The sequence below is a fragment of the Coregonus lavaretus genome, assembly GCF_964263955.1.
Source record: "Coregonus lavaretus genome assembly, contig: HAP1_SCAFFOLD_2706, whole genome shotgun sequence".
Classification (NCBI taxonomy): Eukaryota; Metazoa; Chordata; class Actinopteri; order Salmoniformes; family Salmonidae; genus Coregonus; species Coregonus lavaretus.
The window spans coordinates 1-70,349 of NW_028157334.1; the positions used below are offsets into that span (position 1 = coordinate 1).

Consider the following 70,349-nt stretch of genomic DNA (forward strand, 5'->3'; position numbering starts at 1 on the left):
ACCAACCACCCAATCCGAGAAAAGTGCATCAAAATCGGCCTCCCGTGAGGCAGGAGTCGGTCCCTGGTTCTCATAGTGTCAACCGGATGGTTTCCATATGGGGGTGTATCAGACCAACCACCCAATCCGAGAAAATTGCATAAAAATCGGCCTCCGTGAGGCAGGAGTCGGTCCCTGGTTCTCATAGTGTCAACCGGATGGTTTCCATATGGGGGTGTATGACCAACCACCCAATCCGAGAAAAGTGCATCAAAATCGGCCTCCCGTGAGGCAGGAGTCGGTCCCTGGTTCTCATAGTGTCAACCGGATGGTTTCCATATGGGGGTGTATGACCAACCACCCAATCCGAGAAAAGTGCATCAAAATCGGCCTCCCGTGAGGCAGGAGTCGGTCCCCTGGTTCTCATAGTGTCAACCGGATGGTTTCCATATGGGGGTGTATGACCAACCACCCAATCCGAGAAAAGTGCATCAAAATCGGCCTCCCGTGAGGCAGGAGTCGGTCCCTGGTTCTCATAGTGTCAACCGGATGGTTTCCATATGGGGGTGTATGACCAACCACCCAATCCGAGAAAAGTGCATCAAAATCGGCCTCCCGTGAGGCAGGAGTCGGTCCCTGGTTCTCATAGTGTCAACCGGATGGTTTCCATATGGGGGTGTATGACCAACCACCCAATCCGAGAAAAGTGCATCAAAATCGGCCTCCCGTGAGGCAGGAGTCGGTCCCTGGTTCTCATAGTGTCAACCGGATGGTTTCCATATGGGGGTGTATGACCAACCACCCAATCCGAGAAAAGTGCATCAAAATCGGCCTCCCGTGAGGCAGGAGTCGGTCCCTGGTTCTCATAGTGTCAACCGGATGGTTTCCATATGGGGGTGTATGACCAACCACCCAATCCGAGAAAAGTGCATCAAAATCGGCCTCCCGTGAGGCAGGAGTCGGTCCCTGGTTCTCATAGTGTCAACCGGATGGTTTCCATATGGGGGTGTATGACCACCAACCCCAATCCGAGAAAAGTGCATCAAAATCGGCCTCCCGTGAGGCAGGAGTCGGTCCCTGGTTCTCATAGTGTCAACCGGATGGTTTCCATATGGGGGTGTATGACCAACCACCCAATCCGAGAAAAGTGCATCAAAATCGGCCTCCCGTGAGGCAGGAGTCGGTCCCTGGTTCTCATAGTGTCAACCGGATGGTTTCCATATGGGGGTGTATGACCAACCACCCAATCCGAGAAAAGTGCATCAAAATCGGCCTCCCGTGAGGCAGGAGTCGGTCCCTGGTTCTCATAGTGTCAACCGGATGGTTTCCATATGGGGGTGTCTGACCAACCACCCAATCCGAGAAAAGTGCATCAAAATCGGCCTCCCGTGAGGCAGGAGTCGGTCCCTGGTTCTCATAGTGTCAACCGGATGGTTTCCATATGGGGGTGTATGACCAACACCCAATCCGAGAAAAGTGCATCAAAATCGGCCTCCCGTGAGGCAGGAGTCGGTCCCTGGTTCTCATAGTGTCAACCGGATGGTTTCCATATGGGGGTGTATGACCAACCACCCCAATCCGAGAAAAGTGCATCAAAATCGGCCTCCCGTGAGGCAGGAGTCGGTCCCTGGTTCTCATAGTGTCAACCGGATGGTTTCCATATGGGGGTGTATGACCAACCACCCAATCCGAGAAAAGTGCATCAAAATCGGCCTCCCGTGAGGCAGGAGTCGGTCCCTGGTTCTCATAGTGTCAACCGGATGGTTTCCATATGGGGGTGTCTGACCACCCCCAATCCGAGAAAAGTGCATCAAAATCGGCCTCCCGTGAGGCAGGAGTCGGTCCCTGGTTCTCATAGTGTCAACCGGATGGTTTCCATATGGGGGTGTATGACCAACCACCCAATCCGAGAAAAGTGCATCAAAATCGGCCTCCCGTGAGGCAGGAGTCGGTCCCTGGTTCTCATAGTGTCAACCGGATGGTTTCCATATGGGGGTGTATGACCAACCACCCAATCCGAGAAAAGTGCATCAAAATCGGCCTCCCGTGAGGCAGGAGTCGGTCCCTGGTTCTCATAGTGTCAACCGGATGGTTTCCATATGGGGGTGTATGACCAACCACCCAATCCGAGAAAAGTGCATCAAAATCGGCTCCCGTGAGGCAGGAGTCGGTCCCTGGTTCTCATAGTGTCAACCGGATGGTTTCCATATGGGGGTGTCTGACCAACACCCCAATCCGAGAAAAGTGCATCAAAATCGGCCTCCCGTGAGGCAGGAGTCGGTCCCTGGTTCTCATAGTGTCAACCGGATGGTTTCCATATGGGGGTGTATGACCAACCACCCAATCCGAGAAAAGTGCATCAAAATCGGCCTCCCGTGAGGCAGGAGTCGGTCCCTGGTTCTCATAGTGTCAACCGGATGGTTTCCATATGGGGGTGTATGACCAACAACCCAATCCGAGAAAAGTGCATCAAAATCGGCCTCCCGTGAGGCAGGAGTCGGTCCCTGGTTCTCATAGTGTCAACCGGATGGTTTCCATATGGGGGTGTATGACCAACCACCCAATCCGAGAAAAGTGCATCAAAATCGGCCTCCCGTGAGGCAGGAGTCGGTCCCTGGTTCTCATAGTGTCAACCGGATGGTTTCCATATGGGGGTGTATGACCAACCACCCAATCCGAGAAAAGTGCATCAAAATCGGCCTCCCGTGAGGCAGGAGTCGGTCCCTGGTTCTCATAGTGTCAACCGGATGGTTTCCATATGGGGGTGTATGACCAACCACCCAATCCGAGAAAAGTGCATCAAAATCGGCCTTCCGTGAGGCAGGAGTCGGTCCTGGTTCTCATAGTGTCAACCTGGATGGTTTCCATATGGGGGTGTATGACCAACCACCCAATCCGAGAAAAGTGCATCAAAATCGGCCTCCCGTGAGGCAGGAGTCGGTCCCTGGTTCTCATAGTGTCAACCGGATGGTTTCCATATGGGGGTGTATGACCAACCACCCCAATCCGAGAAAAGTGCATCAAAATCGGCCTCCCGTGAGGCAGGAGTCGGTCCCTGGTTCTCATAGTGTCAACCGGATGGTTTCCATATGGGGGTGTATGACCAACCACCCAATCCGAGAAAAGTGCATCAAAATCGGCCTCCCGTGAGGCAGGAGTCGGTCCCTGGTTCTCATAGTGTCAACCGGATGGTTTCCATATGGGGGTGTATGACCAACCACCCAATCCGAGAAAAGTGCATCAAAATCGGCCTCCCGTGAGGCAGGAGTCGGTCCCTGGTTCTCATAGTGTCAACCGGATGGTTTCCATATGGGGGTGTATGACCAACCACCCAATCCGAGAAAATTGCATCAAAATCGGCCTCCCGTGAGGCAGGAGTCGGTCCCTGGTTCTCATAGTGTCAACCGGATGGTTTCCATATGGGGGTGTATGACCAACCACCCAATCCGAGAAAAGTGCATCAAAATCGGCCTCCCGTGAGGCAGGAGTCGGTCCCTGGTTCTCATAGTGTCAACCGGATGGTTTCCATATGGGGGTGTCTGACCAACACCCCAATCCGAGAAAAGTGCATCAAAATCGGCCTCCCGTGAGGCAGGAGTCGGTCCCTGGTTCTCATAGTGTCAACCGGATGGTTTCCATATGGGGGGTGTATGACCAACCACCCAATCCGAGAAAAGTGCATCAAAATCGGCCTCCCGTGAGGCAGGAGTCGGTCCCTGGTTCTCATAGTGTCAACCGGATGGTTTCCATATGGGGGTGTATGACCAACCACCCAATCCGAGAAAAGTGCATCAAAATCGGCCTCCCGTGAGGCAGGAGTCGGTCCCTGGTTCTCATAGTGTCAACCGGATGGTTTCCATATGGGGGTGTATGACCAACCACCCAATCCGAGAAAAGTGCATCAAAATCGGCCTCCCGTGAGGCAGGAGTCAGTCCCTGGTTCTCATAGTGTCAACCGGATGGTTTCCATATGGGGGTGTCTGACCAACCACCCAATCCGAGAAAAGTGCATCAAAATCGGCCTTCCGTGAGGCAGGAGTCGGTCCCTGGTTCTCATAGTGTCAACCGGATGGTTTCCATATGGGGGTGTCTGACCAACACCCAATCCGAGAAAAGTGCATCAAAATCGGCCTCCGTGAGGCAGGAGTCGGTCCCTGGTTCTCATAGTGTCAACCGGATGGTTTCCATATGGGGGTGTATGACCAACACCCCAATCCGAGAAAAGTGCATCAAAATCGGCCTCCCGTGAGGCAGGAGTCGGTCCCTGGTTCTCATAGTGTCAACCGGATGGTTTCCATATGGGGGTGTATGACCAACCACCCAATCCGAGAAAAGTGCATCAAAATCGGCCTCCCGTGAGGCAGGAGTCGGTCCCTGGTTCTCATAGTGTCAACCGGATGGTTTCCATATGGGGGTGTCTGACCAACACCCCAATCCGAGAAAAGTGCATCAAAATCGGCCTCCCGTGAGGCAGGAGTCGGTCCCTGGTTCTCATAGTGTCAACCGGATGGTTTCCATATGGGGGTGTATGACCAACCACCCAATCCGAGAAAAGTGCATCAAAATCGGCCTCCCGTGAGGCAGGAGTCGGTCCCTGGTTCTCATAGTGTCAACCGGATGGTTTCCATATGGGGGTGTATGACCAACCACCCAATCCGAGAAAAGTGCATCAAAATCGGCCTCCCGTGAGGCAGGAGTCGGTCCCTGGTTCTCATGGTGTCAACCGGATGGTTTCCATATGGGGGTGTATGACCAACCACCCAATCCGAGAAAAGTGCATCAAAATCGGCCTTCCGTGAGGCAGGAGTCGGTCCCTGGTTCTCATAGTGTCAACCGGATGGTTTCCATATGGGGGTGTATGACCAACCACCCAATCCGAGAAAAGTGCATCAAAATCGGCCTCCCGTGAGGCAGGAGTCGGTCCCTGGTTCTCATAGTGTCAACCGGATGGTTTCCATATGGGGGTGTATGACCAACCACCCAATCCGAGAAAATTGCATCAAAATCGGCCTCCCGTGAGGCAGGAGTCGGTCCCTGGTTCTCATAGTGTCAACCGGATGGTTTCCATATGGGGGTGTATGACCAACCACCCAATCCGAGAAAAGTGCATCAAAATCGGCCTCCCGTGAGGCAGGAGTCGGTCCCTGGTTCTCATAGTGTCAACCGGATGGTTTCCATATGGGGGTGTCTGACCAACACCCCAATCCGAGAAAAGTGCATCAAAATCGGCCTCCCGTGAGGCAGGAGTCGGTCCCTGGTTCTCATAGTGTCAACCGGATGGTTTCCATATGGGGGTGTATGACCAACCACCCAATCCGAGAAAAGTGCATCAAAATCGGCCTCCCGTGAGGCAGGAGTCGGTCCCTGGTTCTCATAGTGTCAACCGGATGGTTTCCATATGGGGGTGTATGACCAACCACCCAATCCGAGAAAAGTGCATCAAAATCGGCCTCCCGTGAGGCAGGAGTCGGTCCCTGGTTCTCATAGTGTCAACCGGATGGTTTCCATATGGGGGTGTATGACCAACCACCCAATCCGAGAAGGCCCATATTAAATGGATTTTTCGAACAGGGAGTCGGAAATGGGGCTTGCTCCGTCCGCTCCACGCATCGACCCGGTATTGCAGTACCTCCGGGAACGGTGCAACACTTTTCTCCCATTGTCAAGGAAAACAACTACACGGAGGTAGGTAAAACAGCCAGCAGAAGAAGAGAGGGGAAAAAAAATTTCCAAACTGAAAGAAGGGCGAAGCGCTTTTCGTGCGGTCCAGCGTTTTCCCGCCCTTTTTCTTAAAAAAAAAAAAAAAAAAAAAAAAAAGGTTATTTGGTTTGGCATTCACCAGGATAGTGTCTGTCTGTCTGTCTGTCTGTCTGTCTGTCTGTCTGTCTGTCTGTCTGTCTGTCTGTTTTTCACCAAAAAAAGAACAAATACTTCACCAGGATAGTGGGTCTGTGTCTGTCTGTGTGTTTGTCTGTGACTTTTTCCCCTGCACAGCCCCCGAAAACTTGGCGAGTGGGTTCGGGGACAACCCGCGAGAAGCCGGCCTTGAGTAAACAGAGTGCATCTCGGGCCCCGACCTCTGACTTCCATACGACTCTGGTTTCTCTTCATTACGCACAAGCCTTTCGCCTTTTACTAAAGACTTCCGTGGAGAGGAACACTTACGAGTTCAACGTATTTTTGGAGGGGCTTTGCTTCTGGCAGAGCCCGATATCTTGTTTCAAGAGAAATCAACAGAGACGGCGTCTGCCTGCCTGCCTGCCGCGCAGACGCATTAGCGACTTTTTGGAGAAACACTTGACGCATTAGCGACTTTTTGGAGAAAAAAACACTTGCCTGTCGCCATGGAAACGTGGAGTGGTGGCGATGGGAGGAGCACACTAGCCAAACCGCTGAGGTCTCCCGAGACCCCCGGGCGCCCGGCGGGTGCAGGGTTCAATTTGTGGGTTATCGCTTCTCGGCCTTTTGGCTAAGATCAAGTGTAGTATCTGTTCTTATCAGTTTAATATCTGATACGTCCCCCATTGGGGGACTACATATTAAATGGATTTTTCGAACAGGGAGTCAGAAATGGGGCTTGCTCCGTCCGCTCCACGCATCGACCCGGTATTGCAGTACCTCCGGGAACGGTGCAACACTTTTCTCCCATTGTCAAGGAAAACAACTACACGGAGGTAGGTAAAACAGCCAGCAGAAGAAGAGAGGGGAAAAAAAATTTCCAAACTGAAAGAAGGGCGAAGCGCTTTTCGTGCGGTCCAGCGTTTTCCCGCCCTTTTTCTTAAAAAAAAAAAAAAAAAAAAAAAAAAAAAGGTTATTTGGTTTGGCATTCACCAGGATAGTGTCTGTCTGTCTGTCTGTCTGTCTGTCTGTCTGTCTGTCTGTCTGTCTGTCTGTCTGTCTGTCTGTTTTTCACCAAAAAAAGAACAAATACTTCACCAGGATAGTGGGTCTGTGTCTGTCTGTGTGTTTGTCTGTGACTTTTTCCCCTGCACAGCCCCCGAAAACTTGGCGAGTGGGTTCGGGGACAACCCGCGAGAAGCCGGCCTTGAGTAAACAGAGTGCATCTCGGGCCCCGACCTCTGACTTCCATACGACTCTGGTTTCTCTTCATTACGCACAAGCCTTTCGCCTTTTACTAAAGACTTCCGTGGAGAGGAACACTTACGAGTTCAACGTATTTTTGGAGGGGCTTTGCTTCTGGCAGAGCCCGATATCTTGTTTCAAGAGAAATCAACAGAGACGGCGTCTGCCTGCCTGCCTGCCGCGCAGACGCATTAGCGACTTTTTGGAGAAACACTTGACGCATTAGCGACTTTTTGGAGAAAAAAACACTTGCCTGTCGCCATGGAAACGTGGAGTGGTGGCGATGGGAGGAGCACACTAGCCAAACCGCTGAGGTCTCCCGAGACCCCCGGGCGCCCGGCGGGTGCAGGGTTCAATTTGTGGGTTATCGCTTCTCGGCCTTTTGGCTAAGATCAAGTGTAGTATCTCGCTGTACTTGATTTTGAGAAGTGATCTGAAAATTGTGCTTTGTTAAAAATTGTTTTTTCCTGTTTCACTATTGTTTTTTGTCCTGGTAGGTGGTGGTTTGGTGGTGGACTACAGGTGCACCAGCATCTGTAGGGTGAGTTAAGTGTTTTCTTCCTTTCTTTAATTATTTATTTTCTTGTGTTAGCTTGTTGTTGTGTGTTTTTTGTGTTTACTTTAGAAAAAAACCCAAAAAAATATTATCTGTTCTGTGTTTGCTCGTTGTTGTTTCTTTTGTTATTCTTATCTTTCTTATTTTTTGTTCTTTGTGTTTCCCCATCCTTGTAGCCCTAGTTTCCCATTAGTTTTACCCCTTTGTTTTCTGTTTGTGTTTGCTAGCTTGGTTGGCTTGCTGGCTGGCCGGCCTGTCTAGCTTTTAGCTTGGCTGGCCTGCTAGCCTCCTCGCCCCTTAGGCTTGGCAGGCATTGTTTGTCCCTTTCTGTTCGTATTGTACCCCCCCTGTAACCCATCCATACCCCCTCAAATTGTATTTCCATCCCCTGAACTTTCCCTTGTCTTGGTTTGTTTATTGACTTTTGTGTTCACTTGGGGGGCCATTTTGTTGGCTGGCCGGCCTGCTAGCTGGTTAGCTTAGTCTGGCCTGCTGGTGAGGCCTGCTAGCCTTCCTCGCCCCTCAATTTGGCTTGTTTTGTGAGTATTTGTTGGTTTTTTCTGTGTCCTGTCACCCCATCCATATTATTTCCCTCGTTTTATACCCATTTTCCACTCTTGTTTGTTTTGTCATCTGGGAGGTTTTGCATCCGGCCTGCTAGCTTGTTAGCTTAGACTGACTTGCTAGCACGGCCTGCTAGCCTCCTAGCCCTTGTACATTGTTTGTTTGGTGTGTTTTTTGTATTATATTTCCCATCCTTCCCTCGTGTCCCTCTTGTTTGCTTGTTTGATTGTTTGTTTGTTTAATTTGTCAACTGGGAGGTTTTAGCACCCGGCCTGCTAGCTTGTCAGTTTAGTCTGACTTGCTAGTGCGGCCTGCTAGCCTCCTATCCCCTGTAAATTTGTTTGTTTGGTGTGTTTTTTATTATTTTTCCCATCCTCCCCTCGTGTCCTTTTGTGTTTAGTTTAAACCCCTTCCCCCCACAGTCTTTCCCTATTGTTGATAAGTTTAGTTGGGTGCTGTGCTAGGTAGTTTGTTTTGTGTCCCGGGAATTGGTAGGCCCTGTTAGCTTAGCATAGCTGGGCCTGCCAGCCTCCCCCACTATTTTATTGTGTCTTTTTTTTTTATCACTGGTGTTGGGTTAAAGGGAGTGGGCCTCCATCATGTCAGCAGCACAGGCTGGCATGCGGAGGCACCACGCCGTGCGCCTCCTGTTAAAGGAGAAGGGAGGGAAATTAATGGAGTTATCCCGGTTGGATTTCTCCAGAAAATTCCTCCAAAAGGAACTCCGTTTCATTCCTGCGCAGGTGAACTGCATCCTAACCCTCCCATATGGGAAGGGTTTTGATGTCAGTTTCGCCGACGCCAGCTTCCTGAGGGAGTTCTGGGGGAAACTCCAGAACTCCCAGAACAAGCAGGGATCCCTCGCAGCAATGTTTGAGGTGATTAAGCTGACGGATAATAGCATTAAAACTGTTATTATCCGTATGTACAACGAAACGGTACAGCCGGAGGACGTTGCAGTATGGTTGGGCAGGTACTGCAACGTGAAGGGGCCCCTGACCCAGGTGAAGGATCCCGACGGGATCTGGACAGGGGCCTGGAGGGTGACTGTCCAGCAAAGGGAGGATCCCGGGGGCTATGGTGGGTTGAAAGCCATCCCATCCACCATAGTCCTCGGAGAGAACAGGGGCCATGTTCACTACCAGGACCAGCCCAAGCTGTGCCGTAAGTGTGGTGAACATGGCCACCTAGCAGACGCCTGTGACAAGGTGGTCTGCATGAAGTGCCGGGAGGTGGGCCACCGCTACGAGGATTGCACGAATGGAAGGTCGTGCAACCTCTGTGGCGAGCGGTCCCACCTCATCCGCAGCTGCCCCTCCTCCTGGGCCAATAAGGTCAGGGCTGGCAGGATGGAGGCGGCGGCTGCGGACCGGGCTTCCGAGCGCCAGAAGAAGGAAGCGGCAGTTGCCAAGGTAGCGGTAGTGGAGGAGGTGGTAGAGGAGGTGGTGGTGGCGGTAGCGGAGGAGGTGGCGGTAGTGGAGGAGGTGGTGGCGGTTGTCGAGGAAGTGGTGGCAGTAGTGGAGGAAGTGGTAGATAAGGTGGAGTGCGCGGAAGGTGCGGTGGTGGGAGAAGTGGGAGTGGAGGCAAAAACCCTCCCCACCCCAACCCCCCCGCCCCAGACTGAAGCGACCTCTGAAGGAGAAAGGGCCGAGAAAGACGGCTCTGGAGAAATGTTGAGTGAGAGCTCCCCAAGTGGGTCGGACAGCATGATGACAGTGTCGGAAACGACACTGTCAAGCGGAGAGAGTGTGGGAAAGGTGGGAGAGACCCTGGGCGAACACCTTCCCCTAAGGAAGAGAAACGCCGAGGAGCTCTCCGACCCCGAACAGGGCGAGGAAAAAAAGGGGAAGTTGGAGTGGGAGAGCTCCCAGGGGGAGGATGAGTCCAGGGTCTTCCCATCAAACTCCCCCAACCAAGAATCGTTTTTAAACCCTGTTTTTACCTCCTCTCCCTGCCATCCCCCCTTACCCCGCAGGGAGAGAGAGACAGCTTCTAAAAAATAACCCCTTTTAAACTGTTTTAATGCCTTCTTTCTTCTTTAGCACTGTTTTTACTAACCTCTTTTATGGCTTTTAACATCACCACTATAAATGTTAGAAGTATAAAGACCGAATTAAGAGCACAATCTGTTTTATCCTTTTTAGAAAGTTTTAACTCAGATGTGTTTTTATTACAGGAGTGTGGTCTACCCTTTTTAACCTCTTACAGCAAATGGGAGAAGAAGTGGCAGCACGGGCCCTCCATTTGGAGTGGTTCCAATTTTAATAAAAACGATGGTGTTGCTATTTTAATCAAGACCCCACAGGTGGTGGTGAAGGGGAGCACAGTGGTGGTTGGGGGACGTGCTCTTTTAGCCAAATGTAGTTTTATGGGGAGGGATTTTAACGTGCTAAATGTGTATGGTTTTAATAACAAACATGACCGGTGCGCACTTTTAGAAGACCTGCAGTCCCACATGCTGGGGAGGGATCCTCTAGTGGTGGGTGGGGATTTTAACTGTGTTTTAAGTAGAGCAGACAGGAGAGGGGCGGGAGAAGATTTTAAGGTAGATAGGTCTAGCGTTTTATTGCAAGGGTTGTGCAGGGATTTTAAACTAACTGACTGTTTTAAAACCCTGCATCCAAGAGAGGAGGGCTTCACCTGGACCAGTGGTGACGGCACCAGAGCCTCTCGCATTGACTATCTGTTCACCCGCGACTGCCCGCCAACTGATGCTAGAATAACCCCTGCTTTCTTCTCAGATCACGTGATGCTGACGTGCACCCTTTCACTAACTTCGGGTGTGACTGTAGGAAGAGGGCCCTGGAAACTGAACTGCTCCCTTTTAGAAGATGATAGAGTAGTTAGCCAGTACAGGGAGCAGTTCAGCCAGTGGCAGACGTTACAGGACTTCTTTGACACACGAGCACAGTGGTGGGAAATGGTGAAGGGTAAGACGAGGACCTTCTTTAGAGAGATAGGAAAGAGAAAAAGTAAAGAAAAAGATAGACGCATGTTGGGACTGCAGAAGCGACTGGAACGTTATTTTAACCTAAATCAACAGGGCTTTGATTTTAACCAGGAAATAAAAGAAGTTAAGAAAGAGATGGCATTTTTAGCAGAACAGAAGAGTAAGGGGGTTATTTTAAGAAGTAAAGAAAGGGAATTAGAAGAGGGGGAGAAATGCACGAGGTACTTTTTTAAGAAGATAGTTAGTAAGGGTAGGATAATGACAGGGTTAAAGGACAAAGATGGGTTTTTAAAAACAGACACAGAGGGTATAAAAGAGGTAGTCGAGGATTTTTATGGGGAACTGTTTGGTTTTAAAGATGTGTGTGAGGAAACAATGGAGGAGGTTTTATCATACATCGACAGAATTTTACCCAACACAGACGACCTAATAAAAGACCTGACGATGACCGAACTGGACAAAGGACTGAGACATTTTAAAGGGGGTAAATCACCGGGGGAGGACGGCCTCCCTTTGGAGTTTTATCTGACCTTTTGGGATGTTTTAGCCGACGAACTTCTGACTGTTTTTACTGACTTTGAACACCTTGACAGACTACCTGACAGTTTTAGAACAGGGATAGTGACTCTTTTACATAAGAAAAATGACAGGACTGACCTTAAAAACTGGAGACCGATCACCCTTTTAAACTTTGACTATAAACTTTTTACCAAGGTTTTAACACTCAGAATGTCTTCTGTTTTAGGGGAGGTGATCCACCCGGATCAAGCCTGTGCCATTCCAGGAAGGAAGATCACGGACAGCCTAGTACTGATCAGAGATGCCATCTGTTATGCGAGAGACAGAAACATGCGGCTTATAGTCCTAAATTTAGATTTTGAGAAAGCTTTCGATCGGGTCTCGCACCAGTACCTCTTCAAGGTACTGCAAAAAATGGGATTTCCTGAAAGGTTTCTAGCGTGGGTGGGATTGCTGTATGGGGACATCACCAGCAGAATCCTTGTAAATGGGCATTTGTCAAGAGCAGTGGGAGTACACTGCGGCGTCCGTCAGGGATGTCCATTATCTCCCCTCCTGTTTGTGGCCTGCATAGAACCACTGGCACAGGTCTTGAGAAGGGACCAACGGATCAGTGGGGTGGGAATCCCGGGGAGTGGGGGGATGACCGCCAAGTGCGTTTTTTACATGGACGACGTCAACATTTTATGCACTGACCTTTTATCTGTTGACAGGACTCTGGACAGGACTGACTGGTACGGACGAGCCTCTGGGGCGAGACTGAACAGAGACAAGACAGAGGCCCAATTTTTCGGACCGTGGGCAGACTCAGACTTGACAGGACTACCACTGACTGTTAGGATGACGGACATTAGGGTTCTAGGGGTTAAATTTGACAGGGAGGGAGGTGGTAGTGGGAATTGGACCGGGACTTTAGGGACAGTTAGACAGAGACTAGGGTTTTGGGGACTGAGACAGCTGACTTTTGAGGGCAAGGTTTTAATCATCAAGGCTGTGATTTTACCTGTGCTTTTATTGATCAGTTCTGTTTTTATCCCCCCACGAAAAACTCTTTTAGCTCTGGACCGGATGTTGTTTTATTTTTTGTGGGGAAGCAAGTGGGAGAGGCTGAGGAGGGAGGTGGTAAAGAGGCCCAGGTTCAAGGGGGGGAAAGGCTTGCCTGACCTCTACTTGTTCCTGGGCAGCCGCTACACAGCTTTACATCTCACTCTTGCCACCTCCCCGGTCAGCAACAAGACCCAGGCCCTCGCACGGTTCTGGCTGGGGTCTTACCTCAGGTCTCTGAGGCTGATCCCAGTCGACCTGCGAGCCCCAGTCTCTTTCCTGCTCCCCACACACTATGCACAGCTCCAAAAGTTTTTAAGACATTTTAAACTGGAAAAAGAGCCTGTCACTGTTTTAACTAAACACCGCTCTCTTCTCTCTCTTGTGCAGGAACGGGAACCGGTGTGTCCAGTGCGCGGGCTTGCTGTAGGCGAGCCCTCAACGGTTTGGCGCAACGTGTCCCATCCTGCTCTGCTGAATCGGCACCGTGACCTGTCCTGGATGGTCGCCCACGAGATCCTCCCGGTCAGGGCCGTTATGCACTCCCGGGGCATGGCGAGGACATCCGCGTGCCCCCGACCAGGCTGCGGCCAAGAAGAGTCGGTGAGGCACTTGCTCTGGGAGTGCAGAGCCGCACGGGACCTGTGGAAGGAAGCAGGCCCCCTGATCTCCCCACGCCTGCCAGCAGGGGAGGACCTAACGCCCCAGCTCGTGCTGTATGGGGTGGGCCGAAGGCCTATAACAACAAAGGCCTTCGCACAACTCTGGCCCACCCTCACGTGTCTGAAGGACGCACTGTGGTCCTCCCGCAACCTGCTGGTAGGGAAACAGGTTGAGACCACCCCCCAGGCAGTGGCTTTGGTAGCCACGGAAGCCCTGGGGTGGTACGAACGACAGGGGGCCTCGACCCCAGGCGAAGGGTCCCCCACAACACCCAAGGTCCCGGCGGCCACGGCCTGACAGCGCTGCGGCGCCTAGGGCGATGCGCCTAGGGGAGGAGTCTCCTCTGGGCCCCGACGGACGGGTACGGAGTTGATTCAGGAAGAGCAAGAGGAGGCTTTTTCGATAAGGACTCACCCCGTTTTTGTACAAAAGACCGAAGACAGCTTTTTTAACAAAGGGACTTTTTGACAGGCTTTTTATGTCTTAAAAACTGTTTTAACTTTGTTAAATCATGTACACACATTTTAAAATGGCTTTTACTAATTGGCTTTTACAGGAATAGGTACTTTTATGTAGGATTGTTTTATTGTTTTAAATAAACAACATGTACCTTTTAAAATGTAACTGTAATGTAATGCTGGTTTTTAATGCACTTTATGCCGTTTTTATGTGTGTAAATGAATTTCAAATGTGAGCTGTTTTAAAGGAATTGACAAATAAAAACTTTTCCAAAAGAAAAAATCTGTTCTTATCAGTTTAATATCTGATACGTCCCCCATTGGGGGACTACATATTAAATGGATTTTTCGAACAGGGAGTCGGAAATGGGGCTTGCTCCGTCCGCTCCACGCATCGACCCGGTATTGCAGTACCTCCGGGAACGGTGCAACACTTTTCTCCCATTGTCAAGGAAAACAACTACACGGAGGTAGGTAAAACAGCCAGCAGAAGAAGAGAGGGGAAAAAAAATTTCCAAACTGAAAGAAGGGCGAAGCGCTTTTCGTGCGGTCCAGCGTTTTCCCGCCCTTTTTCTTAAAAAAAAAAAAAAAAAAAAAAAAAAGGTTATTTGGTTTGGCATTCACCAGGATAGTGTCTGTCTGTCTGTCTGTCTGTCTGTCTGTCTGTCTGTCTGTCTGTCTGTCTGTCTGTTTTTCACCAAAAAAAGAACAAATACTTCACCAGGATAGTGGGTCTGTGTCTGTCTGTGTGTTTGTCTGTGACTTTTTCCCCTGCACAGCCCCCGAAAACTTGGCGAGTGGGTTCGGGGACAACCCGCGAGAAGCCGGCCTTGAGTAAACAGAGTGCATCTCGGGCCCCGACCTCTGACTTCCATACGACTCTGGTTTCTCTTCATTACGCACAAGCCTTTCGCCTTTTACTAAAGACTTCCGTGGAGAGGAACACTTACGAGTTCAACGTATTTTTGGAGGGGCTTTGCTTCTGGCAGAGCCCGATATCTTGTTTCAAGAGAAATCAACAGAGACGGCGTCTGCCTGCCTGCCTGCCGCGCAGACGCATTAGCGACTTTTTGGAGAAACACTTGACGCATTAGCGACTTTTTGGAGAAAAAAACACTTGCCTGTCGCCATGGAAACGTGGAGTGGTGGCGATGGGAGGAGCACACTAGCCAAACCGCTGAGGTCTCCCGAGACCCCCGGGCGCCCGGCGGGTGCAGGGTTCAATTTGTGGGTTATCGCTTCTCGGCCTTTTGGCTAAGATCAAGTGTAGTATCTGTTCTTATCAGTTTAATATCTGATACGTCCCCCATTGGGGGACTACATATTAAATGGATTTTTCGAACAGGGAGTCAGAAATGGGGCTTGCTCCGTCCGCTCCACGCATCGACCCGGTATTGCAGTACCTCCGGGAACGGTGCAACACTTTTCTCCCATTGTCAAGGAAAACAACTACACGGAGGTAGGTAAAACAGCCAGCAGAAGAAGAGAGGGGAAAAAAAATTTCCAAACTGAAAGAAGGGCGAAGCGCTTTTCGTGCGGTCCAGCGTTTTCCCGCCCTTTTTCTTAAAAAAAAAAAAAAAAAAAAAAAAAAAAAGGTTATTTGGTTTGGCATTCACCAGGATAGTGTCTGTCTGTCTGTCTGTCTGTCTGTCTGTCTGTCTGTCTGTCTGTCTGTCTGTCTGTCTGTCTGTTTTTCACCAAAAAAAGAACAAATACTTCACCAGGATAGTGGGTCTGTGTCTGTCTGTGTGTTTGTCTGTGACTTTTTCCCCTGCACAGCCCCCGAAAACTTGGCGAGTGGGTTCGGGGACAACCCGCGAGAAGCCGGCCTTGAGTAAACAGAGTGCATCTCGGGCCCCGACCTCTGACTTCCATACGACTCTGGTTTCTCTTCATTACGCACAAGCCTTTCGCCTTTTACTAAAGACTTCCGTGGAGAGGAACACTTACGAGTTCAACGTATTTTTGGAGGGGCTTTGCTTCTGGCAGAGCCCGATATCTTGTTTCAAGAGAAATCAACAGAGACGGCGTCTGCCTGCCTGCCTGCCGCGCAGACGCATTAGCGACTTTTTGGAGAAACACTTGACGCATTAGCGACTTTTTGGAGAAAAAAACACTTGCCTGTCGCCATGGAAACGTGGAGTGGTGGCGATGGGAGGAGCACACTAGCCAAACCGCTGAGGTCTCCCGAGACCCCCGGGCGCCCGGCGGGTGCAGGGTTCAATTTGTGGGTTATCGCTTCTCGGCCTTTTGGCTCAGATCAAGCTTGGTACCGAGGTGCCCCAAAGCCCGCTGAGTCAGGAGGTCGAAGGAAGGTAGGAGGGAGGAGGGTGCTTAGCCTTTTGGATTTCGAGGGAGCCGGATTTTTTTCGGGTTTTCATTTTTCATTGGCTTCTTTGGATAAAGAGAGCTTTTTTGGTTAAAAGATGGAGCAGCAGAAGCCAATACCAGGGATGGGTTTGGCGAACACGCTAAGGTTTTCCTGGACGGACAAGGAGATGGAGCCGTGGGGAAGGGAGACGTTTGGGAGAAATATACTGATGGGGTGCCTGAAGCTACAGGTGAAGGATGTTCTCTGTCTTCAGGGGAACCCGTTGGAGAACTCATATGATGTGACTTTCCACTTGGAGGAGATGCATGACAGTGTGATGAAGAAGGTGAGAGAAGGGAAAGGAGCAAGACCTCTGTGCCATTACGAGGTGACCAGCCTGGCAAGGAATAATTTCAGGGTGGTCACCGTAATGATGTACAATCCGCATGTGAAGGATGAGGAGGTGAGGGCCTTTCTGGGGAGATATGTTGATAACGTCTCCTCAGCGAGGTACCTCAGGGACTCCCTGGGATTCTGGAACGGGAGGAGAGGGTTCCAGGTGCTTCTCAGGGAGGATCCGAAGGGTTTGGGTGGCTACCTCCATCCTCCGGCAATGTTCTCCCTGGGGGCTGACAGGGGGACATTGTTTTATGCCCGTCAGCCTCCGTTCTGCAGGCGGTGTATGGTATACGGCCATATCCTGGCCTCTTGCAACAACAGAAAGTGTAGGTTCTGTGGGTCGGGAGAGCACGAGGCCAAGGATTGTGACGAGCCCAAGGCTTGCCATGGGTGTGGCTCGGTAGCACACCTGTGGCGTGATTGCCCGACTCGTAAGAGGTCGTATGCGTCTGCAGCTGGAGGGGGAGCGGGGGATGGGGGGAGAGGAGAAAGTAAGGGAGCGGATGACAGTAATGGCACAGGGGAAAAGAATGCACAGGAAGAGGACGGGAGGAAGGAGGCTGCGAGAGGAGAGGGGCGAGGAGAAGAGAAGGCTGGAACAAGTGGAGAGGAGGGGAAGGAGGCGGAAGGAGGTGAAGGAGCGGAGAAGAAGGAGGCTGGGGCAGTGGAGAGAGAGGAGGAGGAGGAGGAGGAGGAAACGGTGACGGGAATGGAAGGAGAAGCAGAGACGGGACCAGAAGAAGGAGCGGAGAAGGGAGAAGGAGTGAAGGAGTGGGGGGACAGCGTGATGGACAGCATGTCGAGCGCCTTGGTTGAAGAGATGAGGGGAATGGTGGAGGAGATAGCGGAGAAGGGGGGTGGTGTCTCCCCGTTGCCTCCAACACCAAAGAAGAAGAAAGGGAAGAGGAGGGGGGGCTCGACAGGCTGTGAGGGGGAGGGGAGTGGGGGAGGGGGGGTAGGGGAGGGGTTGGCCAAGCGAGGGATGGGGGAGGGAAGAACGCCCTTGTCCTCGTTGGTTTCCTCAGCCCCTCAATGTTTGGTGGAGGGTGACTCCCAGGGGCTGGTTCAGGCCTGGTTGTCTGAGGGGGGATCTCAACTCCTGTTTGGGGTGGGGGGGTCCCCTACTACGAGCTCAGCAGCCTACAGGGAGGGAGGAGTGGAGGGTGTTGAGGGGGAACCCAGGATGCAGGGCTTTACAAGGCTTAACACTATGCCTGCATCCTGGGTTGGAGAGATGGGGGAGGACGGGGGGACGTCAGGAGAGGAGAAGACGTCCCTGCCGGACGAGATGGAGCAGGGGAGCATCGGGTGAGTCTCCTGTTTTTGGGTTTGTTTGGTTTCCATTTTGTTGATGTGAAGTCTATTTTATAATGGATCTTTCTGTTAATATTTTCAGTTTAAATGTAAGGGGGTTGAGGGATTTTGTTAAGAGGAGGGCAGTTTTTAGTTTTTTGGAAGGGGTGGGTTTTGATGTTTGTTTTTTACAGGAGGTTCACCTGAGGGATGGAGGGGATGTTGAAAGGTTTAAGAGGGAGTGGGATAAGGGGGAGTCAGTTTGGGGTATAGGTGGGGTTCATTCAACAGGGGTGGGGATTTTGTTTGGGAATAGGGAGGTGAGAGTAGAAGATACTTTTGTTGTGATACAGGGCAGGGTTTTGGGGGTGGATGTTACTTTTAGGGATAGTAGGTATAGGTTAGTGGGGGTGTATGGGCCACAGGTGGCGGCAGACAGGAGAGAGATGGTGGACTGTCTGGCGCCCCTGTGTGTTACAAATAGGCACTTGGTGATAGGAGGGGATTTTAATATAGATTTAGGGGTAGGGGGGGATAGCAGTGCAGGAGCCATCACCGGGCTGATGGCTTGCCATGGTTTGGTTGATGGTGGCCTGCACACTACTCCGACAATGGCTGGTCCCACGTGGCGCAACTCCCGGGGGGTTGCGCGGAGGCTGGACTACATTTTTATATCCAGGTCTTTGGGTAAGTTGTCTGGGCGGCTGTTGCCTGTTTTCTTTTCAGATCACGACGGGGTGCTCCTGCAGGTGGGGTCGCCAGTCTGCCTCTTCGGTAGGGGGTACTGGAAATTAGATCGGGATGTGTTGGAGGAGCAAGTTTTCGTTGACGCCTTTTGCATTTTCTTTCGGAGGATGGAAGGCCTCCGGTCCATGTGTGAGGGGGTGTTAGAGTGGTGGGATTTAGTTAAGGTTAGGATTAGGGCCTTTATAATAGGATATTGTAAGAGGGAAAAAAGGGAGGAAAGGAGGGAGGTGGATCGTATCCAAAGGTTGCTCGAACTCGAGTACGAGGCAGGCAACCTCGGCGGGTCGATTGACTGGGAGAGATCAGCAGCCCTGAAGGCGCAGCTCAGGGAGCTGCAGGAGCGGAAGGCTCGAGCTTTCCTGGAGCGTGCGCATAATGGCTTTCTTGAACATAATGAGACTTGTTCCGCTATGTTCTTTAAGTCGGTTAGGAGTAGACAGAGTAGGAAGGTAATGAATGGGGTTAGGGAAGAAAATGGTAGGATAGTCAGAGAGCCAGAGGAGATGGTCAGGGTGACAACTGACCATTTCCGAGGTTTATTTAAGGAGAGGGAAATAGATGTAGAGCAGGGAAATGTGTTTTTAGAACACTTGTCCCGGCGTTTGCCGGAGGACATTAGAGAAGCGATGGAGGCTCAGATTTCCCTAGAAGAGGTTGAGAGCGCTCTTAGGAGGATGGGAAAAGGGAAGGTGCCCGGGATGGATGGGTTGCCGGCCGAGTTTTATCTCAAGTTTTGGGGTATACTTGGACCGGTGGTCCTTGAAGTCTTGAAGGCCATCCTTGGGACGGGGGTCCTGGGGGGATCAATGGCTGTTGGTGTGCTGTCACTTCTTTATAAGAAGGGGGAAGTAACAGACCTTGGCAACTGGCGGCCGTTGACCATGCTGTGCGTAGACTACAAGATACTTGCAAAGGTTTTAGCAGACCGGTTGCGCACAGCCCTTCCCTACGTCGTCCACGAGGATCAGACGTGCGGGGTAGAGGGTCGCTCCATTAGATGGAACCTACAGTTGATCAGGGACTCCATCGCTTGGGTAGAAGATAGAGGGTTGCCTCTAATGGTAGCAGCGCTAGATCAGGCGAAAGCCTTTGATCGCGTGAATAGGTCTTTTCTATTCAGGGTGTTAGGTAGATTAGGATTTGGGGATGAGTTTATAGGATGGATCCGTACATTATATGTCGGAGCGGGGTGCCGGGTTAGCGTAAACAGTCACTTGGGTGACGTTTTTGACCTCGAGTCTGGGGTCAGGCAGGGGTGCCCGCTCTCGGCTCTCCTCTTCGTTCTGTACATGGAGCCTCTGGGGGCTGCCATTAGGGCAGACACAGGGGTGGAGGGCTTGTTGATTCCTGGAAGCGGTGGGTTGCGCGTCAAGTTGACGCAGTACGCCGATGACACTTCCTTGCTGCTTTGCAAGGACTCGTGCCTGACAAGGTCCCTTGCCATTATTGGGGACTTCACCCGGGCGTCGGGAGCGGTTCTTAACCACGCAAAGTCTTCCGTTAAGTTCTTCGGAAGATGGCGTGGTAGGACGGATGTGCCCGGGGGGTTATCTCTCTGTAAGGGGGCCCTGAGGATTCTCGGGGTCCATTTTGAGACCTCCGGCTCAGCGACGCTGAACTGGAACATGGGTATCGCAGTGGTACAGAGGAAGCTAGCGATGTGGAGGGCTAGGTCATTGTCCTTTATAGGCAAGGTCCTGGTTCTCAAGGTGGATGTATTGCCGTCTCTTTTGTACTTGGCATACATCTACCCATTGCCGGCTTGTCTGAGGAGGCCTCTGGTGAGGCTAGTGTTTCAGTTCATGTGGGGTGGCAGGTACGAGTGGGTCGCCAGGGAGCGCATGCTCTGCCCCATCGGGGAGGGAGGTAGGGGGGTACCACATTTCCCCCTCAAGCTGGACACAATTTTTGTTTCTTTTCTGTTGACGGAGCTTGCTAAGCCGGTAATACACCCGTCCGGTTACCTCCTGCGGGTGTTCTTCTCGTATCAGGCGAGAAGCGTAATGGTGTGGTCTAACGCGGGTCCTCGGGCGGAACAGCTGCCGTGGCACTTCGGCCATGCGGCCAAGTGGCTGCGTGCACACCCCGAGGTTGAAGTTGCCCGAGTAGGTTTAGACCACAGGCACCTGTACGAGGAGGTCAGACAGGCAGGGAGTCTGGCGCCGGTAGTGGGCATCCCGGCAGTGGTGTGGGAGGGAGTGCAGGCGCGGGGCCTGGACAATAGGCTCAAGGACCTGAATTGGTTGAGCCTCCACAAGTGTTTGCCGGTACGGTCCATCATGTACCGACATGGCTTGGCGCGATCCCCCACCTGCCCAAGAACCTCTTGTGGCGGGGAGGAGACTGTGCGTCATGTATTTTGGGACTGTGCCTTTGCCGGAGTAGTATGGGCTAGGGCACGGGTGTTGTTAGGAAGGGTAAGAGGGGATTTTGTGTTGACGTGGGCGAAGTTAGAGAGGGGTGTAGGGAGAGCGAGAGGGACAGGGAGGGATAGGTTTCTGCTCTGGCTTCTCATGAGTCTCTTTAAAAGGGGGCTGTGGGAAGCCAGGCAGAACATGGTCAAGACAGGGAGAGATTGGGGGGTGGAAGGGGTAGTGAGGAGGGTGGAAGGAGATTTGAGGGGGAGGATGAAGAGGGAGGAGAGGAAGTGGGGGCAGCACGCTGCCCGGGAGAGGTGGAAAGGGGGTTTAGGGCTGGGGTTAAGTTAGATGGTTTAATGGGGAGTTTAGGGACGGGGAGATATAGGGAGAGGTAGTTTGTAGGATGACGGGGAGGGAAGATGCTCCCCTGAGTTTTTGTTTGGGGTTTGTTTTTGTTTTGATTTAAAAATGCCAATATTATTTGAGTGGGAATGGAATGTATGATTTTGTAAAGTATGAATGGCATTGAACGTAATAAATAATTTTTTCAAAAAAAAATCTGTTCTTATCAGTTTAATATCTGATACGTCCCCCATTGGGGGACTACATATTAAATGGATTTTTCGAACAGGGAGTCGGAAATGGGGCTTGCTCCGTCCGCTCCACGCATCGACCCGGTATTGCAGTACCTCCGGGAACGGTGCAACACTTTTCTCCCATTGTCAAGGAAAACAACTACACGGAGGTAGGTAAAACAGCCAGCAGAAGAAGAGAGGGGAAAAAAAATTTCCAAACTGAAAGAAGGGCGAAGCGCTTTTCGTGCGGTCCAGCGTTTTCCCGCCCTTTTTCTTAAAAAAAAAAGGTTATTTGGTTTGGCATTCACCAGGATAGTGTCTGTCTGTCTGTCTGTCTGTCTGTCTGTCTGTCTGTCTGTCTGTCTGTCTGTCTGTTTTTCACCAAAAAAAGAACAAATACTTCACCAGGATAGTGGGTCTGTGTCTGTCTGTGTGTTTGTCTGTGACTTTTTCCCCTGCACAGCCCCCGAAAACTTGGCGAGTGGGTTCGGGGACAACCCGCGAGAAGCCGGCCTTGAGTAAACAGAGTGCATCTCGGGCCCCGACCTCTGACTTCCATACGACTCTGGTTTCTCTTCATTACGCACAAGCCTTTCGCCTTTTACTAAAGACTTCCGTGGAGAGGAACACTTACGAGTTCAACGTATTTTTGGAGGGGCTTTGCTTCTGGCAGAGCCCGATATCTTGTTTCAAGAGAAATCAACAGAGACGGCGTCTGCCTGCCTGCCTGCCGCGCAGACGCATTAGCGACTTTTTGGAGAAACACTTGACGCATTAGCGACTTTTTGGAGAAAAAAACACTTGCCTGTCGCCATGGAAACGTGGAGTGGTGGCGATGGGAGGAGCACACTAGCCAAACCGCTGAGGTCTCCCGAGACCCCCGGGCGCCCGGCGGGTGCAGGGTTCAATTTGTGGGTTATCGCTTCTCGGCCTTTTGGCTCAGATCAAGCTTGGTACCGAGGTGCCCCAAAGCCCGCTGAGTCAGGAGGTCGAAGGAAGGCAGGAGGGAGGAGGGTGTTTAACCTTTTCGAATTGGTGGAAACCGGTTTTTCGGGTTTTCATTATTCATTTGGCTTCTTTTGTTAAGAGAGCCTTTTTTTGGGAAGAAATGGAGCAGCAGAAGACAACACCTGGGATGGGACTGGCCAACACGGTGAGGTTTACATGGACGGACAAGGAGATGGACCCGTGGGGAAGAGAGACATTCGGAAGAAATATCTTGATGGGGTACTTGAAGCTTCAAGTAAAAGACGTGCTTTGCCTTCAAGGGAACCCTTTGGAGAATGCATACGATGTAACTTTCCACTTGGAAGAAAAGCATGAGGGAGTCATGAAGAAGGTGAAAGAAGGAAAAGGAGCAAGACCCCTGTGCCATTATGAGGTGACCAGCCTGGCAAGGAACAATTTCAGGGTGGTCACCGTGACTATGTATAATCCGCACGTAAAGGATGAGGAGGTGAGGGCCTTTCTGGGGAGATACGTGGACAACGTCTCCTCAGTGAGGCACCTCAGGGACTCCCTGGGATTCTGGAACGGGAGGAGAGGGTTCCAGGTCCTTCTCAGGGAGGACCCGAAGGGTTTGGGTGGCTACCTCCATCCTCCGGCAATGTTCTCCCTGGGGGCTGACAGGGGGACATTGTTTTATGCCCGTCAGCCTCCGTTCTGCAGGCGGTGTATGGCCTACGGCCATATCCTGGCCTCGTGCAACACCAGAAAATGCAGGTTCTGTGGATCGGGAGAGCACGAGGCCAAGGACTGTGACGAGCCCAAGGCTTGCCACGGGTGTGGCTCGGTAGCACACCTGTGGCGTGATTGCCCGGCTCGTAAGAGGTCATACGCGTCTGCAGCTGGAGGGGGAACGGGGGATGGGGGGAGAAGAGAAAGTAAGGGAGCGGATTCCAGTAATGGCACAGGGGAAAAGGAAGCACAGGAAGAGGACGGGAGGAAGGAGGCTGCGAGAGGAGAGGGACGAGGAGAAGAGAAGGCTGGAACAGGAGGAGAGGAGGGGAAGGAGGCGGAAGGAGGTGAAGGAGCGGAGAAGAAGGTGGCTGCGTCGGTGGAGAGTGAGGAGGAGGAGGAATCGGTGACGGGATTGGAAGGAGAGGCAGAGACGGGACAAGAAGAAGGAGCGGAGAAGGGGGAAGGAGCGAAGGAGTGGGGAGACAGCATGTCGAGCGCCTTGGTAGAAGAGATGAGGGGAATGGTGGAGGAGATAGCGGGGGGGGGGGGTGGTGTCTCCCCGTTGCCTCCAACACCAAGGAAGAGGAAAGGGAAGAGGAGGGGGGGCTCGACAGCCAGTGAGGGGGAGGGGAGTGGGGGGGTGGGGGTAGGGGAGGGGGTGGCCAAGCGAGGGATGGGGGAGGGTAGAGCGCCCTTGGCCTCGTTGTTTGCCACAGTCCCTCAATGTTTGGGGGAGGGTGACTCTCAAGGGCTGGGTCAGGCCTGGTTGGCTGAGGGGGGATCCCAACTCCTGTTTGGGGCGGTGGGGTCCCCTACTATCAGCCCTGCAGCCTGCAGGGAGGGAGGAAGGGAGGGTGTTGAGGGGGAACCCAGGATGCAGGGCTTTACAAGGCCTAACACTATGCCTGCATCCTGGGTTGGAGAGATGGAGGAGGACGGGGGGACGTCAGGAGAGGAGAAGACGTCCCTGCCGGATGAGATGGAGCAGGGGAGCATCGGGTGAGTCTCCTGTTTTTGGTTTTGTTGGTTTCTATTTTTTGATGTGTAGTTTTAGTTTATAATGGATCCTTCTGTTAATATTTTTACTTTAAATGTTAGGGGGTTGAGGGATTTTGTTAAGAGGAGGGCAGTTTTTAGTTTTTTGGAAGGGGTGGGTTTTGATGTTTGTTTTTTACAGGAGGTTCACCTGAGGGATGGAGGGGATGTTGAGAGGTTTAGGAGGGAGTGGGATAAGGGGGAGTCAGTTTGGGGTATAGGTGGGGTGCATTCAACAGGGGTAGGGATTTTGTTTGGGAATAGGGAGGTGAAATTAGAGGATAGTTTTGTTGTGATACAGGGCAGGGTTTTGGGGGTGGATGTTACTTTTAGGGATAGTAGGTATAGGTTAGTGGGGGTGTATGGGCCACAGGTGGCGGCAGACAGGAGGGAGATGGTGGACTGTCTGGCGCCCCTGTGTGTTACAAATAGGCACTTGGTGATAGGAGGGGATTTTAATATAGATTTAGGGGTAGGGGGGGATAGCAGTGCAGGTGCCATCACCGGGCTAATGGCTTGCCATGGTTTGGTTGATGGTGGCCTGCACACTACTCCGACAATGGCTGGTCCCACGTGGCGCAACTCCCGGGGGGTTGCGCGGAGGCTTGACTATATTTTTATATCCAGGTCTTTGGGTCAGTTGTCTGGGCGGCTGTTGCCTGTCTTCTTTTCGGATCACGACGGGGTGCTCCTGCAGGTGGGCTCGCCAGTCTGCCTCTTCGGTAGGGGGTACTGGAAATTAGATCGGGATGTGTTGGAGGAGCAAGCTTTCGTTGACGGCTTTTGCATTTTCTTTCGGAGGTTGGAAGGCCTCCGGTCCATGTGTGAGGGGGTGTTAGAGTGGTGGGATTTAGTTAAGGTTAGGATTAGGGCCTTTATAATAGGATATTGTAAGAGGAAAAAAAGGGAGGAAAGGAGGGAGGTGGATCGTATCCAAAGGTTGCTCGAACTCGAGTACGAGGCAGGCAACCTCGGCGGGTCGATTGACTGGGAGAGATCAGCAGCCCTGAAGGCGCAGCTCAGGGAGCTGCAGGAGCGGAAGGCTCGAGCTTTCCTGGAGCGTGCGCATAATGGCTTTCTAGAACATAATGAGACTTGTTCCGCTATGTTCTTTAAGTCGGTTAGGAGTAGACAGAGTAGGAAGGTAATGAATGGGGTTAGGGAAGAAAATGGTAGGATAGTCAGAGAGCCAGAGGAGATGGTCAGGGTGACAACTGACCATTTCCGAGGTTTATTTAAGGAGAGGGAAATAGATGTAGAGCAGGGAAATGTGTTTTTAGAACACTTGTCCCGGCGTTTGCCGGAGGACATTAGAGAAGCGATGGAGGCTCAGATTTCCCTAGAAGAGGTTGAGAGCGCTCTTAGGAGGATGGGAAAAGGGAAGGTGCCCGGGATGGATGGGTTGCCGGCAGAGTTTTATCTCAAGTTTTGGGGTATACTTGGACCGGTGGTCCTTGAAGTCTTGAAGGCCATCCTTGGGACGGGGGTCCCGGGGGGATCAATGGCTGTTGGTGTGCTGTCACTTCTCTATAAGAAGGGGGAAGTAACAGACCTTGGCAACTGGCGGCCGTTGACCATGCTGTGCGTAGACTACAAGATACTTGCAAAGGTTTTAGCAGACCGGTTGCGCACAGCCCTTCCCTACGTCGTCCACGAGGATCAGACGTGCGGGGTAGAGGGCCGCTCCATTAGATGGAACCTGCAGTTGATCAGGGACTCCATCGCTTGGGTAGAAGATAGAGGGTTGCCTCTAATGGTAGCAGCGCTAGATCAGGCGAAAGCCTTTGATCGCGTGAATAGGTCTTTTCTATTCAGGGTGTTAGGTAGATTAGGATTTGGGGAGAAGTTTATAGGATGGATCCGTACATTATATGTCGGAGCGGGGTGCCGGGTTAGCGTAAACAGTCACTTGGGTGATGTTTTTGACCTCGAGTCTGGGGTCAGGCAGGGGTGCCCGCTCTCGGCTCTCCTCTTCGTTTTGTACATGGAGCCTCTGGGGGCTGCCATTAGGGCAGACACAGGGGTGGAGGGCTTGTTGATTCCTGGAAGCGGTGGGATGCGCGTCAAGTTGACGCAGTACGCCGATGACACTTCCTTGCTGCTTTGCAAGGACTCGTGCCTGACAAGGTCCCTTGCCATTATTGGGGACTTCACCCGGGCGTCGGGAGCGGTTCTTAACCACGCAAAGTCTTCCGTTAAGTTCTTCGGAAGATGGCGTGGTAGGACGGATGTGCCCGGGGGGTTATCTCTCTGTAAGGGGGCCCTGAGGATTCTCGGGGTCCATTTTGAGACCTCCGGCTCAGCGACGCTGAACTGGAACATGGGTATCGCAGTGGTACAGAGGAAGCTAGCGATGTGGAGGGCTAGGTCATTGTCCTTTATAGGCAAGGTCCTGGTTCTCAAGGTGGATGTATTGCCATCTCTTTTGTACTTGGCATACATCTACCCATTGCCGGCTTGTCTGAGGAGGCCTCTGGTGAGGCTAGTGTTTCAGTTCATGTGGGGTGGCCGGTACGAGTGGGTCGCCAGGGAGCGCATGCTCTGCCCCATCGGGGAGGGAGGTAGGGGGGTACCACATCTCCCCCTCAAGCTAGACACAATTTTTGTTTCTTTTCTGTTGACGGAGCTTGCTAAGCCGGTAATACACCCGTCCGGTTACCTCCTGCGGGTGTTCTTCTCGTATCAGGCGAGAAGCGTAATGGTGTGGTCTAACGCGGGTCCTCGGGCGGAACAGCTGCCGTGGCACTTCGGCCATGCGGCCAAGTGGCTGCGTGCACACCCCGAGGTTGAAGTTGCCCGAGTAGGTTTAGACCACAGGCACCTGTACGAGGAGGTCAGACAGGCAGGGAGTCTGGCGCCGGTAGTGGGCATCCCGGCAGTGGTGTGGGAGGGAGTGCAGGCGCGGGGCCTGGACAATAGGCTCAAGGACCTGAATTGGTTGAGCCTCCACAAGTGTTTGCCGGTACGGTCCATCATGTACCGACATGGCTTGGCGCGATCCCCCACCTGCCCAAGACCGTCTTGTGGCGGGGAGGAGACTGTGCGTCATGTTTTTTGGGACTGTGCCTTTGCCGGAGTAGTATGGGCTAGGGCACGGGTGTTGTTAGGAAGGGTAAGAGGGGATTTTGTGGTGACGTGGGCAAGGTTAGAGAGAGGTGTAGGGAGAGCGAGAGGGACGGATAGGGATAGGTTTCTGCTCTGGCTTCTCATGAGTCTCTTTAAACGGGGGCTGTGGGAAGCCAGGCAGAACATGGTTAAGACAGGGAGAGATTGGGGGGTGGAAGGGGTAGTGAGGAGGGTGGAAGGAGATTTGAGGGGGAGGATGAAGAGGGAAGAGAGGAAGTGGGGGCAGCATGCTGCCCGGGAGAGGTGGAAAGGGGGTTTAGGGCTGGGGTTAAGTTAGAAGGCTTAATGGGATAGTTTAGGGACGGGGAGATATAGGGAGAGGTAGTGTGTAGGATGACGGGGAGGGAAGATGCTCCCCTGAGTTTTTGTTTGGGGTTTGTTTTTGTTTTGATTAAAAATGCCAATATTATTTGAGTGGAATGGAAGGTATGATTTTGTAAAGGATGAATGGCATTGAATGTAATAAATTATTTTTTCTAAAAAAAAATCTGTTCTTATCAGTTTAATATCTGATACGTCCCCCATTGGGGGACTACATATTAAATGGATTTTTCGAACAGGGAGTCGGAAATGGGGCTTGCTCCGTCCGCTCCACGCATCGACCCGGTATTGCAGTACCTCCGGGAACGGTGCAACACTTTTCTCCCATTGTCAAGGAAAACAACTACACGGAGGTAGGTAAAACAGCCAGCAGAAGAAGAGAGGGGAAAAAAAATTTCCAAACTGAAAGAAGGGCGAAGCGCTTTTCGTGCGGTCCAGCGTTTTCCCGCCCTTTTTCTTAAAAAAAAAAAAAAAAAAAAAAAAAAAAGGTTATTTGGTTTGGCATTCACCAGGATAGTGTCTGTCTGTCTGTCTGTCTGTCTGTCTGTCTGTCTGTCTGTCTGTCTGTCTGTCTGTCTGTTTTTCACCAAAAAAAGAACAAATACTTCACCAGGATAGTGGGTCTGTGTCTGTCTGTGTGTTTGTCTGTGACTTTTTCCCCTGCACAGCCCCCGAAAACTTGGCGAGTGGGTTCGGGGACAACCCGCGAGAAGCCGGCCTTGAGTAAACAGAGTGCATCTCGGGCCCCGACCTCTGACTTCCATACGACTCTGGTTTCTCTTCATTACGCACAAGCCTTTCGCCTTTTACTAAAGACTTCCGTGGAGAGGAACACTTACGAGTTCAACGTATTTTTGGAGGGGCTTTGCTTCTGGCAGAGCCCGATATCTTGTTTCAAGAGAAATCAACAGAGACGGCGTCTGCCTGCCTGCCTGCCGCGCAGACGCATTAGCGACTTTTTGGAGAAACACTTGACGCATTAGCGACTTTTTGGAGAAAAAAACACTTGCCTGTCGCCATGGAAACGTGGAGTGGTGGCGATGGGAGGAGCACACTAGCCAAACCGCTGAGGTCTCCCGAGACCCCCGGGCGCCCGGCGGGTGCAGGGTTCAATTTGTGGGTTATCGCTTCTCGGCCTTTTGGCTCAGATCAAGCTTGGTACCGAGGTGCCCCAAAGCCCGCTGAGTCAGGAGGTCGAAGGAAGGTAGGAGGGAGGAGGGTGCTTAGCCTTTTGGATTTCGAGGGAGCCGGATTTTTTTCGGGTTTTCATTTTTCATTGGCTTCTTTGGATAAAGAGAGCTTTTTTGGTTAAAAGATGGAGCAGCAGAAGCCAATACCAGGGATGGGTTTGGCGAACACGCTAAGGTTTTCCTGGACGGACAAGGAGATGGAGCCGTGGGGAAGGGAGACGTTTGGGAGAAATATACTGATGGGGTGCCTGAAGCTACAGGTGAAGGATGTTCTCTGTCTTCAGGGGAACCCGTTGGAGAACTCATATGATGTGACTTTCCACTTGGAGGAGATGCATGACAGTGTGATGAAGAAGGTGAGAGAAGGGAAAGGAGCAAGACCTCTGTGCCATTACGAGGTGACCAGCCTGGCAAGGAATAATTTCAGGGTGGTCACCGTAATGATGTACAATCCGCATGTGAAGGATGAGGAGGTGAGGGCCTTTCTGGGGAGATATGTTGATAACGTCTCCTCAGCGAGGTACCTCAGGGACTCCCTGGGATTCTGGAACGGGAGGAGAGGGTTCCAGGTGCTTCTCAGGGAGGATCCGAAGGGTTTGGGTGGCTACCTCCATCCTCCGGCAATGTTCTCCCTGGGGGCTGACAGGGGGACATTGTTTTATGCCCGTCAGCCTCCGTTCTGCAGGCGGTGTATGGTATACGGCCATATCCTGGCCTCTTGCAACAACAGAAAGTGTAGGTTCTGTGGGTCGGGAGAGCACGAGGCCAAGGATTGTGACGAGCCCAAGGCTTGCCATGGGTGTGGCTCGGTAGCACACCTGTGGCGTGATTGCCCGACTCGTAAGAGGTCGTATGCGTCTGCAGCTGGAGGGGGAGCGGGGGATGGGGGGAGAGGAGAAAGTAAGGGAGCGGATGACAGTAATGGCACAGGGGAAAAGAATGCACAGGAAGAGGACGGGAGGAAGGAGGCTGCGAGAGGAGAGGGGCGAGGAGAAGAGAAGGCTGGAACAAGTGGAGAGGAGGGGAAGGAGGCGGAAGGAGGTGAAGGAGCGGAGAAGAAGGAGGCTGGGGCAGTGGAGAGAGAGGAGGAGGAGGAGGAGGAGGAAACGGTGACGGGAATGGAAGGAGAAGCAGAGACGGGACCAGAAGAAGGAGCGGAGAAGGGAGAAGGAGTGAAGGAGTGGGGGGACAGCGTGATGGACAGCATGTCGAGCGCCTTGGTTGAAGAGATGAGGGGAATGGTGGAGGAGATAGCGGAGAAGGGGGGTGGTGTCTCCCCGTTGCCTCCAACACCAAAGAAGAAGAAAGGGAAGAGGAGGGGGGGCTCGACAGGCTGTGAGGGGGAGGGGAGTGGGGGAGGGGGGGTAGGGGAGGGGTTGGCCAAGCGAGGGATGGGGGAGGGAAGAACGCCCTTGTCCTCGTTGGTTTCCTCAGCCCCTCAATGTTTGGTGGAGGGTGACTCCCAGGGGCTGGTTCAGGCCTGGTTGTCTGAGGGGGGATCTCAACTCCTGTTTGGGGTGGGGGGGTCCCCTACTACGAGCTCAGCAGCCTACAGGGAGGGAGGAGTGGAGGGTGTTGAGGGGGAACCCAGGATGCAGGGCTTTACAAGGCTTAACACTATGCCTGCATCCTGGGTTGGAGAGATGGGGGAGGACGGGGGGACGTCAGGAGAGGAGAAGACGTCCCTGCCGGACGAGATGGAGCAGGGGAGCATCGGGTGAGTCTCCTGTTTTTGGGTTTGTTTGGTTTCCATTTTGTTGATGTGAAGTCTATTTTATAATGGATCTTTCTGTTAATATTTTCAGTTTAAATGTAAGGGGGTTGAGGGATTTTGTTAAGAGGAGGGCAGTTTTTAGTTTTTTGGAAGGGGTGGGTTTTGATGTTTGTTTTTTACAGGAGGTTCACCTGAGGGATGGAGGGGATGTTGAAAGGTTTAAGAGGGAGTGGGATAAGGGGGAGTCAGTTTGGGGTATAGGTGGGGTTCATTCAACAGGGGTGGGGATTTTGTTTGGGAATAGGGAGGTGAGAGTAGAAGATACTTTTGTTGTGATACAGGGCAGGGTTTTGGGGGTGGATGTTACTTTTAGGGATAGTAGGTATAGGTTAGTGGGGGTGTATGGGCCACAGGTGGCGGCAGACAGGAGAGAGATGGTGGACTGTCTGGCGCCCCTGTGTGTTACAAATAGGCACTTGGTGATAGGAGGGGATTTTAATATAGATTTAGGGGTAGGGGGGGATAGCAGTGCAGGAGCCATCACCGGGCTGATGGCTTGCCATGGTTTGGTTGATGGTGGCCTGCACACTACTCCGACAATGGCTGGTCCCACGTGGCGCAACTCCCGGGGGGTTGCGCGGAGGCTGGACTACATTTTTATATCCAGGTCTTTGGGTAAGTTGTCTGGGCGGCTGTTGCCTGTTTTCTTTTCAGATCACGACGGGGTGCTCCTGCAGGTGGGGTCGCCAGTCTGCCTCTTCGGTAGGGGGTACTGGAAATTAGATCGGGATGTGTTGGAGGAGCAAGTTTTCGTTGACGCCTTTTGCATTTTCTTTCGGAGGATGGAAGGCCTCCGGTCCATGTGTGAGGGGGTGTTAGAGTGGTGGGATTTAGTTAAGGTTAGGATTAGGGCCTTTATAATAGGATATTGTAAGAGGGAAAAAAGGGAGGAAAGGAGGGAGGTGGATCGTATCCAAAGGTTGCTCGAACTCGAGTACGAGGCAGGCAACCTCGGCGGGTCGATTGACTGGGAGAGATCAGCAGCCCTGAAGGCGCAGCTCAGGGAGCTGCAGGAGCGGAAGGCTCGAGCTTTCCTGGAGCGTGCGCATAATGGCTTTCTTGAACATAATGAGACTTGTTCCGCTATGTTCTTTAAGTCGGTTAGGAGTAGACAGAGTAGGAAGGTAATGAATGGGGTTAGGGAAGAAAATGGTAGGATAGTCAGAGAGCCAGAGGAGATGGTCAGGGTGACAACTGACCATTTCCGAGGTTTATTTAAGGAGAGGGAAATAGATGTAGAGCAGGGAAATGTGTTTTTAGAACACTTGTCCCGGCGTTTGCCGGAGGACATTAGAGAAGCGATGGAGGCTCAGATTTCCCTAGAAGAGGTTGAGAGCGCTCTTAGGAGGATGGGAAAAGGGAAGGTGCCCGGGATGGATGGGTTGCCGGCCGAGTTTTATCTCAAGTTTTGGGGTATACTTGGACCGGTGGTCCTTGAAGTCTTGAAGGCCATCCTTGGGACGGGGGTCCTGGGGGGATCAATGGCTGTTGGTGTGCTGTCACTTCTTTATAAGAAGGGGGAAGTAACAGACCTTGGCAACTGGCGGCCGTTGACCATGCTGTGCGTAGACTACAAGATACTTGCAAAGGTTTTAGCAGACCGGTTGCGCACAGCCCTTCCCTACGTCGTCCACGAGGATCAGACGTGCGGGGTAGAGGGTCGCTCCATTAGATGGAACCTACAGTTGATCAGGGACTCCATCGCTTGGGTAGAAGATAGAGGGTTGCCTCTAATGGTAGCAGCGCTAGATCAGGCGAAAGCCTTTGATCGCGTGAATAGGTCTTTTCTATTCAGGGTGTTAGGTAGATTAGGATTTGGGGATGAGTTTATAGGATGGATCCGTACATTATATGTCGGAGCGGGGTGCCGGGTTAGCGTAAACAGTCACTTGGGTGACGTTTTTGACCTCGAGTCTGGGGTCAGGCAGGGGTGCCCGCTCTCGGCTCTCCTCTTCGTTCTGTACATGGAGCCTCTGGGGGCTGCCATTAGGGCAGACACAGGGGTGGAGGGCTTGTTGATTCCTGGAAGCGGTGGGTTGCGCGTCAAGTTGACGCAGTACGCCGATGACACTTCCTTGCTGCTTTGCAAGGACTCGTGCCTGACAAGGTCCCTTGCCATTATTGGGGACTTCACCCGGGCGTCGGGAGCGGTTCTTAACCACGCAAAGTCTTCCGTTAAGTTCTTCGGAAGATGGCGTGGTAGGACGGATGTGCCCGGGGGGTTATCTCTCTGTAAGGGGGCCCTGAGGATTCTCGGGGTCCATTTTGAGACCTCCGGCTCAGCGACGCTGAACTGGAACATGGGTATCGCAGTGGTACAGAGGAAGCTAGCGATGTGGAGGGCTAGGTCATTGTCCTTTATAGGCAAGGTCCTGGTTCTCAAGGTGGATGTATTGCCGTCTCTTTTGTACTTGGCATACATCTACCCATTGCCGGCTTGTCTGAGGAGGCCTCTGGTGAGGCTAGTGTTTCAGTTCATGTGGGGTGGCAGGTACGAGTGGGTCGCCAGGGAGCGCATGCTCTGCCCCATCGGGGAGGGAGGTAGGGGGGTACCACATTTCCCCCTCAAGCTGGACACAATTTTTGTTTCTTTTCTGTTGACGGAGCTTGCTAAGCCGGTAATACACCCGTCCGGTTACCTCCTGCGGGTGTTCTTCTCGTATCAGGCGAGAAGCGTAATGGTGTGGTCTAACGCGGGTCCTCGGGCGGAACAGCTGCCGTGGCACTTCGGCCATGCGGCCAAGTGGCTGCGTGCACACCCCGAGGTTGAAGTTGCCCGAGTAGGTTTAGACCACAGGCACCTGTACGAGGAGGTCAGACAGGCAGGGAGTCTGGCGCCGGTAGTGGGCATCCCGGCAGTGGTGTGGGAGGGAGTGCAGGCGCGGGGCCTGGACAATAGGCTCAAGGACCTGAATTGGTTGAGCCTCCACAAGTGTTTGCCGGTACGGTCCATCATGTACCGACATGGCTTGGCGCGATCCCCCACCTGCCCAAGAACCTCTTGTGGCGGGGAGGAGACTGTGCGTCATGTATTTTGGGACTGTGCCTTTGCCGGAGTAGTATGGGCTAGGGCACGGGTGTTGTTAGGAAGGGTAAGAGGGGATTTTGTGTTGACGTGGGCGAAGTTAGAGAGGGGTGTAGGGAGAGCGAGAGGGACAGGGAGGGATAGGTTTCTGCTCTGGCTTCTCATGAGTCTCTTTAAAAGGGGGCTGTGGGAAGCCAGGCAGAACATGGTCAAGACAGGGAGAGATTGGGGGGTGGAAGGGGTAGTGAGGAGGGTGGAAGGAGATTTGAGGGGGAGGATGAAGAGGGAGGAGAGGAAGTGGGGGCAGCACGCTGCCCGGGAGAGGTGGAAAGGGGGTTTAGGGCTGGGGTTAAGTTAGATGGTTTAATGGGGAGTTTAGGGACGGGGAGATATAGGGAGAGGTAGTTTGTAGGATGACGGGGAGGGAAGATGCTCCCCTGAGTTTTTGTTTGGGGTTTGTTTTTGTTTTGATTTAAAAATGCCAATATTATTTGAGTGGGAATGGAATGTATGATTTTGTAAAGTATGAATGGCATTGAACGTAATAAATAATTTTTTCAAAAAAAAAAAAAATCTGTTCTTATCAGTTTAATATCTGATACGTCCCCCATTGGGGGACTACATATTAAATGGATTTTTCGAACAGGGAGTCGGAAATGGGGCTTGCTCCGTCCGCTCCACGCATCGACCCGGTATTGCAGTACCTCCGGGAACGGTGCAACACTTTTCTCCCATTGTCAAGGAAAACAACTACACGGAGGTAGGTAAAACAGCCAGCAGAAGAAGAGAGGGGAAAAAAAATTTCCAAACTGAAAGAAGGGCGAAGCGCTTTTCGTGCGGTCCAGCGTTTTCCCGCCCTTTTTCTTAAAAAAAAAAAAAAAAAAAAAAAAAAAAAGGTTATTTGGTTTGGCATTCACCAGGATAGTGTCTGTCTGTCTGTCTGTCTGTCTGTCTGTCTGTCTGTCTGTCTGTCTGTCTGTCTGTTTTTCACCAAAAAAAGAACAAATACTTCACCAGGATAGTGGGTCTGTGTCTGTCTGTGTGTTTGTCTGTGACTTTTTCCCCTGCACAGCCCCCGAAAACTTGGCGAGTGGGTTCGGGGACAACCCGCGAGAAGCCGGCCTTGAGTAAACAGAGTGCATCTCGGGCCCCGACCTCTGACTTCCATACGACTCTGGTTTCTCTTCATTACGCACAAGCCTTTCGCCTTTTACTAAAGACTTCCGTGGAGAGGAACACTTACGAGTTCAACGTATTTTTGGAGGGGCTTTGCTTCTGGCAGAGCCCGATATCTTGTTTCAAGAGAAATCAACAGAGACGGCGTCTGCCTGCCTGCCTGCCGCGCAGACGCATTAGCGACTTTTTGGAGAAACACTTGACGCATTAGCGACTTTTTGGAGAAAAAAACACTTGCCTGTCGCCATGGAAACGTGGAGTGGTGGCGATGGGAGGAGCACACTAGCCAAACCGCTGAGGTCTCCCGAGACCCCCGGGCGCCCGGCGGGTGCAGGGTTCAATTTGTGGGTTATCGCTTCTCGGCCTTTTGGCTAAGATCAAGTGTAGTATCTGTTCTTATCAGTTTAATATCTGATACGTCCCCCATTGGGGGACTACATATTAAATGGATTTTTCGAACAGGGAGTCAGAAATGGGGCTTGCTCCGTCCGCTCCACGCATCGACCCGGTATTGCAGTACCTCCGGGAACGGTGCAACACTTTTCTCCCATTGTCAAGGAAAACAACTACACGGAGGTAGGTAAAACAGCCAGCAGAAGAAGAGAGGGGAAAAAAAATTTCCAAACTGAAAGAAGGGCGAAGCGCTTTTCGTGCGGTCCAGCGTTTTCCCGCCCTTTTTCTTAAAAAAAAAAAAAAAAAAAAAAAAAAAAAGGTTATTTGGTTTGGCATTCACCAGGATAGTGTCTGTCTGTCTGTCTGTCTGTCTGTCTGTCTGTCTGTCTGTCTGTCTGTCTGTCTGTCTGTCTGTCTGTTTTTCACCAAAAAAAGAACAAATACTTCACCAGGATAGTGGGTCTGTGTCTGTCTGTGTGTTTGTCTGTGACTTTTTCCCCTGCACAGCCCCCGAAAACTTGGCGAGTGGGTTCGGGGACAACCCGCGAGAAGCCGGCCTTGAGTAAACAGAGTGCATCTCGGGCCCCGACCTCTGACTTCCATACGACTCTGGTTTCTCTTCATTACGCACAAGCCTTTCGCCTTTTACTAAAGACTTCCGTGGAGAGGAACACTTACGAGTTCAACGTATTTTTGGAGGGGCTTTGCTTCTGGCAGAGCCCGATATCTTGTTTCAAGAGAAATCAACAGAGACGGCGTCTGCCTGCCTGCCTGCCGCGCAGACGCATTAGCGACTTTTTGGAGAAACACTTGACGCATTAGCGACTTTTTGGAGAAAAAAACACTTGCCTGTCGCCATGGAAACGTGGAGTGGTGGCGATGGGAGGAGCACACTAGCCAAACCGCTGAGGTCTCCCGAGACCCCCGGGCGCCCGGCGGGTGCAGGGTTCAATTTGTGGGTTATCGCTTCTCGGCCTTTTGGCTCAGATCAAGCTTGGTACCGAGGTGCCCCAAAGCCCGCTGAGTCAGGAGGTCGAAGGAAGGCAGGAGGGAGGAGGGTGTTTAACCTTTTCGAATTGGTGGAAACCGGTTTTTCGGGTTTTCATTATTCATTTGGCTTCTTTTGTTAAGAGAGCCTTTTTTTGGGAAGAAATGGAGCAGCAGAAGACAACACCTGGGATGGGACTGGCCAACACGGTGAGGTTTACATGGACGGACAAGGAGATGGACCCGTGGGGAAGAGAGACATTCGGAAGAAATATCTTGATGGGGTACTTGAAGCTTCAAGTAAAAGACGTGCTTTGCCTTCAAGGGAACCCTTTGGAGAATGCATACGATGTAACTTTCCACTTGGAAGAAAAGCATGAGGGAGTCATGAAGAAGGTGAAAGAAGGAAAAGGAGCAAGACCCCTGTGCCATTATGAGGTGACCAGCCTGGCAAGGAACAATTTCAGGGTGGTCACCGTGACTATGTATAATCCGCACGTAAAGGATGAGGAGGTGAGGGCCTTTCTGGGGAGATACGTGGACAACGTCTCCTCAGTGAGGCACCTCAGGGACTCCCTGGGATTCTGGAACGGGAGGAGAGGGTTCCAGGTCCTTCTCAGGGAGGACCCGAAGGGTTTGGGTGGCTACCTCCATCCTCCGGCAATGTTCTCCCTGGGGGCTGACAGGGGGACATTGTTTTATGCCCGTCAGCCTCCGTTCTGCAGGCGGTGTATGGCCTACGGCCATATCCTGGCCTCGTGCAACACCAGAAAATGCAGGTTCTGTGGATCGGGAGAGCACGAGGCCAAGGACTGTGACGAGCCCAAGGCTTGCCACGGGTGTGGCTCGGTAGCACACCTGTGGCGTGATTGCCCGGCTCGTAAGAGGTCATACGCGTCTGCAGCTGGAGGGGGAACGGGGGATGGGGGGAGAAGAGAAAGTAAGGGAGCGGATTCCAGTAATGGCACAGGGGAAAAGGAAGCACAGGAAGAGGACGGGAGGAAGGAGGCTGCGAGAGGAGAGGGACGAGGAGAAGAGAAGGCTGGAACAGGAGGAGAGGAGGGGAAGGAGGCGGAAGGAGGTGAAGGAGCGGAGAAGAAGGTGGCTGCGTCGGTGGAGAGTGAGGAGGAGGAGGAATCGGTGACGGGATTGGAAGGAGAGGCAGAGACGGGACAAGAAGAAGGAGCGGAGAAGGGGGAAGGAGCGAAGGAGTGGGGAGACAGCATGTCGAGCGCCTTGGTAGAAGAGATGAGGGGAATGGTGGAGGAGATAGCGGGGGGGGGGGGTGGTGTCTCCCCGTTGCCTCCAACACCAAGGAAGAGGAAAGGGAAGAGGAGGGGGGGCTCGACAGCCAGTGAGGGGGAGGGGAGTGGGGGGGTGGGGGTAGGGGAGGGGGTGGCCAAGCGAGGGATGGGGGAGGGTAGAGCGCCCTTGGCCTCGTTGTTTGCCACAGTCCCTCAATGTTTGGGGGAGGGTGACTCTCAAGGGCTGGGTCAGGCCTGGTTGGCTGAGGGGGGATCCCAACTCCTGTTTGGGGCGGTGGGGTCCCCTACTATCAGCCCTGCAGCCTGCAGGGAGGGAGGAAGGGAGGGTGTTGAGGGGGAACCCAGGATGCAGGGCTTTACAAGGCCTAACACTATGCCTGCATCCTGGGTTGGAGAGATGGAGGAGGACGGGGGGACGTCAGGAGAGGAGAAGACGTCCCTGCCGGATGAGATGGAGCAGGGGAGCATCGGGTGAGTCTCCTGTTTTTGGTTTTGTTGGTTTCTATTTTTTGATGTGTAGTTTTAGTTTATAATGGATCCTTCTGTTAATATTTTTACTTTAAATGTTAGGGGGTTGAGGGATTTTGTTAAGAGGAGGGCAGTTTTTAGTTTTTTGGAAGGGGTGGGTTTTGATGTTTGTTTTTTACAGGAGGTTCACCTGAGGGATGGAGGGGATGTTGAGAGGTTTAGGAGGGAGTGGGATAAGGGGGAGTCAGTTTGGGGTATAGGTGGGGTGCATTCAACAGGGGTAGGGATTTTGTTTGGGAATAGGGAGGTGAAATTAGAGGATAGTTTTGTTGTGATACAGGGCAGGGTTTTGGGGGTGGATGTTACTTTTAGGGATAGTAGGTATAGGTTAGTGGGGGTGTATGGGCCACAGGTGGCGGCAGACAGGAGGGAGATGGTGGACTGTCTGGCGCCCCTGTGTGTTACAAATAGGCACTTGGTGATAGGAGGGGATTTTAATATAGATTTAGGGGTAGGGGGGGATAGCAGTGCAGGTGCCATCACCGGGCTAATGGCTTGCCATGGTTTGGTTGATGGTGGCCTGCACACTACTCAGACAATGGATGGTCCCACGTGGCGCAACTCCCGGGGGGTTGCGCGGAGGCTTGACTATATTTTTATATCCAGGTCTTTGGGTCAGTTGTCTGGGCGGCTGTTGCCTGTCTTCTTTTCGGATCACGACGGGGTGCTCCTGCAGGTGGGCTCGCCAGTCTGCCTCTTCGGTAGGGGGTACTGGAAATTAGATCGGGATGTGTTGGAGGAGCAAGCTTTCGTTGACGGCTTTTGCATTTTCTTTCGGAGGTTGGAAGGCCTCCGGTCCATGTGTGAGGGGGTGTTAGAGTGGTGGGATTTAGTTAAGGTTAGGATTAGGGCCTTTATAATAGGATATTGTAAGAGGAAAAAAAGGGAGGAAAGGAGGGAGGTGGATCGTATCCAAAGGTTGCTCGAACTCGAGTACGAGGCAGGCAACCTCGGCGGGTCGATTGACTGGGAGAGATCAGCAGCCCTGAAGGCGCAGCTCAGGGAGCTGCAGGAGCGGAAGGCTCGAGCTTTCCTGGAGCGTGCGCATAATGGCTTTCTAGAACATAATGAGACTTGTTCCGCTATGTTCTTTAAGTCGGTTAGGAGTAGACAGAGTAGGAAGGTAATGAATGGGGTTAGGGAAGAAAATGGTAGGATAGTCAGAGAGCCAGAGGAGATGGTCAGGGTGACAACTGACCATTTCCGAGGTTTATTTAAGGAGAGGGAAATAGATGTAGAGCAGGGAAATGTGTTTTTAGAACACTTGTCCCGGCGTTTGCCGGAGGACATTAGAGAAGCGATGGAGGCTCAGATTTCCCTAGAAGAGGTTGAGAGCGCTCTTAGGAGGATGGGAAAAGGGAAGGTGCCCGGGATGGATGGGTTGCCGGCAGAGTTTTATCTCAAGTTTTGGGGTATACTTGGACCGGTGGTCCTTGAAGTCTTGAAGGCCATCCTTGGGACGGGGGTCCCGGGGGGATCAATGGCTGTTGGTGTGCTGTCACTTCTCTATAAGAAGGGGGAAGTAACAGACCTTGGCAACTGGCGGCCGTTGACCATGCTGTGCGTAGACTACAAGATACTTGCAAAGGTTTTAGCAGACCGGTTGCGCACAGCCCTTCCCTACGTCGTCCACGAGGATCAGACGTGCGGGGTAGAGGGCCGCTCCATTAGATGGAACCTGCAGTTGATCAGGGACTCCATCGCTTGGGTAGAAGATAGAGGGTTGCCTCTAATGGTAGCAGCGCTAGATCAGGCGAAAGCCTTTGATCGCGTGAATAGGTCTTTTCTATTCAGGGTGTTAGGTAGATTAGGATTTGGGGAGAAGTTTATAGGATGGATCCGTACATTATATGTCGGAGCGGGGTGCCGGGTTAGCGTAAACAGTCACTTGGGTGATGTTTTTGACCTCGAGTCTGGGGTCAGGCAGGGGTGCCCGCTCTCGGCTCTCCTCTTCGTTTTGTACATGGAGCCTCTGGGGGCTGCCATTAGGGCAGACACAGGGGTGGAGGGCTTGTTGATTCCTGGAAGCGGTGGGATGCGCGTCAAGTTGACGCAGTACGCCGATGACACTTCCTTGCTGCTTTGCAAGGACTCGTGCCTGACAAGGTCCCTTGCCATTATTGGGGACTTCACCCGGGCGTCGGGAGCGGTTCTTAACCACGCAAAGTCTTCCGTTAAGTTCTTCGGAAGATGGCGTGGTAGGACGGATGTGCCCGGGGGGTTATCTCTCTGTAAGGGGGCCCTGAGGATTCTCGGGGTCCATTTTGAGACCTCCGGCTCAGCGACGCTGAACTGGAACATGGGTATCGCAGTGGTACAGAGGAAGCTAGCGATGTGGAGGGCTAGGTCATTGTCCTTTATAGGCAAGGTCCTGGTTCTCAAGGTGGATGTATTGCCATCTCTTTTGTACTTGGCATACATCTACCCATTGCCGGCTTGTCTGAGGAGGCCTCTGGTGAGGCTAGTGTTTCAGTTCATGTGGGGTGGCCGGTACGAGTGGGTCGCCAGGGAGCGCATGCTCTGCCCCATCGGGGAGGGAGGTAGGGGGGTACCACATCTCCCCCTCAAGCTAGACACAATTTTTGTTTCTTTTCTGTTGACGGAGCTTGCTAAGCCGGTAATACACCCGTCCGGTTACCTCCTGCGGGTGTTCTTCTCGTATCAGGCGAGAAGCGTAATGGTGTGGTCTAACGCGGGTCCTCGGGCGGAACAGCTGCCGTGGCACTTCGGCCATGCGGCCAAGTGGCTGCGTGCACACCCCGAGGTTGAAGTTGCCCGAGTAGGTTTAGACCACAGGCACCTGTACGAGGAGGTCAGACAGGCAGGGAGTCTGGCGCCGGTAGTGGGCATCCCGGCAGTGGTGTGGGAGGGAGTGCAGGCGCGGGGCCTGGACAATAGGCTCAAGGACCTGAATTGGTTGAGCCTCCACAAGTGTTTGCCGGTACGGTCCATCATGTACCGACATGGCTTGGCGCGATCCCCCACCTGCCCAAGACCGTCTTGTGGCGGGGAGGAGACTGTGCGTCATGTTTTTTGGGACTGTGCCTTTGCCGGAGTAGTATGGGCTAGGGCACGGGTGTTGTTAGGAAGGGTAAGAGGGGATTTTGTGGTGACGTGGGCAAGGTTAGAGAGAGGTGTAGGGAGAGCGAGAGGGACGGATAGGGATAGGTTTCTGCTCTGGCTTCTCATGAGTCTCTTTAAACGGGGGCTGTGGGAAGCCAGGCAGAACATGGTTAAGACAGGGAGAGATTGGGGGGTGGAAGGGGTAGTGAGGAGGGTGGAAGGAGATTTGAGGGGGAGGATGAAGAGGGAAGAGAGGAAGTGGGGGCAGCATGCTGCCCGGGAGAGGTGGAAAGGGGGTTTAGGGCTGGGGTTAAGTTAGAAGGCTTAATGGGATAGTTTAGGGACGGGGAGATATAGGGAGAGGTAGTGTGTAGGATGACGGGGAGGGAAGATGCTCCCCTGAGTTTTTGTTTGGGGTTTGTTTTTGTTTTGATTAAAAATGCCAATATTATTTGAGTGGAATGGAAGGTATGATTTTGTAAAGGATGAATGGCATTGAATGTAATAAATTATTTTTTCTAAAAAAAAAAAAAAAAATCTCACTGTACTTGATTTTGAGAAGTGATCAGCAAATTGTGCTTTTGTTAAAATTGTTTTTCCTGTTTCACTATTGTTTTTTGTCCTGGTAGGTGGTGGTTTGGTGGTGGACTACAGGTGCACCAGCATCTGTAGGGTGAGTTAAGTGTTTTCTTCCTTTCTTTATTTATTTATTTTCTTTGTGTTAGCTTGTTGTTATTGTTGTGTGTTTTTTGTGTTTACTTTAGAAAAAAAAACCAAAAAAATATTATCTGTTCTGTGTTTGCTCGTTGTTGTTTCTTTTGTTATTCTTATCTTTCTTAAATTTTGTGTTTCCCCATCCTCTTGTAGCCCTAGTTTACCTTTAGTTTTACCCCTTTGTTTTCTGTTTGTGTTTGCTAGCTTGGTTGGCTTGCTGGCTAGCCGGCCTGTCTAGCTTTTAGCTTGGCTGGCCTGCTAGCCTCCTCGCCCCTTAGGCTTGGCAGGCATTGTTTGTCCCTTTCTGCTCATATTGTACCTCCCCTGTAACCCATCCATACCCCTTCAAATTGTATTTCCATCCCCTGAACTTTCCCTTGTCTTGGTTTTTGTTTGTTGACTTTTGTGTTCACTTGGGGGGCCATTTTGTTGGCTGGCCGGCCTGCTAGCTGGTTAGCTTAGTCTGGCCTGCTGGTGAGGCCTGCTAGCCTTCCTCGCCCCTCAATTTGGCTTGTCTTGTGAGTATTTGTTTGTTTTTTCTGTGTCCTGTCACCCCATCCATATTAGTTCCCTCGTTTTATACCCTTTTTTTTCCCTCTTGTTTGTTTTGTCATCTGGGAGGTTTGGCATCCGGCCTGCTAGCTTGTTAGCTTAGACTGACTTGCTAGCACGGCCTGCTAGCCTCCTAGCCCTTGTACATTGTTTGTTTGGTGTGGTTTTTTTGTATTATATTTCCCATCCTTCCCTCGTGTCCCTCTTGTTTGCTTGTTTGTTTGTTTTGTCAACTGGGAGGTTTTAGCACCCGGCCTGCTAGCTTGTCAGTTTGGTCTGACTTGCTAGTGCGGCCTGCTAGCCTCCTAGCCCCTGTAAATTTGTTTGTTTGGTGTGTTTTTTATTATTTTTCCCATCCTCCCCTCGTGTCTTTTTGTGTTTAGCTTAAACCCCTTCCCCCCACAGTCTTTCCCTATTGTTGATAAGTTTAGTTGGGTGCTGTGCTAGTTAGGTTGTTTTGTGTCCCGGGTTTTTGGTAGGCCCTGCTAGCCTAGCATAGCTGGGCCTGCCAGCTTCCCCCACTATTATTATTATATTGTGTTTATTTTCTCACTGGTGTTGGGTTAAAGGGAGTGGGCCTCCATCATGTCAGCAGCACAGGCTGGCATGCGGAGGCACCACGCCGTGCGCCTCCTGTTAAAGGAGAAGGGAGGGAAATTAATGGAGTTATCCCGATTGGATTTCTCCAGAAAATTCCTCCAAAAAGAACTCCGTTTCATTCCTGCGCAGGTGAACTGCATTTTAACCCTCCCGTATGGGAAGGGCTTTGATGTCAGTTTCGCCTGCGCCAGCTTCTTGAGGGAGTTCTGGGGGAAACTCCAGAACGCCCAGAACAAGCAGGGATCCCTGGCAGAAATGTTCGAGGTGATCAAGCTGACGGACAATAGCATCAAAACTGTTATTGTCCGTATGTACAATGAGATGGTACAACCGGAGGACGTTGCAGTATGGCTGGGCAGGTACTGCAACGTGAAGGGGCCCCTGACCCAAGTGAAGGATCCCGATGGGATATGGACAGGGGCCTGGAGGGTCACTGTCCAGCAGAGGGAGGATCCCGGGGGCTATGGTGGGTTGAAAGCCATCCCATCCACCATAGTCCTCGGAGAGAACAGGGGCCATGTTCACTACCAAGACCAGCCCAAGCTGTGTCGTAAGTGTGGTGAACATGGCCACCTAGCAGACGCCTGTGACAAGGTGGTCTGTATGAAGTGCCGGGAGGTGGGCCATCGCTACGAGGAGTGCACGAACGGAAGGTCGTGCAACCTCTGTGGCGAGCGGTCCCACCTCATCCGCAGCTGCCCCTCCTCCTGGGCCAACAAGGTCAGGGCTGGCAGGATGGAAGCGGCGGCTGCGGACCGGGCTTACGAGCGCCAGCAGAAGGAAGCGGCAGTTGCCAAGGTAGCGGTAGTGGAGGAGGTGGTGGAGGAGGTGGTGGCGGTAGTGGAGGAGGTGGTGGTGGCGGTAGTAGAGGAGGTGGTGACGGTAGTGGAGGAGGTGGTGGCGGTTGTCGAGGAAGTGGTGGCAGTAGTGGAGGAAGTGGTAGATAAGGTGGAGTGCGCGGAAGGTGCGGTGGTGGGAGAAGTGGGAGTGGAGGCAAAAACCCTCCCCACCCCAACCCCCCCGCCCCAGACTGAAGCGACCTCTGAAGGAGAAAGGGCCGAGAAAGACGGCTCTGGAGAAATGGTGAGTGAGAGCTCCCCAAGTGGGTCGGACAGCATGATGACAGTGTCGGAAACGACACTGTCAAGTGAGGAGAGTGTGGGAGAGGTGGGAGGGACCCTGGGCGAACACCTTCCCCCACGGAAGAGAAACGCCGAGGAGCTCTCCGACCCCGAACAGGGAGAGGAAAAAAAGGGCAAGTTGGAGTGGGAGAGCTCCCAGGGGGAGGATGAGTCCAGGGTCTTCCCATCCAACTCCCCAAACCAGGAATCCTTTTTAAACCCAGTTTTTACCTCCTCTCCCTGCCACCCCCCCTTACCCCGCAGGGAGAGAGAGAAAGTTTCTAAATAACCCCTTTTAAACTGTTTTAATGCCTTCTTTCTTCTTTAGCACTGTTTTTACTAACCTCTTTTATGGCTTTTAACATCACCACTATAAATGTCAGGAGTGTAAAAACCGAATTAAGAGCACAATCTGTTTTATCCTTTTTAGAAAGTTTTAATTCAGATGTGTTTTTATTGCAGGAGTGTGGTCTACCCTTTTTAACCTCTTACAGCAAATGGGAGGAGAAGTGGCAGCACGGGCCCTCCATTTGGAGTGGTTCCAATTTTAATAAAAACGATGGTGTTGCTATTTTAATAAAGACCCCACAGGTGGTGGTGAAGGGGAGCACAGTGGTGGTTGGGGGACGTGCTCTTTTAGCCAAATGTACTTTTATGGGGAGGGATTTTAACGTGCTAAATGTATATGGTTTTAACAACAAACATGACCGGTGCGCCCTTTTAGAAGACCTGCAGTCCCACATGCTGGGGAGGGATCCTCTAGTGGTGGGTGGGGATTTTAACTGTGTTTTAAGTAGAGCAGACAGGAGAGGAGCGGGAGAAGATTTTAAAGTAGATAGGTCTAGTGTTTTATTGCAAGGGTTGTGCAGGGATTTTAAACTAACGGACTGTTTTAAAACCCTGCATCCAAGAGAGGAGGGCTTCACCTGGACCAGTGGTGACGGCACCAGAGCCTCTCGCATAGACTATCTGTTTACCCGCGACTGCCCGCCAACTGATGCTAGAATAACCCCTGCTTTCTTCTCAGATCACGTGATGCTGACGTGCACCCTCTCACTAACTTCGGGTGTGACTGTAGGAAGAGGGCCCTGGAAACTGAACTGCTCCCTTTTAGAAGATGATAGAGTAGTTAGCCAGTACAGGGAGCAGTTCAGCCAGTGGCAGACGCTACAGGACTTCTTTGACACACGAGCACAGTGGTGGGAAATGGTGAAGGGTAAGACGAGGACCTTCTTTAGAGAGATAGGAAAGAAAAAGAGCAAAGAAAAAGATAGACGCATGTTGGGACTGCAGAAGCGACTGGAGCGTTATTTTAACCTAAATCAACAGGGCTTTGATTTTAACCAAGATATTAAAGAAGTTAAGAAAGAGATGGCATTTTTAGCAGAACAGAAGAGCAAGGGGGTTATTTTAAGAAGCAAAGAAAGGGAATTAGAAGAGGGGGAGAAGTGCACTAGGTACTTTTTTAAGAAGATAGTTAGTAAGGGTAGGGTTATGGTAGGGTTAAAAGATAAAGATGGGTTTTTAAAAACAGACACAGAGGGAATAAAAGAGGTAGTCGAGGATTTTTATGGGGAACTGTTTGGTTTTAAAGATGTGTGTGAGGAAACAATGGAGGAGGTTTTAACATACATCGACAGAATTTTACCCAACACAGACGACCTAATAAAAGACTTGACGATGACCGAACTGGACAAAGGACTGAGACATTTTAAGAGGGGTAAATCACCGGGGGAGGACGGCCTCCCTTTGGAGTTTTATTTGACCTTCTGGGATGTTTTAGCCGACGAACTTCTGACTGTTTTTACTGACTTTGAACATCTTGACAGACTACCAGACAGTTTTAGAACAGGGATAGTGACTCTTTTACATAAGAAAAACGACAGGACTGACCTTAAAAACTGGAGACCGATCACCCTTTTAAACTTTGACTACAAACTTTTTACCAAGGTTTTAACACTTAGAATGTCTTCTGTTTTAGGGGAGGTGATCCACCCGGATCAAGCCTGTGCCATTCCGGGAAGGAAGATCACGGACAGCCTAGTACTGATCAGAGATGCCATCTGTTATGCGAGAGACAGAAACATGCGGCTTATAGTCCTAAATTTAGACTTTGAGAAAGCTTTTGATCGGGTCTCGCACCAGTACCTCTTCAAGGTACTGCAAAAAATGGGGTTCCCTGAAAGGTTTCTAGCTTGGGTGGGATTGCTGTATGGGGACATCACCAGCAGAATCCTTGTAAATGGGCATTTGTCAAGAGCAGTGGGAGTACACTGCGGCGTCCGTCAGGGATGTCCATTATCTCCCCTCCTGTTTGTGGCCTGCATAGAACCACTGGCACAGGTCTTGAGAAGGGACCAACGGATCAGTGGGGTGGGTATCCCGGGGAGTGGGGGGATGACCGCCAAGTGCGTTTTTTACATGGACGACGTCAACATTTTATGCACTGACCTTTTATCTGTTGACAGGACTCTGGACAGGACTGACTGGTACGGACGAGCCTCTGGGGCGAGACTGAACAGAGACAAGACAGAGGCCCAATTTTTCGGACCGTGGGCAGACTCAGACTTGACAGGACTACCACTGACAGTTAGAATGACAGACATAAGGGTTCTGGGAGTTAAATTTGACAGAGAGGGAGGTGGTAGTGGTAATTGGACTGGGATGTTAGGGACAGTTAGACAGAGACTAGGGTTTTGGGGACTGAGACAGCTGACTTTGGAGGGAAAGGTTTTAATCATCAAGGCCGTGATTTTACCTGTCCTTTTATTGATCAGTTCTGTTTTTATCCCCCCACGAACAACTCTTTTAGCTCTGGACCGGATGGTGTTTTATTTTTTGTGGGGAAGCAAGTGGGAGAGGCTGAGGAGGGAGGTGGTAAAGAGGCCCAGGTTCAAGGGGGGGAAAGGCTTGCCTGACCTCTACTTGTTCCTGGGCAGCCGCTATACAGCGTTACATCTTACTCTTGCCACCTCCCCGGTCAACAACAAGACCCAGGCCCTCGCACGGTTCTGGCTGGGATCTTACCTCAGGTCTCTGAGGCTGATCCCAGTCGACCTGCGAGCCCCAGTCTCTTTCCTGCTCCCCACACACTATATACAGCTACAAAAGTTTTTAAGACATTTTAAACTGGAAAAGGAGCCTGTCACTGTTTTAACTAAACACCGCTCTCTTCTCTCTCTTGTGCAGGAACGGGAACCGGTGTGTCCAGTGCGCGGGCTTGCTATAGGCGAGCCCTCAACGGTTTGGCGCAACGTGTCCCATCCTGCTCTGCTGAATCGGCACCGTGACCTGTCCTGGATGGTCGCCCATGAGATCCTCCCGGTCAGGGCCGTTATGCACTCCCGGGGCATGGCGAGGACATCCGCGTGCCCCCGACCAGGCTGCGGCCAAGAGGAGTCGGTGAGGCACTTGCTCTGGGAGTGCAGAGCCGCACGGGACCTGTGGAAGGAAGCAGGCCCCCTGATCTCCCCACGCCTGCCAGCAGGGGAGGACCTAACGCCCCAGCTCGTGCTGTATGGGGTGGGCCGAAGGCCTATAACAACAAAGGCCTTCACACAACTCTGGCCCACCCTCACGTGTCTGAAGGACGCACTGTGGTCCTCCCGCAACCTGCTGGTAGGGAAACAGGTAGAGACCACCCCCCAGGCAGTGGCTTTGGTAGCCACGGAAGCCCTGGGGTGGTACGAACGACAGGGGGCCTCGACCCCAAGCGAAGGGTCCCCCACAACACCCAAGGTCCCGGCGGCCACGGCCTGACAGCGCTGCGGCGCCTAGGGCGATGCGCCTAGGGGGGGAGTCTCCTCTGGGCCCCGACGGACGGGTACGGAGTTGATTCAGGAAGAGCAAGAGGAGGCTTTTTCGATAAGGACTCACCCCGTTTGTGTACAAAGGACCGAAGACAGCTTTTTTTAACAAAGTGACTTTTTGACAGGCTTTTTATGTCTTAAAAATGTTTTTACTTTGTTAAAACATTTATGCACATTTTAAATGGCTTTTACTAATCGGCTTTTACAAGAATAGGTACTTTTATGTAGGATTGTTTTATTGTTTTAAATAAACAACATGTACCTTTTAAAAATGTAACTGTAATGTAATGCTGGTTTTAATGCACTTTATGCCGTTTTTATGTGTGTAAATGTATTTCAAATGTGAGCTGTTTTAAAGGAAATGTACAATAAAAACTTTTCCAAAAGAAAAAAAAATCTGTTCTTATCAGTTTAATATCTGATACGTCCCCCATTGGGGGACTACATATTAAATGGATTTTTCGAACAGGGAGTCAGAAATGGGGCTTGCTCCGTCCGCTCCACGCATCGACCCGGTATTGCAGTACCTCCGGGAACGGTGCAACACTTTTCTCCCATTGTCAAGGAAAACAACTACACGGAGGTAGGTAAAACAGCCAGCAGAAGAAGAGAGGGGAAAAAAAATTTCCAAACTGAAAGAAGGGCGAAGCGCTTTTCGTGCGGTCCAGCGTTTTCCCGCCCTTTTTCTTAAAAAAAAAAAAAAAAAAAAAAAAAAAAGGTTATTTGGTTTGGCATTCACCAGGATAGTGTCTGTCTGTCTGTCTGTCTGTCTGTCTGTCTGTCTGTCTGTCTGTCTGTCTGTCTGTTTTTCACCAAAAAAAGAACAAATACTTCACCAGGATAGTGGGTCTGTGTCTGTCTGTGTGTTTGTCTGTGACTTTTTCCCCTGCACAGCCCCCGAAAACTTGGCGAGTGGGTTCGGGGACAACCCGCGAGAAGCCGGCCTTGAGTAAACAGAGTGCATCTCGGGCCCCGACCTCTGACTTCCATACGACTCTGGTTTCTCTTCATTACGCACAAGCCTTTCGCCTTTTACTAAAGACTTCCGTGGAGAGGAACACTTACGAGTTCAACGTATTTTTGGAGGGGCTTTGCTTCTGGCAGAGCCCGATATCTTGTTTCAAGAGAAATCAACAGAGACGGCGTCTGCCTGCCTGCCTGCCGCGCAGACGCATTAGCGACTTTTTGGAGAAACACTTGACGCATTAGCGACTTTTTGGAGAAAAAAACACTTGCCTGTCGCCATGGAAACGTGGAGTGGTGGCGATGGGAGGAGCACACTAGCCAAACCGCTGAGGTCTCCCGAGACCCCCGGGCGCCCGGCGGGTGCAGGGTTCAATTTGTGGGTTATCGCTTCTCGGCCTTTTGGCTCAGATCAAGCTTGGTACCGAGGTGCCCCAAAGCCCGCTGAGTCAGGAGGTCGAAGGAAGGTAGGAGGGAGGAGGGTGCTTAGCCTTTTGGATTTCGAGGGAGCCGGATTTTTTTCGGGTTTTCATTTTTCATTGGCTTCTTTGGATAAAGAGAGCTTTTTTGGTTAAAAGATGGAGCAGCAGAAGCCAATACCAGGGATGGGTTTGGCGAACACGCTAAGGTTTTCCTGGACGGACAAGGAGATGGAGCCGTGGGGAAGGGAGACGTTTGGGAGAAATATACTGATGGGGTGCCTGAAGCTACAGGTGAAGGATGTTCTCTGTCTTCAGGGGAACCCGTTGGAGAACTCATATGATGTGACTTTCCACTTGGAGGAGATGCATGACAGTGTGATGAAGAAGGTGAGAGAAGGGAAAGGAGCAAGACCTCTGTGCCATTACGAGGTGACCAGCCTGGCAAGGAATAATTTCAGGGTGGTCACCGTAATGATGTACAATCCGCATGTGAAGGATGAGGAGGTGAGGGCCTTTCTGGGGAGATATGTTGATAACGTCTCCTCAGCGAGGTACCTCAGGGACTCCCTGGGATTCTGGAACGGGAGGAGAGGGTTCCAGGTGCTTCTCAGGGAGGATCCGAAGGGTTTGGGTGGCTACCTCCATCCTCCGGCAATGTTCTCCCTGGGGGCTGACAGGGGGACATTGTTTTATGCCCGTCAGCCTCCGTTCTGCAGGCGGTGTATGGTATACGGCCATATCCTGGCCTCTTGCAACAACAGAAAGTGTAGGTTCTGTGGGTCGGGAGAGCACGAGGCCAAGGATTGTGACGAGCCCAAGGCTTGCCATGGGTGTGGCTCGGTAGCACACCTGTGGCGTGATTGCCCGACTCGTAAGAGGTCGTATGCGTCTGCAGCTGGAGGGGGAGCGGGGGATGGGGGGAGAGGAGAAAGTAAGGGAGCGGATGACAGTAATGGCACAGGGGAAAAGAATGCACAGGAAGAGGACGGGAGGAAGGAGGCTGCGAGAGGAGAGGGGCGAGGAGAAGAGAAGGCTGGAACAAGTGGAGAGGAGGGGAAGGAGGCGGAAGGAGGTGAAGGAGCGGAGAAGAAGGAGGCTGGGGCAGTGGAGAGAGAGGAGGAGGAGGAGGAGGAGGAAACGGTGACGGGAATGGAAGGAGAAGCAGAGACGGGACCAGAAGAAGGAGCGGAGAAGGGAGAAGGAGTGAAGGAGTGGGGGGACAGCGTGATGGACAGCATGTCGAGCGCCTTGGTTGAAGAGATGAGGGGAATGGTGGAGGAGATAGCGGAGAAGGGGGGTGGTGTCTCCCCGTTGCCTCCAACACCAAAGAAGAAGAAAGGGAAGAGGAGGGGGGGCTCGACAGGCTGTGAGGGGGAGGGGAGTGGGGGAGGGGGGGTAGGGGAGGGGTTGGCCAAGCGAGGGATGGGGGAGGGAAGAACGCCCTTGTCCTCGTTGGTTTCCTCAGCCCCTCAATGTTTGGTGGAGGGTGACTCCCAGGGGCTGGTTCAGGCCTGGTTGTCTGAGGGGGGATCTCAACTCCTGTTTGGGGTGGGGGGGTCCCCTACTACGAGCTCAGCAGCCTACAGGGAGGGAGGAGTGGAGGGTGTTGAGGGGGAACCCAGGATGCAGGGCTTTACAAGGCTTAACACTATGCCTGCATCCTGGGTTGGAGAGATGGGGGAGGACGGGGGGACGTCAGGAGAGGAGAAGACGTCCCTGCCGGACGAGATGGAGCAGGGGAGCATCGGGTGAGTCTCCTGTTTTTGGGTTTGTTTGGTTTCCATTTTGTTGATGTGAAGTCTATTTTATAATGGATCTTTCTGTTAATATTTTCAGTTTAAATGTAAGGGGGTTGAGGGATTTTGTTAAGAGGAGGGCAGTTTTTAGTTTTTTGGAAGGGGTGGGTTTTGATGTTTGTTTTTTACAGGAGGTTCACCTGAGGGATGGAGGGGATGTTGAAAGGTTTAAGAGGGAGTGGGATAAGGGGGAGTCAGTTTGGGGTATAGGTGGGGTTCATTCAACAGGGGTGGGGATTTTGTTTGGGAATAGGGAGGTGAGAGTAGAAGATACTTTTGTTGTGATACAGGGCAGGGTTTTGGGGGTGGATGTTACTTTTAGGGATAGTAGGTATAGGTTAGTGGGGGTGTATGGGCCACAGGTGGCGGCAGACAGGAGAGAGATGGTGGACTGTCTGGCGCCCCTGTGTGTTACAAATAGGCACTTGGTGATAGGAGGGGATTTTAATATAGATTTAGGGGTAGGGGGGGATAGCAGTGCAGGAGCCATCACCGGGCTGATGGCTTGCCATGGTTTGGTTGATGGTGGCCTGCACACTACTCCGACAATGGCTGGTCCCACGTGGCGCAACTCCCGGGGGGTTGCGCGGAGGCTGGACTACATTTTTATATCCAGGTCTTTGGGTAAGTTGTCTGGGCGGCTGTTGCCTGTTTTCTTTTCAGATCACGACGGGGTGCTCCTGCAGGTGGGGTCGCCAGTCTGCCTCTTCGGTAGGGGGTACTGGAAATTAGATCGGGATGTGTTGGAGGAGCAAGTTTTCGTTGACGCCTTTTGCATTTTCTTTCGGAGGATGGAAGGCCTCCGGTCCATGTGTGAGGGGGTGTTAGAGTGGTGGGATTTAGTTAAGGTTAGGATTAGGGCCTTTATAATAGGATATTGTAAGAGGGAAAAAAGGGAGGAAAGGAGGGAGGTGGATCGTATCCAAAGGTTGCTCGAACTCGAGTACGAGGCAGGCAACCTCGGCGGGTCGATTGACTGGGAGAGATCAGCAGCCCTGAAGGCGCAGCTCAGGGAGCTGCAGGAGCGGAAGGCTCGAGCTTTCCTGGAGCGTGCGCATAATGGCTTTCTTGAACATAATGAGACTTGTTCCGCTATGTTCTTTAAGTCGGTTAGGAGTAGACAGAGTAGGAAGGTAATGAATGGGGTTAGGGAAGAAAATGGTAGGATAGTCAGAGAGCCAGAGGAGATGGTCAGGGTGACAACTGACCATTTCCGAGGTTTATTTAAGGAGAGGGAAATAGATGTAGAGCAGGGAAATGTGTTTTTAGAACACTTGTCCCGGCGTTTGCCGGAGGACATTAGAGAAGCGATGGAGGCTCAGATTTCCCTAGAAGAGGTTGAGAGCGCTCTTAGGAGGATGGGAAAAGGGAAGGTGCCCGGGATGGATGGGTTGCCGGCCGAGTTTTATCTCAAGTTTTGGGGTATACTTGGACCGGTGGTCCTTGAAGTCTTGAAGGCCATCCTTGGGACGGGGGTCCTGGGGGGATCAATGGCTGTTGGTGTGCTGTCACTTCTTTATAAGAAGGGGGAAGTAACAGACCTTGGCAACTGGCGGCCGTTGACCATGCTGTGCGTAGACTACAAGATACTTGCAAAGGTTTTAGCAGACCGGTTGCGCACAGCCCTTCCCTACGTCGTCCACGAGGATCAGACGTGCGGGGTAGAGGGTCGCTCCATTAGATGGAACCTACAGTTGATCAGGGACTCCATCGCTTGGGTAGAAGATAGAGGGTTGCCTCTAATGGTAGCAGCGCTAGATCAGGCGAAAGCCTTTGATCGCGTGAATAGGTCTTTTCTATTCAGGGTGTTAGGTAGATTAGGATTTGGGGATGAGTTTATAGGATGGATCCGTACATTATATGTCGGAGCGGGGTGCCGGGTTAGCGTAAACAGTCACTTGGGTGACGTTTTTGACCTCGAGTCTGGGGTCAGGCAGGGGTGCCCGCTCTCGGCTCTCCTCTTCGTTCTGTACATGGAGCCTCTGGGGGCTGCCATTAGGGCAGACACAGGGGTGGAGGGCTTGTTGATTCCTGGAAGCGGTGGGTTGCGCGTCAAGTTGACGCAGTACGCCGATGACACTTCCTTGCTGCTTTGCAAGGACTCGTGCCTGACAAGGTCCCTTGCCATTATTGGGGACTTCACCCGGGCGTCGGGAGCGGTTCTTAACCACGCAAAGTCTTCCGTTAAGTTCTTCGGAAGATGGCGTGGTAGGACGGATGTGCCCGGGGGGTTATCTCTCTGTAAGGGGGCCCTGAGGATTCTCGGGGTCCATTTTGAGACCTCCGGCTCAGCGACGCTGAACTGGAACATGGGTATCGCAGTGGTACAGAGGAAGCTAGCGATGTGGAGGGCTAGGTCATTGTCCTTTATAGGCAAGGTCCTGGTTCTCAAGGTGGATGTATTGCCGTCTCTTTTGTACTTGGCATACATCTACCCATTGCCGGCTTGTCTGAGGAGGCCTCTGGTGAGGCTAGTGTTTCAGTTCATGTGGGGTGGCAGGTACGAGTGGGTCGCCAGGGAGCGCATGCTCTGCCCCATCGGGGAGGGAGGTAGGGGGGTACCACATTTCCCCCTCAAGCTGGACACAATTTTTGTTTCTTTTCTGTTGACGGAGCTTGCTAAGCCGGTAATACACCCGTCCGGTTACCTCCTGCGGGTGTTCTTCTCGTATCAGGCGAGAAGCGTAATGGTGTGGTCTAACGCGGGTCCTCGGGCGGAACAGCTGCCGTGGCACTTCGGCCATGCGGCCAAGTGGCTGCGTGCACACCCCGAGGTTGAAGTTGCCCGAGTAGGTTTAGACCACAGGCACCTGTACGAGGAGGTCAGACAGGCAGGGAGTCTGGCGCCGGTAGTGGGCATCCCGGCAGTGGTGTGGGAGGGAGTGCAGGCGCGGGGCCTGGACAATAGGCTCAAGGACCTGAATTGGTTGAGCCTCCACAAGTGTTTGCCGGTACGGTCCATCATGTACCGACATGGCTTGGCGCGATCCCCCACCTGCCCAAGAACCTCTTGTGGCGGGGAGGAGACTGTGCGTCATGTATTTTGGGACTGTGCCTTTGCCGGAGTAGTATGGGCTAGGGCACGGGTGTTGTTAGGAAGGGTAAGAGGGGATTTTGTGTTGACGTGGGCGAAGTTAGAGAGGGGTGTAGGGAGAGCGAGAGGGACAGGGAGGGATAGGTTTCTGCTCTGGCTTCTCATGAGTCTCTTTAAAAGGGGGCTGTGGGAAGCCAGGCAGAACATGGTCAAGACAGGGAGAGATTGGGGGGTGGAAGGGGTAGTGAGGAGGGTGGAAGGAGATTTGAGGGGGAGGATGAAGAGGGAGGAGAGGAAGTGGGGGCAGCACGCTGCCCGGGAGAGGTGGAAAGGGGGTTTAGGGCTGGGGTTAAGTTAGATGGTTTAATGGGGAGTTTAGGGACGGGGAGATATAGGGAGAGGTAGTTTGTAGGATGACGGGGAGGGAAGATGCTCCCCTGAGTTTTTGTTTGGGGTTTGTTTTTGTTTTGATTTAAAAATGCCAATATTATTTGAGTGGGAATGGAATGTATGATTTTGTAAAGTATGAATGGCATTGAACGTAATAAATAATTTTTTCAAAAAAAAAAAAATCTGTTCTTATCAGTTTAATATCTGATACGTCCCCCATTGGGGGACTACATATTAAATGGATTTTTCGAACAGGGAGTCAGAAATGGGGCTTGCTCCGTCCGCTCCACGCATCGACCCGGTATTGCAGTACCTCCGGGAACGGTGCAACACTTTTCTCCCATTGTCAAGGAAAACAACTACACGGAGGTAGGTAAAACAGCCAGCAGAAGAAGAGAGGGGAAAAAAAATTTCCAAACTGAAAGAAGGGCGAAGCGCTTTTCGTGCGGTCCAGCGTTTTCCCGCCCTTTTTCTTAAAAAAAAAAAAAAAAAAAAAAAAAAAAAGGTTATTTGGTTTGGCATTCACCAGGATAGTGTCTGTCTGTCTGTCTGTCTGTCTGTCTGTCTGTCTGTCTGTCTGTCTGTCTGTCTGTTTTTCACCAAAAAAAGAACAAATACTTCACCAGGATAGTGGGTCTGTGTCTGTCTGTGTGTTTGTCTGTGACTTTTTCCCCTGCACAGCCCCCGAAAACTTGGCGAGTGGGTTCGGGGACAACCCGCGAGAAGCCGGCCTTGAGTAAACAGAGTGCATCTCGGGCCCCGACCTCTGACTTCCATACGACTCTGGTTTCTCTTCATTACGCACAAGCCTTTCGCCTTTTACTAAAGACTTCCGTGGAGAGGAACACTTACGAGTTCAACGTATTTTTGGAGGGGCTTTGCTTCTGGCAGAGCCCGATATCTTGTTTCAAGAGAAATCAACAGAGACGGCGTCTGCCTGCCTGCCTGCCGCGCAGACGCATTAGCGACTTTTTGGAGAAACACTTGACGCATTAGCGACTTTTTGGAGAAAAAAACACTTGCCTGTCGCCATGGAAACGTGGAGTGGTGGCGATGGGAGGAGCACACTAGCCAAACCGCTGAGGTCTCCCGAGACCCCCGGGCGCCCGGCGGGTGCAGGGTTCAATTTGTGGGTTATCGCTTCTCGGCCTTTTGGCTAAGATCAAGTGTAGTATCTCACTGTACTTGATTTTGAGAAGTGATCAGCAAATTGTGCTTTTGTTAAAATTGTTTTTCCTGTTTCACTATTGTTTTTTGTCCTGGTAGGTGGTGGTTTGGTGGTGGACTACAGGTGCACCAGCATCTGTAGGGTGAGTTAAGTGTTTTCTTCCTTTCTTTATTTATTTATTTTCTTTGTGTTAGCTTGTTGTTATTGTTGTGTGTTTTTTGTGTTTACTTTAGAAAAAAAAACCAAAAAAATATTATCTGTTCTGTGTTTGCTCGTTGTTGTTTCTTTTGTTATTCTTATCTTTCTTAAATTTTGTGTTTCCCCATCCTCTTGTAGCCCTAGTTTACCTTTAGTTTTACCCCTTTGTTTTCTGTTTGTGTTTGCTAGCTTGGTTGGCTTGCTGGCTAGCCGGCCTGTCTAGCTTTTAGCTTGGCTGGCCTGCTAGCCTCCTCGCCCCTTAGGCTTGGCAGGCATTGTTTGTCCCTTTCTGCTCATATTGTACCTCCCCTGTAACCCATCCATACCCCTTCAAATTGTATTTCCATCCCCTGAACTTTCCCTTGTCTTGGTTTTTGTTTGTTGACTTTTGTGTTCACTTGGGGGGCCATTTTGTTGGCTGGCCGGCCTGCTAGCTGGTTAGCTTAGTCTGGCCTGCTGGTGAGGCCTGCTAGCCTTCCTCGCCCCTCAATTTGGCTTGTCTTGTGAGTATTTGTTTGTTTTTTCTGTGTCCTGTCACCCCATCCATATTAGTTCCCTCGTTTTATACCCTTTTTTTTCCCTCTTGTTTGTTTTGTCATCTGGGAGGTTTGGCATCCGGCCTGCTAGCTTGTTAGCTTAGACTGACTTGCTAGCACGGCCTGCTAGCCTCCTAGCCCTTGTACATTGTTTGTTTGGTGTGGTTTTTTTGTATTATATTTCCCATCCTTCCCTCGTGTCCCTCTTGTTTGCTTGTTTGTTTGTTTTGTCAACTGGGAGGTTTTAGCACCCGGCCTGCTAGCTTGTCAGTTTGGTCTGACTTGCTAGTGCGGCCTGCTAGCCTCCTAGCCCCTGTAAATTTGTTTGTTTGGTGTGTTTTTTATTATTTTTCCCATCCTCCCCTCGTGTCTTTTTGTGTTTAGCTTAAACCCCTTCCCCCCACAGTCTTTCCCTATTGTTGATAAGTTTAGTTGGGTGCTGTGCTAGTTAGGTTGTTTTGTGTCCCGGGTTTTTGGTAGGCCCTGCTAGCCTAGCATAGCTGGGCCTGCCAGCTTCCCCCACTATTATTATTATATTGTGTTTATTTTCTCACTGGTGTTGGGTTAAAGGGAGTGGGCCTCCATCATGTCAGCAGCACAGGCTGGCATGCGGAGGCACCACGCCGTGCGCCTCCTGTTAAAGGAGAAGGGAGGGAAATTAATGGAGTTATCCCGATTGGATTTCTCCAGAAAATTCCTCCAAAAAGAACTCCGTTTCATTCCTGCGCAGGTGAACTGCATTTTAACCCTCCCGTATGGGAAGGGCTTTGATGTCAGTTTCGCCTGCGCCAGCTTCTTGAGGGAGTTCTGGGGGAAACTCCAGAACGCCCAGAACAAGCAGGGATCCCTGGCAGAAATGTTCGAGGTGATCAAGCTGACGGACAATAGCATCAAAACTGTTATTGTCCGTATGTACAATGAGATGGTACAACCGGAGGACGTTGCAGTATGGCTGGGCAGGTACTGCAACGTGAAGGGGCCCCTGACCCAAGTGAAGGATCCCGATGGGATATGGACAGGGGCCTGGAGGGTCACTGTCCAGCAGAGGGAGGATCCCGGGGGCTATGGTGGGTTGAAAGCCATCCCATCCACCATAGTCCTCGGAGAGAACAGGGGCCATGTTCACTACCAAGACCAGCCCAAGCTGTGTCGTAAGTGTGGTGAACATGGCCACCTAGCAGACGCCTGTGACAAGGTGGTCTGTATGAAGTGCCGGGAGGTGGGCCATCGCTACGAGGAGTGCACGAACGGAAGGTCGTGCAACCTCTGTGGCGAGCGGTCCCACCTCATCCGCAGCTGCCCCTCCTCCTGGGCCAACAAGGTCAGGGCTGGCAGGATGGAAGCGGCGGCTGCGGACCGGGCTTACGAGCGCCAGCAGAAGGAAGCGGCAGTTGCCAAGGTAGCGGTAGTGGAGGAGGTGGTGGAGGAGGTGGTGGCGGTAGTGGAGGAGGTGGTGGTGGCGGTAGTAGAGGAGGTGGTGACGGTAGTGGAGGAGGTGGTGGCGGTTGTCGAGGAAGTGGTGGCAGTAGTGGAGGAAGTGGTAGATAAGGTGGAGTGCGCGGAAGGTGCGGTGGTGGGAGAAGTGGGAGTGGAGGCAAAAACCCTCCCCACCCCAACCCCCCCGCCCCAGACTGAAGCGACCTCTGAAGGAGAAAGGGCCGAGAAAGACGGCTCTGGAGAAATGGTGAGTGAGAGCTCCCCAAGTGGGTCGGACAGCATGATGACAGTGTCGGAAACGACACTGTCAAGTGAGGAGAGTGTGGGAGAGGTGGGAGGGACCCTGGGCGAACACCTTCCCCCACGGAAGAGAAACGCCGAGGAGCTCTCCGACCCCGAACAGGGAGAGGAAAAAAAGGGCAAGTTGGAGTGGGAGAGCTCCCAGGGGGAGGATGAGTCCAGGGTCTTCCCATCCAACTCCCCAAACCAGGAATCCTTTTTAAACCCAGTTTTTACCTCCTCTCCCTGCCACCCCCCCTTACCCCGCAGGGAGAGAGAGAAAGTTTCTAAATAACCCCTTTTAAACTGTTTTAATGCCTTCTTTCTTCTTTAGCACTGTTTTTACTAACCTCTTTTATGGCTTTTAACATCACCACTATAAATGTCAGGAGTGTAAAAACCGAATTAAGAGCACAATCTGTTTTATCCTTTTTAGAAAGTTTTAATTCAGATGTGTTTTTATTGCAGGAGTGTGGTCTACCCTTTTTAACCTCTTACAGCAAATGGGAGGAGAAGTGGCAGCACGGGCCCTCCATTTGGAGTGGTTCCAATTTTAATAAAAACGATGGTGTTGCTATTTTAATAAAGACCCCACAGGTGGTGGTGAAGGGGAGCACAGTGGTGGTTGGGGGACGTGCTCTTTTAGCCAAATGTACTTTTATGGGGAGGGATTTTAACGTGCTAAATGTATATGGTTTTAACAACAAACATGACCGGTGCGCCCTTTTAGAAGACCTGCAGTCCCACATGCTGGGGAGGGATCCTCTAGTGGTGGGTGGGGATTTTAACTGTGTTTTAAGTAGAGCAGACAGGAGAGGAGCGGGAGAAGATTTTAAAGTAGATAGGTCTAGTGTTTTATTGCAAGGGTTGTGCAGGGATTTTAAACTAACGGACTGTTTTAAAACCCTGCATCCAAGAGAGGAGGGCTTCACCTGGACCAGTGGTGACGGCACCAGAGCCTCTCGCATAGACTATCTGTTTACCCGCGACTGCCCGCCAACTGATGCTAGAATAACCCCTGCTTTCTTCTCAGATCACGTGATGCTGACGTGCACCCTCTCACTAACTTCGGGTGTGACTGTAGGAAGAGGGCCCTGGAAACTGAACTGCTCCCTTTTAGAAGATGATAGAGTAGTTAGCCAGTACAGGGAGCAGTTCAGCCAGTGGCAGACGCTACAGGACTTCTTTGACACACGAGCACAGTGGTGGGAAATGGTGAAGGGTAAGACGAGGACCTTCTTTAGAGAGATAGGAAAGAAAAAGAGCAAAGAAAAAGATAGACGCATGTTGGGACTGCAGAAGCGACTGGAGCGTTATTTTAACCTAAATCAACAGGGCTTTGATTTTAACCAAGATATTAAAGAAGTTAAGAAAGAGATGGCATTTTTAGCAGAACAGAAGAGCAAGGGGGTTATTTTAAGAAGCAAAGAAAGGGAATTAGAAGAGGGGGAGAAGTGCACTAGGTACTTTTTTAAGAAGATAGTTAGTAAGGGTAGGGTTATGGTAGGGTTAAAAGATAAAGATGGGTTTTTAAAAACAGACACAGAGGGAATAAAAGAGGTAGTCGAGGATTTTTATGGGGAACTGTTTGGTTTTAAAGATGTGTGTGAGGAAACAATGGAGGAGGTTTTAACATACATCGACAGAATTTTACCCAACACAGACGACCTAATAAAAGACTTGACGATGACCGAACTGGACAAAGGACTGAGACATTTTAAGAGGGGTAAATCACCGGGGGAGGACGGCCTCCCTTTGGAGTTTTATTTGACCTTCTGGGATGTTTTAGCCGACGAACTTCTGACTGTTTTTACTGACTTTGAACATCTTGACAGACTACCAGACAGTTTTAGAACAGGGATAGTGACTCTTTTACATAAGAAAAACGACAGGACTGACCTTAAAAACTGGAGACCGATCACCCTTTTAAACTTTGACTACAAACTTTTTACCAAGGTTTTAACACTTAGAATGTCTTCTGTTTTAGGGGAGGTGATCCACCCGGATCAAGCCTGTGCCATTCCGGGAAGGAAGATCACGGACAGCCTAGTACTGATCAGAGATGCCATCTGTTATGCGAGAGACAGAAACATGCGGCTTATAGTCCTAAATTTAGACTTTGAGAAAGCTTTTGATCGGGTCTCGCACCAGTACCTCTTCAAGGTACTGCAAAAAATGGGGTTCCCTGAAAGGTTTCTAGCTTGGGTGGGATTGCTGTATGGGGACATCACCAGCAGAATCCTTGTAAATGGGCATTTGTCAAGAGCAGTGGGAGTACACTGCGGCGTCCGTCAGGGATGTCCATTATCTCCCCTCCTGTTTGTGGCCTGCATAGAACCACTGGCACAGGTCTTGAGAAGGGACCAACGGATCAGTGGGGTGGGTATCCCGGGGAGTGGGGGGATGACCGCCAAGTGCGTTTTTTACATGGACGACGTCAACATTTTATGCACTGACCTTTTATCTGTTGACAGGACTCTGGACAGGACTGACTGGTACGGACGAGCCTCTGGGGCGAGACTGAACAGAGACAAGACAGAGGCCCAATTTTTCGGACCGTGGGCAGACTCAGACTTGACAGGACTACCACTGACAGTTAGAATGACAGACATAAGGGTTCTGGGAGTTAAATTTGACAGAGAGGGAGGTGGTAGTGGTAATTGGACTGGGATGTTAGGGACAGTTAGACAGAGACTAGGGTTTTGGGGACTGAGACAGCTGACTTTTGAGGGCAAGGTTTTAATCATCAAGGCTGTGATTTTACCTGTCCTTTTATTGATCAGTTCTGTTTTTATCCCACCACGAACAACTCTTTTAGCTCTGGACCGGATGTTATTTTATTTTCTGTGGGGAAGCAAGTGGGAGAGACTGAGGAGGGAGGTGGTAAAGAGGCCCAGGTTCAAGGGGGGGAAAGGCTTGCCTGACCTCTACTTGTTCCTGGGTAGCCGCTATACAGCGTTACACCTTACTCTTGCCACCTCCCCGGTCAACAACAAGACCCAGGCCCTCGCACGGTTCTGGCTGGGGTCTTACCTCAGGTCTCTGAGGTTGATCCCAGTCGACCTGCGAGCCCCAGTCTCTTTCCTGCTCCCCACACACTACGTCCAGCTCAAAAAGTTTTTAAGACATTTTAAACTGGAAAAGGAGCCTGTCACTGTTTTAACTAAACACCGCTCTCTTCTCTCTCTTGTGCAGGAACGGGAACCGGTGTGTCCAGTGCGCGGGCTTGCTATAGGCGAGCCCTCAACGGTTTGGCGCAACGTGTCCCATCCTGCTCTGCTGAATCGGCACCGTGACCTGTCCTGGATGGTCGCCCACGAGATCCTCCCGGTCAGGGCCGTTATGCACTCCCGGGGCATGGCGAGGACATCCGCGTGCCCCCGACCAGGCTGCGGCCAGGAGGAGTCGGTGAGGCACTTGCTCTGGGAGTGCAGAGCCGCACGGGACCTGTGGAAGGAAGCAGGCCCCCTGATCTCCCCACGCCTGCCAGCAGGGGAGGACCTAACGCCCCAGCTCGTGCTGTATGGGGTGGGCCGAAGGCCTATTACAACAAAGGCCTTCGCACAACTCTGGCCCACCCTCACGTGTCTGAAGGAAGCACTGTGGTCCTCCCGCAACCTGCTGGTGGGGAAACAGGTTGAGACCACCCCCCAGGCAGTGGCTTTGGTAGCCACGGAAGCCCTGGGGTGGTACGAACGACAGGGGGCCTCGACCCCAAGTGAAGGGTCCCCCACAACACCCAAGGTCCCGGCGGCCACGGCCTGACAGCGCTGCGGCGCCTAGGGCGATGCGCCTAGGGGAGGAGTCTCCTCTGGGCCCCGACGGACGGGTACGGAGTCGTTTCAGGAAGAGCAGGAGGAGGCTTTTTTGATAAGGACTCACCCCGTTTTTGTACAAAGGACCGAAGACAGCTTTTTTAACAAAGTGACTTTTTTGACAGGCTTTTTATGTCTTAAAAAATGTTTTTACTTTGTTAAATCATGTACACACATTTTAAAATGGCTTTTACTAATTGGCTTTTACAGGAATGGGTACTTTTATGTAGGATTGTTTTATTGTTTTAAATAAACAACATGTACCTTTTAAAATGTAACTGTAATGTAATGCTGGTTTTAATGCACTTTATGCCGTTTTTATGTGTGTAAATGTATTTCAAATGTGAGCTGTTTTAAAGGAATTGACAAATAAAAACTTTTCCAAAAGAAAAAAATCTGTTCTTATCAGTTTAATATCTGATACGTCCCCCATTGGGGGACTACATATTAAATGGATTTTTCGAACAGGGAGTCAGAAATGGGGCTTGCTCCGTCCGCTCCACGCATCGACCCGGTATTGCAGTACCTCCGGGAACGGTGCAACACTTTTCTCCCATTGTCAAGGAAAACAACTACACGGAGGTAGGTAAAACAGCCAGCAGAAGAAGAGAGGGGAAAAAAAATTTCCAAACTGAAAGAAGGGCGAAGCGCTTTTCGTGCGGTCCAGCGTTTTCCCGCCCTTTTTCTTAAAAAAAAAAAAAAAAAAAAAAAAAAAAAGGTTATTTGGTTTGGCATTCACCAGGATAGTGTCTGTCTGTCTGTCTGTCTGTCTGTCTGTCTGTCTGTCTGTCTGTTTTTCACCAAAAAAAGAACAAATACTTCACCAGGATAGTGGGTCTGTGTCTGTCTGTGTGTTTGTCTGTGACTTTTTCCCCTGGTTCTCATAGTGTCAACCGGATGGTTTCCATATGGGGGTGTATGACCAACCACCCAATCCGAGAAAAGTGCATCAAAATCGGCCTCCCGTGAGGCAGGAGTCGGTCCCTGGTTCTCATAGTGTCAACCGGATGGTTTCCATATGGGGGTGTATGACCAACCACCCAATCCGAGAAAAGTGCATCAAAATCGGCCTCCCGTGAGGCAGGAGTCGGTCCCTGGTTCTCATAGTGTCAACCGGATGGTTTCCATATGGGGGTGTATGACCAACCACCCAATCCGAGAAAAGTGCATCAAAATCGGCCTCCCGTGAGGCAGGAGTCGGTCCCTGGTTCTCATAGTGTCAACCGGATGGTTTCCATATGGGGGTGTATGACCAACCACCCAATCCGAGAAAAGTGCATCAAAATCGGCCTCCCGTGAGGCAGGAGTCGGTCCCTGGTTCTCATAGTGTCAACCGGATGGTTTCCATATGGGGGTGTCTGACCAACACCCCAATCCGAGAAAAGTGCATCAAAATCGGCCTCCCGTGAGGCAGGAGTCGGTCCCTGGTTCTCATAGTGTCAACCGGATGGTTTCCATATGGGGGTGTATGACCAACCTGCCAATCCGAGAAAAGTGCATCAAAATGGGCCTCCCGTGAGGCAGGAGTCGGTCCCTGGTTCTCATAGTGTCAACCGGATGGTTTCCATATGGGGGTGTATGACCAACCACCCAATCCGAGAAAATTGCATCAAAATCGGCCTCCCGTGAGGCAGGAGTCGGTCCCTGGTTCTCATAGTGTCAACCGGATGGTTTCCATATGGGGGTGTATGACCAACCACCCAATCCGAGAAAAGTGCATCAAAATCGGCCTTCCGTGAGGCAAGAGTCGGTCCCTGGTTCTCATAGTGTCAACCGGATGGTTTCCATATGGGGGTGTATGACCAACCACCCAATCCGAGAAAAGTGCATCAAAATCGGCCTCCCGTGAGGCAGGAGTCGGTCCCTGGTTCTCATAGTGTCAACCGGATGGTTTCCATATGGGGGTGTATGACCAACCACCCAATCCGAGAAAAGTGCATCAAAATCGGCCTCCCGTGAGGCAGGAGTCGGTCCCTGGTTCTCATAGTGTCAACCGGATGGTTTCCATATGGGGGTGTCTGACCAACACCCCAATTCGAGAAAAGTGCATCAAAATCGGCCTCCCGTGAGGCAGGAGTCGGTCGCTGGTTCTCATAGTGTCAACCGGATGGTTTCCATATGGGGGTGTATGACCAACCACCCAATCCGAGAAAAGTGCATCAAAATCGGCCTCCCGTGAGGCAGGAGTCGGTCCCTGGTTCTCATAGTGTCAACCGGATGGTTTCCATATGGGGGTGTATGACCAACCACCCAATCCGAGAAAAGTGCATCAAAATCGGCCTCCCGTGAGGCAGGAGTCGGTCCCTGGTTCTCATAGTGTCAACCGGATGGTTTCCATATGGGGGTGTCTGACCAACACCCCAATCCGAGAAAAGTGCATCAAAATCGGCCTCCCGTGAGGCAGGAGTCGGTCCCTGGTTCTCATAGTGTCAACCGGATGGTTTCCATATGGGGGTGTATGACCAACCACCCAATCCGAGAAAAGTGCATCAAAATCGGCCTCCCGTGAGGCAGGAGTCGGTCCCTGGTTCTCATAGTGTCAACCGGATGGTTTCCATATGGGGGTGTATGACCAACCACCCAATCCGAGAAAAGTGCATCAAAATCGGCCTTCCGTGAGGCAGGAGTCGGTCCCTGGTTCTCATAGTGTCAACCGGATGGTTTCCATATGGGGGTGTATGACCAACCACCCAATCCGAGAAAAGTGCATCAAAATCGGCCTCCCGTGAGGCAGGAGTCGGTCCCTGGTTCTCATAGTGTCAACCGGATGGTTTCCATATGGGGGTGTATGACCAACCACCCAATCCGAGAAAATTGCATCAAAATCGGCCTCCCGTGAGGCAGGAGTCGGTCCCTGGTTCTCATAGTGTCAACCGGATGGTTTCCATATGGGGGTGTATGACCAACCACCCAATCCGAGAAAAGTGCATCAAAATCGGCCTTCCGTGAGGCAGGAGTCGGTCCCTGGTTCTCATAGTGTCAACCGGATGGTTTCCATATGGGGGTGTATGACCAACCACCCAATCCGAGAAAAGTGCATCAAAATCGGCCTCCCGTGAGGCAGGAGTCGGTCCCTGGTTCTCATAGTGTCAACCGGATGGTTTCCATATGGGGGTGTATGACCAACCACCCAATCCGAGAAAATTGCATCAAAATCGGCCTCCCGTGAGGCAGGAGTCGGTCCCTGGTTCTCATAGTGTCAACCGGATGGTTTCCATATGGGGGTGTATGACCAACCACCCAATCCGAGAAAAGTGCATCAAAATCGGCCTCCCGTGAGGCAGGAGTCGGTCCCTGGTTCTCATAGTGTCAACCGGATGGTTTCCATATGGGGGTGTCTGACCAACACCCCAATCCGAGAAAAGTGCATCAAAATCGGCCTCCCGTGAGGCAGGAGTCGGTCCCTGGTTCTCATAGTGTCAACCGGATGGTTTCCATATGGGGGTGTATGACCAACCACCCAATCCGAGAAAAGTGCATCAAAATCGGCCTCCCGTGAGGCAGGAGTCGGTCCCTGGTTCTCATAGTGTCAACCGGATGGTTTCCATATGGGGGTGTATGACCAACCACCCAATCCGAGAAAAGTGCATAAAAAGCGGCCTCCCGTGAGGCAGGAGTCGGTCCCTGGTTCTCATAGTGTCAACCGGATGGTTTCCATATGGGGGTGTCTGACCAACACCCCAATCCGAGAAAAGTGCATCAAAATCGGCCTCCCGTGAGGCAGGAGTCGGTCCCTGGTTCTCATAGTGTCAACCGGATGGTTTCCATATGGGGGTGTATGACCAACCACCCAATCCGAGAAAAGTGCATCAAAATCGGCCTCCCGTGAGGCAGGAGTCGGTCCCTGGTTCTCATAGTGTCAACCGGATGGTTTCCATATGGGGGTGTATGACCAACCACCCAATCCGAGAAAAGTGCATCAAAATCTGCCTTCCGTGAGGCAGGAGTCGGTCCCTGGTTCTCATAGTGTCAACCGGATGGTTTCCATATGGGGGTGTATGACCAACCACCCAATCCGAGAAAAGTGCATCAAAATCGGCCTCCCGTGAGGCAGGAGTCGGTCCCTGGTTCTCATAGTGTCAACCGGATGGTTTCCATATGGGGGTGTATGACCAACCACCCAATCCGAGAAAATTGCATCAAAATCGGCCTCCCGTGAGGCAGGAGTCGGTCCCTGGTTCTCATAGTGTCAACCGGATGGTTTCCATATGGGGGTGTATGACCAACCACCCAATCCGAGAAAAGTGCATCAAAATCGGCCTTCCGTGAGGCAGGAGTCGGTCCCTGGTTCTCATAGTGTCAACCGGATGGTTTCCATATGGGGGTGTATGACCAACCACCCAATCCGAGAAAAGTGCATCAAAATCGGCCTCCCGTGAGGCAGGAGTCGGTCCCTGGTTCTCATAGTGTCAACCGGATGGTTTCCATATGGGGGTGTATGACCAACCACCCAATCCGAGAAAATTGCATCAAAATCGGCCTCCCGTGAGGCAGGAGTCGGTCCCTGGTTCTCATAGTGTCAACCGGATGGTTTCCATATGGGGGTGTATGACCAACCACCCAATCCGAGAAAAGTGCATCAAAATCGGCCTCCCGTGAGGCAGGAGTCGGTCCCTGGTTCTCATAGTGTCAACCGGATGGTTTCCATATGGGGGTGTCTGACCAACACCCCAATCCGAGAAAAGTGCATCAAAATCGGCCTCCCGTGAGGCAGGAGTCGGTCCCTGGTTCTCATAGTGTCAACCGGATGGTTTCCATATGGGGGTGTATGACCAACCACCCAATCCGAGAAAAGTGCATCAAAATCGGCCTCCCGTGAGGCAGGAGTCGGTCCCTGGTTCTCATAGTGTCAACCGGATGGTTTCCATATGGGGGTGTATGACCAACCACCCAATCCGAGAAAAGTGCATCAAAATCGGCCTCCCGTGAGGCAGGAGTCGGTCCCTGGTTCTCATAGTGTCAACCGGATGGTTTCCATATGGGGGTGTCTGACCAACACCCCAATCCGAGAAAAGTGCATCAAAATCGGCCTCCCGTGAGGCAGGAGTCGGTCCCTGGTTCTCATAGTGTCAACCGGATGGTTTCCATATGGGGGTGTATGACCAACCACCCAATCCGAGAAAAGTGCATCAAAATCGGCCTCCCGTGAGGCAGGAGTCGGTCCCTGGTTCTCATAGTGTCAACCGGATGGTTTCCATATGGGGGTGTATGACCAACCACCCAATCCGAGAAAAGTGCATCAAAATCGGCCTCCCGTGAGGCAGGAGTCGGTCCCTGGTTCTCATAGTGTCAACCGGATGGTTTCCATATGGGGGTGTATGACCAACCACCCAATCCGAGAAAAGTGCATCAAAATCGGCCTCCCGTGAGGCAGGAGTCGGTCCCTGGTTCTCATAGTGTCAACCGGATGGTTTCCATATGGGGGTGTATGACCAACCACCCAATCCGAGAAAAGTGCATCAAAATCGGCCTCCCGTGAGGCAGGAGTCGGTCCCTGGTTCTCATAGTGTCAACCGGATGGTTTCCATATGGGGGTGTATGACCAACCACCCAATCCGAGAAAAGTGCATCAAAATCGGCCTCCCGTGAGGCAGGAGTCGGTCCCTGGTTCTCATAGTGTCAACCGGATGGTTTCCATATGGGGGTGTATGACCAACCACCCAATCCGAGAAAAGTGCATCAAAATCGGCCTCCCGTGAGGCAGGAGTCGGTCCCTGGTTCTCATAGTGTCAACCGGATGGTTTCCATATGGGGGTGTCTGACCAACACCCCAATCCGAGAAAAGTGCATCAAAATCGGCCTCCCGTGAGGCAGGAGTCGGTCCCTGGTTCTCATAGTGTCAACCGGATGGTTTCCATATGGGGGTGTATGACCAACCTGCCAATCCGAGAAAAGTGCATCAAAATGGGCCTCCCGTGAGGCAGGAGTCGGTCCCTGGTTCTCATAGTGTCAACCGGATGGTTTCCATATGGGGGTGTATGACCAACCACCCAATCCGAGAAAAGTGCATCAAAATCGGCCTTCCGTGAGGCAGGAGTCGGTCCCTGGTTCTCATAGTGTCAACCGGATGGTTTCCATATGGGGGTGTATGACCAACCACCCAATCCGAGAAAAGTGCATCAAAATCGGCCTCCCGTGAGGCAGGAGTCGGTCCCTGGTTCTCATAGTGTCAACCGGATGGTTTCCATATGGGGGTGTATGACCAACCACCCAATCCGAGAAAAGTGCATCAAAATCGGCCTCCCGTGAGGCAGGAGTCGGTCCCTGGTTCTCATAGTGTCAACCGGATGGTTTCCATATGGGGGTGTATGACCAACCACCCAATCCGAGAAAAGTGCATCAAAATCGGCCTCCCGTGAGGCAGGAGTCGGTCCCTGGTTCTCATAGTGTCAACCGGATGGTTTCCATATGGGGGTGTATGACCAACCACCCAATCCGAGAAAAGTGCATCAAAATCGGCCTCCCGTGAGGCAGGAGTCGGTCCCTGGTTCTCATAGTGTCAACCGGATGGTTTCCATATGGGGGTGTATGACCAACCACCCAATCCGAGAAAAGTGCATCAAAATCGGCCTCCCGTGAGGCAGGAGTCGGTCCCTGGTTCTCATAGTGTCAACCGGATGGTTTCCATATGGGGGTGTATGACCAACCTGCCAATCCGAGAAAAGTGCATCAAAATGGGCCTCCCGTGAGGCAGGAGTCGGTCCCTGGTTCTCATAGTGTCAACCGGATGGTTTCCATATGGGGGTGTCTGACCAACACCCCAATCCGAGAAAAGTGCATCAAAATCGGCCTCCCGTGAGGCAGGAGTCGGTCCCTGGTTCTCATAGTGTCAACCGGATGGTTTCCATATGGGGGTGTATGACCAACCACCCAATCCGAGAAAATTGCATCAAAATCGGCCTCCCGTGAGGCAGGAGTCGGTCCCTGGTTCTCATAGTGTCAACCGGATGGTTTCCATATGGGGGTGTATGACCAACCACCCAATCCGAGAAAAGTGCATCAAAATCGGCCTTCCGTGAGGCAGGAGTCGGTCCCTGGTTCTCATAGTGTCAACCGGATGGTTTCCATATGGGGGTGTATGACCAACCACCCAATCCGAGAAAAGTGCATCAAAATCGGCCTCCCGTGAGGCAGGAGTCGGTCCCTGGTTCTCATAGTGTCAACCGGATGGTTTCCATATGGGGGTGTATGACCAACCACCCAATCCGAGAAAATTGCATCAAAATCGGCCTCCCGTGAGGCAGGAGTCGGTCCCTGGTTCTCATAGTGTCAACCGGATGGTTTCCATATGGGGGTGTATGACCAACCACCCAATCCGAGAAAAGTGCATCAAAATCGGCCTCCCGTGAGGCAGGAGTCGGTCCCTGGTTCTCATAGTGTCAACCGGATGGTTTCCATATGGGGGTGTCTGACCAACACCCCAATCCGAGAAAAGTGCATCAAAATCGGCCTCCCGTGAGGCAGGAGTCGGTCCCTGGTTCTCATAGTGTCAACCGGATGGTTTCCATATGGGGGTGTATGACCAACCACCCAATCCGAGAAAAGTGCATCAAAATCGGCCTCCCGTGAGGCAGGAGTCGGTCCCTGGTTCTCATAGTGTCAACCGGATGGTTTCCATATGGGGGTGTATGACCAACCACCCAATCCGAGAAAAGTGCATCAAAATCGGCCTCCCGTGAGGCAGGAGTCGGTCCCTGGTTCTCATAGTGTCAACCGGATGGTTTCCATATGGGGGTGTCTGACCAACACCCCAATCCGAGAAAAGTGCATCAAAATCGGCCTCCCGTGAGGCAGGAGTCGGTCCCTGGTTCTCATAGTGTCAACCGGATGGTTTCCATATGGGGGTGTATGACCAACCACCCAATCCGAGAAAAGTGCATCAAAATCGGCCTCCCGTGAGGCAGGAGTCGGTCCCTGGTTCTCATAGTGTCAACCGGATGGTTTCCATATGGGGGTGTATGACCAACCACCCAATCCGAGAAAAGTGCATCAAAATCGGCCTCCCGTGAGGCAGGAGTCGGTCCCTGGTTCTCATAGTGTCAACCGGATGGTTTCCATATGGGGGTGTATGACCAACCACCCAATCCGAGAAAAGTGCATCAAAATCGGCCTCCCGTGAGGCAGGAGTCGGTCCCTGGTTCTCATAGTGTCAACCGGATGGTTTCCATATGGGGGTGTATGACCAACCACCCAATCCGAGAAAAGTGCATCAAAATCGGCCTCCCGTGAGGCAGGAGTCGGTCCCTGGTTCTCATAGTGTCAACCGGATGGTTTCCATATGGGGGTGTATGACCAACCACCCAATCCGAGAAAAGTGCATCAAAATCGGCCTCCCGTGAGGCAGGAGTCGGTCCCTGGTTCTCATAGTGTCAACCGGATGGTTTCCATATGGGGGTGTCTGACCAACACCCCAATCCGAGAAAAGTGCATCAAAATCGGCCTCCCGTGAGG

The 70,349-nt window shown here is 51.8% G+C and overlaps 1 protein-coding gene across 1 annotated transcript; it reads left to right on the top strand.

Moving 5' to 3' along the window:
* Positions 1–7,537: 7,537 nt before the first annotated feature.
* LOC311125534 (uncharacterized protein) lies at positions 7,538–13,741 on the top strand. Its single transcript, XM_084199570.1, has 2 exons — positions 7,538–7,603; positions 13,086–13,741. The coding sequence occupies exon 2, from the start codon at positions 13,197–13,199 to the stop codon at positions 13,653–13,655; it is 459 nt and encodes a 152-aa protein (XP_084055696.1). The 5' UTR covers positions 7,538–7,603; positions 13,086–13,196; the 3' UTR covers positions 13,656–13,741.
* Positions 13,742–70,349: the final 56,608 nt, after the last annotated feature.

What these genes read in the sequence shown, in the direction of transcription:
- LOC311125534 (XM_084199570.1), top strand. Translation starts at nt 13,197, where the DNA reads ATGGTCGCCCACGAGATCCTCCCGGTCAGGGCCGTTATGCACTCCCGG.